The sequence below is a fragment of the Panulirus ornatus genome, chromosome 19 (assembly GCF_036320965.1).
Source record: "Panulirus ornatus isolate Po-2019 chromosome 19, ASM3632096v1, whole genome shotgun sequence".
Lineage (NCBI taxonomy): Eukaryota > Metazoa > Arthropoda > Malacostraca > Decapoda > Palinuridae > Panulirus > Panulirus ornatus.
The window spans coordinates 22,789,550-22,861,638 of record NC_092242.1 but is presented as its reverse complement, the minus strand read 5'-3'; the positions used below and the strand labels follow the sequence as shown (position 1 = coordinate 22,861,638).

Below are 72,089 nucleotides of genomic sequence, written 5' to 3'. Positions count from 1 at the left end.
CGTCAAATATGCCCGTTAACGGGCAAGCCCGCCGATCAGGCCCGCTCGTGTAGCCAGGCCTTAACTTTCACTACCTCTTCTCTGTTTACCAAACCATTCTCCCTAACCCTCTCACTTCACACACCACCTTGACCAAAACACCCTATATCTGCCACTCTATCATCTAAAACCAACTAACCCTCAAAATACTCACTCCATCTCCTTCTCATATCACCACTACTTGTTATTACCTCCCAATTAGAACCCTTCACCAATGTTCCGGTTTGTTCTCGTCTTACTCACTTTATTTACCTCCTTCCAAAACATCTTTTTATTCTCCCTAAAATTTAATAATACTCTCACCCCAACTCTAATTTGCCCCCTTTTTCACCTCTTGCACCTTTCTCTTGACCTCCTCCCTCTTCCTTTTATACATCTCCCAGTCATTTGCACTATTTCCCTGTAAAATTTGTCCAAATGCCTCTCTCTTCTCATTCACTAATAATCTTACTTCATCCCACCACTCACTACCCTGTCTAATCTGCCTACCTCCCACGCTTCTCATGCCAGAAGCATCTTTTGTGCAAGCCATCACTGCTTCCCTAAATACATCCCATTCCTCCCCAACTCCCCTTACATCCTTTGCTTTCACCTTTTTCCATTCTGCACTAAGTCTCTCTTGGTACTTCCTCACACAAGTCTCCTTCCCAAGCTCACTTACTTTCACCACTCTCTTCACCCCAACATTTTCTCTTCTTTTCTAGAAAAAACCTCTACAAAACTTCACCTTCTCCACAAGATAATGATCAGACATCCATCCAGCTGCACCTCTCAGCACATCAATATCCAAAAGTCTCTCTTTAACACGCCGATCAATCAAAACGTAATCCAATAACGCTCTCTGGCCATCTCTCCTACTTACATATATATATATATATATATATATATGTCAATGGATTGAATCAGGGCATGTGAAGCATCTGGGGTAAACCATGGAAAGTTGTGTGGGGCCTAGATGTGGAAAAGGAGCTGTGGTTGCGGGCATTATTGCATGACAGCTAGAGACTGAGTGTGAATGAATGGGGCCTTTGTTGTCTTTTCCTAGCACTACCTCGCACACATGAGGGGTGAGGGGGGATGTTATTCCATGTGTGGCGAGGTGGCGATGGAAATGAATAAAGGCAGACAGTGTGAATTGTGTGCATGGGTATATATGTATGTGTCTGTGTGTGTATATATATGTGTACATTGAGATGTATGGGTATGTATATTTGTGTGTGTGGACGTGTATGTATATACATGTGTAGGGGGGTGGGTTGGGCCATTTCTTTCGTCTGTTTCCTTGCGTTACCTCGTAAACGCAGGAGACAGCGACAAAGCAAAATAAAAAAAAATAAAATATATATATATTCTTTCTTTCTTTATTTCAAACTATTCGCCATTTCCCGCATTAGCAAGATAGCGTTAAGAACAGAGGACTGCGCCTCTGAGGGAATATCCTCACCTGGCCCCCTTCTCTGTTCCTTCTTTTGGAAAATAAAAAAAAAAAACAAGAGGGGAGGATTTCCAGCCCCCCGCTCCCTCCCCTTTTAGTCGCGTTCTACGACACGCAGGGAATACGTGGGAAGTATTCTTTCTCCCCTATCCCCAGGGACAATATATATATATATATATATATATATATATATATATATATATATATATATATATATATAATCTGTACAGAGCATCAGATTGGGGAAGAAGGATGGATGTGCTGGAAATGAGATGTTTGAGGACAATGTGTGGTGTGAGGTGGTTTGATCGAGTAAGTAACGTAAGGGTAAGAGAGATGTGTGGAAATAAAAAGAGCGTGGTTGAGAGAGCAGAAGAGGGTGTTTTGAAATGGTTTGGGCACATGGAGAGAATGAGTGAGCAAAGATTGACCAAGAGGATATATGTGTCGGAGGTGGAGGGAACGAGGAGAAGTGGGAGACCAAATTGGAGGTGGAAAGATGGAGTGAAAAAGATTTTGCGTGGTCGGGGCCTGAACATGCAGGAGGGTGAAATGAGGGCAAGGAATAGAGTGAATTGGATCGATGTGGTATACCGGGGTTGACGTGCTGTCAGTGGATTGAATCAGGGTATGTGAAGCATCTGGGGTAAACCATGGAAAGCTGTGTAGGTATGTATATTTGCGTGTGTAGACGTATGTATATACATGTTATATGGGGGTGGGTTGGGCCATTTCTTTCGTCTGTTTCCTTGCGCTACCTCACAAACGCGGGAGACAGCAAAAAAAAAAAAATATATATATACAGAGAAGGGGGCCAGGTGAGGATATTCCCTCAAAGGCCCAGTCCTCTGTTCTTAGCGCTACCTCGCTAATGCGGGAAATGGCGAATAGTATGAAAAAAAAAAAAAAAAAATATATATATATATATTATCCCTGGGGATAGGGGAGAAAGAATACTTCCCACGTATTCCCTGCGTGTCGTAGAAGGCGACTAAAAGGGAAGGGAGCGGGAGGCTGGAAATCCTCCCCTCATTTTTTTTTTTTTTTCCAAAAGAAGAAACAGAGAAAGGGGCCAGGTGAGGATATTCCCTCAAAGGCCCAGTCCTCATCCTCTGTTCTTAACGCTACCTCGCTAATGCGGGAAATGGCGATTAGTATAAAAAAAAAATATATATATATATATATATATATATATATATATATATATATATATATATATATAAAATATATGGTTTTGGCAAGTATGCAGTCTGTTGTAGATGAGAGGGCTTGGGAAATAAGTCAGGTGTTGTTCGCTGATGATACAGCGCTGGTGGCTGATTCAGGTGAGAAACTGCAGAAGCTGGTGACTGAGTTTGGTCAAGTGTGTGAAAGAAGAAAGCTGAGAGTTAATGTGAATAAGAGCAAGGTTATTAGGTACAGTAGGGTTGAGGGCCAAGTAAATTGCAGGCAAGTTTGAATGGAGAAAAACTGAAGGAAGTGAAGTGTTTTAGATATCTGGGAGTGGATTTGGCAGCCAATGGACCCATGGAAGCAGAAGTGAGTCACAGGGTCGGGGAGGGGGCAAAAGTTTTGCAAGCATTGAAAAATGTGTGGAAGGCGGGAACATTATCTCAGACAGCAAAAATGGGTATGTTTGAAGGAATAGTGGTTCTAACAATGTTATATGGTTGCAAGGCATGAACTATAGATAGGTTGTGCGGAGGATGGATATGTTGGAAATGAGATGTTTGAGGACAATATGTGGTGTGAGGTGGTTTGATCGAGTGAGTAATGAAAGGGTAAGAGAGATGTGTGGTAATAAAAAAAAATGTGGTTGAGAGAGCAGAAGAGGGTGTTTTGAAATGGTTTGCTCACATGGAGAGCATGAGTGAGGAAAGATTGACAAAGAGGATGTATGTGTCAGAGGTGGAGGGAACGAGGAGAAGTGGGAGACCAAAATGGAGGTGGAAGGATGAAGTGAAAAAGATTTTGGGCAATCAGGGCCTGAACATGAAGGAGGGTGAAAGGCATGCAAGGAATAGAGTGAATTGGAACAATGTGGTATACTGGAGTCGACATGCTGTCAATGTATTGAACCACGGCATGTGAAGCATCTGGGGTAAACCATGGGGGGGTAAACCATGGGAAGTTTTGTGGGGCCTGGATGTGGAAAGGGAGCTGTGGTTTTGGTGCATTATACATGACAGCTAGAGACTGTGTGAATGAATGTGGCCTTTGTTGTCTTTTCCTAGCGCTACCTCGCACGCATGTGGGGGGAGGGGGTTGTCATTTCATTTGTGGCAGGGGTGGCGACGGGAATAAGGGCAGCATATACGAATCATGTACATGTGTATATATGTATATGTCTGTATATGTATATATATGTATACGTTGAAATATATACGTATGTATATGTGCGTGTGTGGACATGTACGCATATGTTTGTGTATGTAGGTGGGTCGGGCCATTCTTTCGTCTGTTTCCTTCTGCTACCTCGCTAACGTGGGACACAGCGACGAATATAATAAATAATATATATTATTTTTTTATTATACTTTGTCGGTCTCCCGCGTTTGCGAGGTAGCGCAAGGAAACAGACGAAAGAAATGGCCCAACCACCCCCCATACACATGTATATACATACGTCCACACACGCAAATATACATACCTACACAGCTTTCCATGGTTTACCCCAGACGCTTCACATGCCTTGATTCAATCCACTGACAGCACGTCAACCCCGGTATACCACATCGCTCCAATTCACTCTATTCCTTGCCCTCCTTTCACCCTCCTGCATGTTCAGGCCCCGATCACACAAAATCTCTTTCACTCCATCTTTCCACCTCCAATTTGGTCTCATTCTTCTCCTCGTTCCCTCAACCTCCGACACATATATCCTCTTGGTCAATCTTTCCTCACTCATTCTCTCCATGTGCCCAAACCACTTCAAAACACCCTCTTCTGCTCTCTCGACCACGCTCTTTTTATTTCCACACATCTCTCTTACCCTTACGTTACTCACTCGATCAAACCACCTCACACCACACATTGTCCTCAAACATCTCATTTCCAGCACATCCATCCTCCTGCACACAACTCTATCCATAGCCCACGCCTCGCAACCATACAACATTGTTGGAACCACTATTCCTTCAAACATACCCATTTTTGCTTTCCGAGATAATGTTCTCGACTTCCACACATTCTTCAAGGCCCCCAGAATTTTCGCCCCCTCCCCCACCCTATGATCCACATCCGCTTCCATGGTTCCATCCGCTGCCAGATCCACTCCCAGATATCTAAAACACTTCACTTCCTCCAGTTTTTCTCCATTCAAACTCACCTCCCAATTGACTTGACCCTCAACCCTACTGTACCTAATAACCTTGCTCTTATTCACATTTACTCTTAACTTTCTTCTTCCACACACTTTACCAAACTCAGTCACCAGCTTCTGCAGTTTCTCACATGAATCAGCCACCAGCGCTGTATCATCAGCGAACAACAACTGACTCACTTCCAAGCTCTCTCATCCCCAACAGACTTTATACTTGCCCCTCTTTCCAAAACTCTTGCATTTACCTCCCTAACAACCCCATCCATAAACAAATTAAACAACCATGGAGACATCACACACCCCTGCCGCAAACCTACATTCACTGAGAACCAATCACTTTCCTCTCTTCCTACACGTACACATGCCTTACATCCTCGATAAAAACTTTTCACTGCTTCAAACAACTTTCCTCCCACACCATATATTCTTAATACCTTCCACAGAGCATCTCTATCAACTCTATCATATGCCTTCTCCAGATCCATAAATGCTACATATAAATCCATTTGCTTTTCTAAGTATTTCTCACATACATTCTTCAAAGCAAACACCTGATCCACACATCCTCTACCACTTCTGAAACCACACTGCTCTTCCCCAATCTGATGCTCTGTACATGCCTTCACCCTCTCAATCAATACCCTCCCATATAATTTACCAGGAATACTCAACAAACTTATACCTCTGTAATTTGAGCACTCACTCTTATCCCCTTTGCCTTTGTACAATGGCACTATGCACGCATTCCGCCAATCCTCAGGCACCTCACCATGAGTCATACATACATTAAATAACCTTACCAACCAGTCAACAATACAGTCACCCCCTTTTTTAATAAATTCCACTGCAATACCATCCAAACCTGCTGCCTTGCCGGCTTTCATCTTCCGCAAAGCTTTCACTACCTCTTCTCTGTTTACCAAATCATTTTCCCTAACCCTCTCACTTTGCACACCACCTCGACCAAAACACCCTATATCTGCCACTCTATCATCAAACACATTCAACAAACCTTCAAAATACTCACTCCATCTCCTTCTCACATCACCACTACTTGTTATCACCTCCCCATTTGCGCCCTTCACTGAAGTTCCCATTTGCTCCCTTGTCTTACGCACTTTATTTACCTCCTTCCAGAACATCTTTTTAGTCTCTCTAAAATGTATGTGTGTGTGTGTGTGTATATGTGCGTATGTATGTGTATGTGTGTGTATGTGTATATGTACATATATATATATATATATATATATATATATTATCCCTGGGGATAGGGGTGAAAGAATACTTCCCATGTATTCCTCGCGTGTCGTAGAAAGCGACTAGAGGGGACGGGAGCGGGGGGCCAGAAATCCTCCCCTCCTTGTATTAACTTTCTAAAATGGGAAACAGAAGAAGGAGTCACGCGGGGAGTGCTCATCCTCCTCGAAGGCTCAGAGTGGGGTGCCTAAATGTGTGTGGATGTAACCAAGATGTGAAAAAAGGAGAGATAGGTAGTATGTTTGAGGAAAGGAACCTGGATGTTTTGGCTCTGAGTGAAACGAAGCTCAAGGGTAAAGGGGAAGAGTAGTTTGGGAATGTCTGGGGAGTAAAGTCAGGGGTTAGTGAGAGTACAAGAGCAAGGGAAGGAGTAGCAATACTCCTGAAACAGGAGTTGTGGGAGTATGTGATAGAATGTAAGAAAGTAAATTCTCGATTAATATGGGTAAAACTGAAAGTTGATGGAGAGAGGTGGGTGATTATTGGTGCATATGCACCTGGGCATGAGAAGAAAGATCATGAGAGGCAAGTGTTTTGGGAGCAGCTGAATGAGTGTGTTAGTGGTTTTGATGCATGAGACCGGGTTATAGTGATGGGTGATTTGAATGCAAAGGTGAGTAATGTGGCAGTTCAGGGAATAATTGGTATACATGGGGTGTTCAGTGTTGTAAATGGAAATGGTGAAGAGCTTGTAGATTTATGTGCTGAAAAAGGACTGATGATTGGGAATACCTGGTTTAAAAAGCGAGATATACATAAGTATACTTATGTAAGTAGGAGAGATGGCCAGAGAGCGTTATTGGATTACGTGTTAATTGACAGGCGTGCAAAAGAGAGACTTTTGGATGTTAATGTGCTGAGAGGTGCAACTGGAGGGATGTCTGATCATTATCTTGTGGAGGCTAAGGTGAAGATTTGTATGGGTTTTCAGAAAAGAAGAGTGAATGTTGGGGTGAAGAGGGTGGTGAGAGTAAGTGAGCTTGGGAAGGAGACCTGTGTGAGGAAGTACCAGGAGAGACTGAGTACAGAATGGAAAAAGGTGAGAACAATGGAAGTACGGGGAGTGGGGGAGGAATGTGATGTATTTAGGGAATCAGTGATGGATTGTGCAAAAGATGCTTGTGGCATGAGAAGAGTGGGAGGTGGGTTGATTAGAAAGGGTAGTGAGTGGTGGGATGAAGAAGTAAGAGTATTAGTGAAAGAGAAGAGAGAGGCATTTGGACGATTTTTGCAGGGAAAAAATGCAATTGAGTGGGAGATGTATAAAAGAAAGAGACAGGAGGTCAAGAGAAAGGTGCAAGAGGTGAAAAAAAGGGCAAATGAGAGTTGGGGTGAGAGAGTATCATTAAATAATATATATATATATATATATATATATATATATATATATATATATACCTCGCTATCGCGGGAAATAGCGAATAGTATGAAAAAAAAAAAATATATATATATATATATATATATATATATATATATATATATATATATATTATCCCTGGGGATAGGGGAGCAAGAATACTTCCCACGTATTCCCTGCGTGTCGTAGAAGGCGACTAAAAGGGGAGGGAGCGGGGGGCTGGAAATCCTCCCCTCTCGTTTTTTTTTTTTTTTTAATTTTCCAAAAGAAGGAACAGAGAATTGGGCCAGGTGAGGGTAGTCCCTCAAAGGCCCAGTCCTCTGTTCTTAACACTACCTCGCTAATGCGGGAAATGGCGAATAGTTTGAAAAAAAAAAAAAAAAAATATATATATATATATATATATATATATATATATATATATATATATATATATATATATATATAGTTTCAGTTTTCTAAATTGTTTCTTACATTTTTCATATGTATATATATGTATGTGTGTGTGTGTGTGTGTGTATATGTGCGTATGTGTGTGTGTGTGTGTGTATATGTGCGTATGTGTGTGTATGTGTGTGTATGTGTATATGTATATATATATGTATATTATCCCTGGGGATAGGGGTGAAAGAATACTTCCCACGTATTCCTCGCGTGTCATAGAAAGCGACTAGAGGGGACGGGAGCGGGGGGCCAGAAATCCTCCCTTCCTTGTATTAACTTTCTAAAATGGGAAACAGAAGAAGGAGTCACGCGGGGAGTGCTCATCCTCCTCGAAGGCTCAGAGTGGGGTGCCTAAATGTGTGTGGATGTAACCAAGATGTGAAAAAAGGAGAGATAGGTAGTATGTTTGAGGAAAGGAACCTGGATGTTTTGGCTCTGAGTGAAACGAAGCTCAAGGGTAAAGGGGAAGAGTGGTTTGGGAATGTCTGGGGAGTAAAGTCAGGGGTTAGTGAAAGGACAAGAGCAAGGGAAGGAGTAGCAATACTCCTCAAACAGGAGTTGTGGGAGTATGTGATAGAATGTAAGAAAGTAAATTCTCGATTAATATGGGTAAAACTGAAAGTTGATGGAGAGAGGTGGGTGATTATTGGTGCATATGCACCTGGGCATGAGAAGAAAGATCATGAGAGGCAAGTGTTTTGGGGGCAGCTAAATGAGTGTGTTACTGGTTTTGATGCACGAGACCGGGTTATAGTGATGGGTGATTTGAATGCAAAGGTGAGTAATGTGGCAGTTGAGGGAATAATTGGTATACAAGGGGTGTTCAGTGTTGTAAATGGAAATGGTGAAGAGCTTGTAGATTTATGTGCTGAAAAAGGACTGATGATTGGGAATACCTGGTTTAAAAAGCGAGATATACATAAGTATACTTATGTAAGTAGGAGAGATGGCCAGAGAGCGTTATTGGATTACGTGTTAATTGACAGGCGTGCGAAAGAGAGACTTTTGGATGTTAATGTGCTGAGAGGTGCAACTGGAGGGATGTCTGATCATTATCTTGTGGAGGCTAAGGTGAAGATTTGTATGGGTTTTCAGAAAAGAAGAGTGAATGTTGGGGTGAAGAGGGTGGTGAGAGTAAGTGAGCTTGGGAAGGAGACCTGTGTGAGGAAGTACCAGGAGAGACTGAGTACAGAATGGAAAAAGGTGAGAACAATGGAAGTAAGGGGAGTGGGGGAGGAATGGGATGTATTTAGGGAATCAGTGATGGATTGCGCAAAAGATGCTTGTGTCATGAGAAGAGTGGGAGGTGGGTTGATTAGAAAGGGTAGTGAGTGGTGGGATGAAGAAGTAAGAGTATTAGTGAAAGAGAAGAGAGAGGCATTTGGACAATTTTTGCAGGGAAAAAATGCAATTGAGTGGGAGATGTATAAAAGAAAGAGACAGGAGGTCAAGAGAAAGGTGCAAGAGGTGAAAAAAAGGGCAAATGAGAGTTGGGGTGAGAGAGTATCATTAAATTTTAGGGAGACTAAAAAGATGTTCTGGAAGGAGGTAAATAAAGTGCGTAAGACAAGGGAGCAAATGGGAACTTCAGTGAAGGGCACAAATGGGGAGGTGATAACAAGTAGTGGTGATGTGAGAAGGAGATGGAGTGAGTATTTTGAAGGTTTGTTGAATGTGTTTGATGATAGAGTGGCAGATATAGGGTGTTTTGGTCGAGGTGGTGTGCAAAGTGAGAGGGTTAGGGAAAATGATTTGGTAAACAGAGAAGAGGTAGTGAAAGCTTTGCAGAAGATGAAAGCCGGCAAGGCAGCAGGTTTGGATGGTATTGCAGTGGAATTTATTAAGAAAGGGGGTGACTGTATTGTTGACTGGTTGGTAAGGTTATTTAATGTATGTATGACTCATGGTGAGGTGCCTGAGGATTGGCGGAATGCGTGCATAGTGCCATTGTACAAAGGCAAAGGGGATAAGAGTGAGTGCTCAAATTACAGAGGTATAAGTTTGTTGAGTATTCCTGGTAAATTATATGGGAGGGTATTGATTGAGAGGGTGAAGACATGTACAGAGCATCAGATTGGGGAAGAGCAGTGTGGTTTCAGAAGTGGTAGAGGATGTGTGGATCAGGTGTTTGCTTTGAAGAATGTATGTGAGAAATACTTAGAAAAGCAAATGGATTTGTATGTAGCATTTATGGATCTGGAGAAGGCATATGATAGAGTTGATAGAGATGCTCTGTGGAAGGTATTAAGAATATATGGTGTGGGAGGAAAGTTGTTAGAAGCAGTGAAAAGTTTTTATCGAGGATGTAAGGCATGTGTACGTGTAGGAAGAGAGGAAAGTGATTGGTTCTCAGTGAAAGCAGGTTTGCGGCAGGGGTGTGTGATGTCTTCATGGTTGTTTAATTTGTTTATGGATGGGGTTGTTAGGGAGGTAAATGCAAGAGTTTTGGAAAGAGGGGCAAGTATGAAGTCTGTTGGGGATGAGAGAGCTTGGGAAGTGAGTCAGTTGTTGTTCGCTGATGATACAGCGCTGGTGGCTGATTCATGTGAGAAACTGCAGAAGCTGGTGACTGAGTTTGGTAAAGTGTGTGGAAGAAGATAGTTAAGAGTAAATGTGAATAAGAGCAAGGTTATTAGGTACAGTAGGGTTGAGGGTCAAGTCAATTGGGAGGTGAGTTTGAATGGAGAAAAACTGGAGGAAGTGAAGTGTTTTAGATATCTGGGAGTGGATCTGGCAGCGGATGGAACCATGGAAGCGGAAGTGGATCATAGGGTGGGGGAGGGGGCGAAAATTCTGGGGGCCTTGAAGAATGTGTGGAAGTCGAGAACATTATCTCGGAAAGCAAAAATGGGTATGTTTGAAGGGAATAGTGGTTCCAACAATGTTGTAGGGTTTTGGAGGGGTGGGAAATGGATAGAGTTTTTGGCAGGGGGATGGATGTGCGGGGAAATGGTTTTTTTGAGGACAAGGGTTGGTGTGAGGTGGTTTGATCAAATTAAGTAACTTTAAGGGGTAAGAGAGATGTGTGGAAAAAAAAAGGAGCGGGGTTTTGAGAGAGCAGAAGAGGGTGTTTTGAATGGTTTTGGGCACATGGAGAGAAAGAGGAGGGGGAAAATTGCCCCAAAAGGAATTATGTGTCGGAGGTGGAGGGAACGAGGAGAAGAGGGAGGCAAATTGGAGGTGGAAAGATGGAGTGAAAAAGGGGTTTTTTGGGATTGGGGGAAAATGAAAAAAGGGTTTTGAAAAGGGAAAATAAAAAGGAATTTGGGGGATGGGGGGTTATTTGGGGTTGACCTTTTGGGGGTTTGGGGAAAAACAAGGAGGAAGGTTTTGGGGGTAAATGGAAAATTTTTGTTTATGGTTTTTGGGGGGGGACCGGGTTTTATAAAGGGGGTTTAAAGGGGTGGGTTGGGGCCCTTTTTTTGGTTCTGGGGGGGTTTCGTTTGTAAAGGAAAAGGGAAAAGCGAAAGGGGAAAAAAAAAAAAAATATTAAACCTTTTTAAAAAAAATATACAAATAACCAAAATTTAAAAAAAATTTGGGAACGTTTTTGGATTACGTGTTAATTGACCCGGCGGCAAAAAAGAGACTTTTTGGGTGTTAAAAAGTTTGAGAGGTGCAACCCGGAGGGAAGTCTGATCATTTTTTTGTGGGGGGCTAAGGTGAAGATTTGTATGGGTTTTCAGAAAAGAAGGGGTGAATGTTGGGGTGAAGAGGGTTGGGGGAGTAAATGAGCTTGGGAAGGAGACCTGTGTGAGGAAGTACCAGGAGGACTGAGTACAGGGAAAGGAAAAAGGTGAGAAAAAATGGAAGTAAGGGGAGTGGGGGAGGAATGGGATGTATTTAGGGGAAACAGTGATGGAAATTTTGCAAAAGTGCTTGTTTTCATGAGAAGAGTGGGGGGTGGGTTGTTAGAAAGGGTTTTGTGGGGTGGTGGGAAGAAGAAGTAAGAGTATTATGAAAGGGGGAAGAGAGAGGAAATTTTGGCCAAATTTTTTCAGGGAAAAAATGAATTGAGTGGGAGATGTATAAAAGAAAGAGCCCGGAGGTCAAAAGAAAGGTTTTTCAAGAGGTGAAAAAAAGGGCAAATGAGAGTTGGGGGGAAGGGTGGAGTGAAAAACATTTTGAGGGATCAGGACCTAAACAGAGAGGAAGGTGAGAGGTGTGCAAGGAATAGAGTGAATTGGAACAATGTGGTAAAAGGGGGTTGACCTGCTGTCAATGGACTGAACCAGGGGATGTGGAAAGGTCTGTGGGGCCTGGATGTGGATAAGGAGCTGTGGTTTCGGAGCATTACACATGACAGCTAGATTAAGCGTGAACAAATGTGGCCTTTTTGTCTGTATTCCTGGTGCGACCTCACTGAAGCAGGGGATGGCAATGCTGTTTTCCTGTGGGGCATGATGGCAACAGGAATGGATGAAGGCAAGCAAGTATGAATATGTACATGTGTGTATGTGGGCATTTACGTATATGTGTATGTGAGTGGATGGGCCATTCTTCATCTGTTTCCCGGTACTAACTCACTGATGCGGGAAACAGTGATTATGTATAATAATAAGAAAAAAAGTAGTATGGTTTTTTGGGAATCCTTTGGAACATGTACAGAAGTAATCAAAAACTGAATCAAAATTAAAAGATAAATTGTAATCTCTGAGTACCACTAACACAGAGGATTTGCAGAAGCAAGGAGAGAAGTCAAAAGAACAAGCTACGACAAATCCACTCACCAACAAGAGAAATCAGATAACAGATCCAAACTAAATAACATCATCACCAACCTATTCATTGAAAAGCAAACTATAAACAGACACTACTTCCTCAACACAAAAGAAATAAAAGACACAGCATCCAAATCTGGTGCACACTAAAGGAGATCCCAATGACCCTACTACTCCAGCCTCCACCCATGAAGTACCTCTGATCCATTCCAATGCCACCCTTTTCCTAAAGAACATACAAACATATTCATAAAACCTAACTCAAATATCACCCACAAACTAACCTCACCACTAATGAGAAAAGTCATGAAACACCCTCACAAAATACATTCAGAGACAAACTATCCACCCATCCTTCACTCCCAGTAATGCTATTAAAACCTTAGGGTACTCTCCTGCATCATGCGCTTACAACATTTCAATCTTTCACATAAAAAAACATATTGGTCCAGTTGCATTCCAAGCACTTACAACCTCTCACCTATACTTATGGCTTCAGAACCAACCACTCTACACAATAACCTTGCACAAAACATCCTAAGTGGCTTCAACCAACCACAACCCTCTTTCTGCACAATACTAATGCCAACAGACATTAACAAAGCATTTGAAATTGTCCCTAGCACATCTTCAAACAAAAGATACTTGGCACTACCTTTCACAATAAAGAAAAAAGTGGTTGGCCAATTTAATAGATGGCCCCTACAGCAAAGTCACTCACAATGTCTTCATCTTTAAAACAATTAACTCCAATAAGGAGTTCCAGAAAAAGCAGTTATTTCTCCAATCCTCTTCAATCTCTTCTCACACAACCTGCTATCATCTACAGCAAACCATAAAATGAAAGTCCTCTCTTATGTTGACGACCTCACAATCACATTAAAAAACTAACACTAAGCAACATTAAACATGCAGCAATACAATACCCAACTGGAATGATGACTCATCCATAACAAAATAAAATAACTACACAGAGATCTACAATCACTTCTCTCACACCAGAAAAACATGAATTCAGGTCACATCACCAGTCACCCTGAATGGACAATCATTCAGTGGACAAAGCATCAACCATTCTAGGTACCACATATGACGCATGACATTCTCCCCAACATCAATAACAATGATGCAAAAGCAGCACATTAACTAACTGCTCTCTGAACACTAACTGGCACCATATTTGGGTGGAAAAACAATCTCTTGGCATCCCCTACAAACAATGCATCTGCTCCACTTTAAACTTTGCCACATACAGCACTTGTAACAATTACTGGCAGTCTAGCAACCACAAATACTTAACGCTTATACAACAAAACAAAGATCCTCTCAATACATTTGCACCTCAACATGCTTAGCACTCAATTCTTTGCAACAGCACTAGATCTCTATCATCCAAACCCCTCCATAACCAAGCACCTAAATAGAAATAAAAAGACTACACTCGTCTCACACTTCTGCAAGCTCACAGATCTCCCCACCCCAAGCGTAACGCAAAAAATACACACACACACAAAAGACCCAACAAGCACCAAATAACTGCCCTCCCAACTCAGTCTTAAACACCATCCCACCAGACATATATCCATCTGAAACCAAAGTCCTTAAAGAAATTTGAGCCTCACTTTGCCATCTGTGCTCCAGATATCACCAATTCTTGGTTTTTAAAAGATAGGTAACCACAGTGCAACATCAGCATGTATGGGAGAACTGGAAATACATGAATTCAGGTATTCAGAAGTAACTATCAAGAAGAATGGTATTTGGAAAGTTGAACCTGAAACCACTCAAGCAAGTGGGAAAATATAAGGAGCACTGAAAGCTCCAACAAATAAAAAGAATTCAATTGAGATTGTACAAAAAGCTCAGATGATCGAATGCTTGATTCAACTCTGATGTATGGATATGAAACCTTAGTTTTCATCTAGGTCTGGACAGTAGAAAAGGATAACATATATACTTTTTTTTTTTTTTTTTTTTATATACTTTGTCGCTGTCTCCCGCGTTTGCGAGGTAGCACAAGGAAACAGACGAAAGAAATGGCCCAACCCCCCCCATACACATGTATATACATACGTCCACACACTCAAATATACATACCTACACAGCTTTCCATGGTTTACCCCAGACGCTTCACATGCCTTGATTCAATCCACTGACAGCACGTCAACCCCGGTATACCACATCGCTCCAATTCACTCTATTCCTTGCCCTCCTTTCACCCTCCTGCATGTTCAGGCCCCAATCACACAAAATCTTTTTCACTCCATCTTTCCACCTCCAATTTGGTCTCCCTCTTCTCCTTGCTCCCTCCACCTCCGACACATATATCCTCTTGGTCAATCTTTCCTCATTCATTCTCTCCATGTGCCCAAACCACTTCAAAACACCCTCTTCTGCTCTCTCAACCACGCTCTTTTTATTTCCACACATCTCTCTTACCCTTACGTTACTCACTCGATCAAACCACCTCACACCACACATTGTCCTCAAACATCTCATTTCCAGCACATTCATCCTCCTGCGCACAACTCTATCCATAGCCCACGCCTCGCAACCATACAACATTGTTGGAACCACTATTCCTTCAAACATACCCATTTTTGCTTTCCGAGATAATGTTCTCGACTTCCACACATTCTTCAAGGCCCCCAGAATTTTCGCCCCCTCCCCCACCCTATGATCCACTTCCGCTTCCATGGTTCCATCCGCTGCCAGATCCACTCCCAGATATCTAAAACACTTCACTTCCTCCAGTTTTTCTCCATTCAAACTCACCTCCCAATTGACTTGACCCTCAACCCTACTGTACCTAATAACCTTGCTCTTATTCACATTTACTCTTAACTTTCTTCTTCCACACACTTTACCAAACTCAGTCACCAGCTTCTGCAGTTTCTCACATGAATCAGCCACCAGCGCTGTATCATCAGCGAACAACAACTGACTCACTTCCCAAGCTATCTCATCCCCAACAGACTTCATACTTGCCCCTCTTTCCAAAACTCTTGCATTTACCTCCCTAACAACCCCATCCATAAACAAATTAAACAACCATATATATATCACCATATATATCACTGTTTAATTTAAATGGATGGCAAAAGAAGAAAGATTATAAAAATATATTTGAAGAAATACTTTGTAATATGCATGAATGAAAGCAGATGACAGGTTTTTGCCCAAGAATATGCAGTACAAAGTAGCATATTTCACCAGAGAATAGCCTGTGGGGCTTGGCTGTGGATAGTAAGCACTGGTTTAAGTACATAAAGCATGACAGGCAGAGAAAGGATGTGTGCAACTGAAGCCATTCCATTATTTATTCGTCTCTGCTACTCTGCTAGGGCAGAAGTAATTGGGTAAAAAAAAAAAAAAAACTGGTAAAAACTCAAGATACAAAGAGAAAATGGGAGAATGTGAAAGAAACACAAGCAGATTGAACTGCTTAAGAAAAGAGGTTTCGGATTGGTTGCTAAAGGAACAACTTCTGGTCATGTGCAATGGAGCAGTTATATGTTTGAGGGAGGTGTGAAAGCAGATGCTGGTCTTACTTGACATATCAAGAAAGGAGCAAGATGAAAAAATTAGAAGCATCAACATCAACAGCCAAGCCCATATTCACTTTAGCATTCAGAAAATTACCTGCAGATGTCTGAGGGAACTGATGGCTGTATGCGCTTTATTTACACCATGTAAGAATGAAGTTCAATCTAACAGATAATTATGAGAAAAATGTGTTCCATAACAAAATGCCATTTTCTCATTCCTAACATTTCTGTAGTATACTAGATGAGTAATGATTCTTAAGACTGAGAAACACTTTTCATTATGAAACTACGGTTATGAATGACTAACTGTAGTAATACTTTTGACAATCTGAACTAGTTTAAACACTGGAATGCACGTACTAAATACAAGCTGATCACTTCACAAAACCACTAATCTTGGGACAAGATACCATCTTATGAAATACAATGGGAGCATTTCATTCACATAGTATGTGAAAAAAAAGCCAGAAAGAAAGAACCTTACTTATAAACAATGAGAAATAACTACAGAGCTTGCATTGTCAACTGGGCAGTGGGAATGAACTTAATTTGCTTCACAACAATTTCATTTATTCTTATACATGGTTATACAGGGTCAAATTAGTACAAAATAAGGTGAAAATACACCTTCATATAAAATCCTTTTCCAAAAGATAATGTATACTCATACAGCTTCAAAGAATGTCCACTTTAAAAACTGTGATGTATACTCACAATAATTCTGTATAATTCAACCTTAAAATTAGATTTCAGAGCTTCAGCTTCAATATTAATATTCAAATGCTGAACAAATGGTTTGCAAAAAAGATCATCAGGCATCAATTACTGAAGAAATACTTTTTTATTCCTTCTACATAACCATAAGATAATGTACCTGATCTTAAATAAATTCAAACATAACATAGGTGTTATTCAAAGATGCATTAGATCTTCATCTTAATTCTAAGACATCCCACGAGCAACAAAGACCAGCATTAAAAGGTACAATAGTCATTGAGTGAGAAAAGGTGGCCATGGTATCAACGCCAGCAATTTGGCACTGACCAGTTACAACCACCTTAGCAGTATCGATACTTAGGGACTGAATATCAAGGGAAAATGTGCTGTGTTGATGCTGTGTTGCTGGGAGGGTAGCAAGAACCTTACTAATCAAGCTGTGGCCAACAAAAACACTGCTAGCAATAGAACTGATACTTGACTTAACTTCTAAAACAGCATCTGGTGTGTATGCTGCAACTAGGTTTACACGCTGCTGAGTATCTATCAGTGAATAGTACTGTTCCAAAAAAGTCCGCACCAATGGTTCTGAAACTTTACAAGAGTTGTTGCTTGAACAGCTTATGCTTCCATCAAGTTTTGAAACACTCTGTTGACTTTCAATTTTTGTCTTCATATTCTTTGCAAGATATGCATTAATATCCACACCATCCAACATTTTCAGTTGTTCCAGCTCTCTTTTCACATGCCTCATATATTTCAATGGATTTACTTTGTAACTATTTACACATGGATTGAACTGCAAACTCAATTCTGTTAAATGAAACATCTTGAAAAATTTTATAACACCAATATTACCAATGTTGTTATGGTCCAAATTAAGGGCTGTTAGGTGTGAGGAGCCAACATGTAAAGCCTGAAGCACTTTCATGTTGGCAAAACTAAGATTATTCTTACTTAAGTTGAGAGCTTTAAGATGTGGAATGTTTTCCCTGATCAACCGTACAATTTGTTTCGTGACCGTTGGAGCTGAAAGAGGAGCAAGAATATCTTTTTCCAACAATACAGGGTCATGGTGTAGATTGGTCAGATCCAGTAAACATGCTGATGGATTGAAGCGATTTGACATGACCTCCCGCAATACCAATAACTGATCTGAGTTGAGCACCAAATCTGGGACACCACATTTTTCCACACTAATTTTCAATCGAGTGCCATCAGGTCCTTGCACTCTTTTACTTAGGCCACTTATAGCAGATGCTGCCGGTTCGTTCTCCTCTAAATAGAAACAAACCTTATCATCTATCTTGTGAAATCCAAAAGGTTGAAATTCTGTCTCCATGAAATTACCAATGCTAGAGAATAGGAAATTCTTATCTATCCCAGAGCCACCTCGTACTGTCACTACATGCCATGACGTACGTTTTTTCTTCTCATTTTTCTCACGATGTTTTTCCATTAGCTCTTGCTGTTTTTGTTCCTTTCTAAGCTTTTTCATTCGTTTCCTATTTAATTTGGAAGTATCTTTAGCATTTTTTGGCTTATATGCTTCATCCAAGTCTACAGTCATCACTTCATCATCCACAAAAAAATCACCTTTCCCCTTTTTACGAAGTCGATGTCGTGATTTCTTCCCCATGATTTAGATTTGATGCCAACCTGAAACAAATTAATGTGAGAAGGGAGACAAATTAATACATTGCTCATTTGTTTTAGGAACCAGGAATTGGGTGCCATCCATGAACATTACATGAACACAAATTCAATATACATAAAACAATATGCAATTTAGTATTCCTAAAGGTATGGCTGTTATTTGTGTTAGTAGCATGCCAAGGGAACCCAAAATAGCTATAATAGAACACTGTTAAAGAAAACTATCAATACAACAAAAATGATAAAACATTCAGAATCCATACAAACCACAGTTTTCTGGAATACAGAATATCTTGAAATAATTCTGCATATCTTCAAAACCCATCCACTATGTGCATCTTTTAGTATTCTGTGGAATAACAACAATGTTATGTCTTCACAAGAAAGACTCAATGCCTCTGTGTCAAGTCCATCAAAATTTATAAGAAAACTGCACTGTTCAAAAGGATTCTGTCAATTCTACCAGGAAAAGTATTTCATATTTCCATAATTCAGACAATTAATTCTAAAATCTCTACAATAAATCTGTCTTCTAATCTCAGTTCTCTAGAAAGCAAACCATAAAAAGTAAATATCTTTAGCTTAAAAAATTGTAGGGTTTTGAAGAATGAAAAACCTTTTTCTCTATGTGGCAGTGCCTTGTGATTATGAGATATTCCTCATGAACATGGAGTCAGGATTCCTTCCTTCTTTCATTAAACTGGTAACAAAGCCCAACTCTATCATCCTTTTAGTTCAATTCAAATGCAATAGCCTTTGCTCAACTAATAAGTTCTGCTATCTCACCCAATCAACAACCACCTACAGGTTAATGTCACCTTACTTTAAAACCAGCACCAACCCAAAAAGGCCACCAAAAGGCTGAAATTTTTTATTACAAAAGACAAAAAGGCCTAATATGGGCAAAGATAAAAACTGTTTTGTGCCTTACGAGCATGAATGAATACTTAAATGGTTAGAGAAAAAGACTTTCACATCAGACTACAAAGAAATATGTGTATATCTGTCCTGGCAACTGAAGGTGTCCCCAAACTGACTATTTGAAAGAAGGGAACTTCAGAGCCACAAAGTATTTTGAGAAGGCTAAGGTAGATGCTTCTTCCCCAACATTATGTGTTCTAATGTAAATCTGAGGTTGAGTCAGGATGACTATTTCTGCTAAAAGAGGAGGAAAATTATTTCCTAAGAAATTCTTTGTGAAATCTAAAAGGTTCTGAAAATAGCTAACTGGCCAAGAGGCATGATGTTCCCTTGATAAACTTCCCAAAGGTGGATGAAAAATGGAACCATTTCAACTTAAATGATAACATTCTTTGCCCAAAACTGGTGTTTGATCTTTTAACTTGACTCAAAAGCATTTAGCTTAAAAAAACTGTCTGGAAAAGGATGTAATTCAATATCTTTTTCCAGGCCCTAAAGTTACAAGAAAAAAGGGATTTTAAACTAAAAAAAATATATATATATATATTCTTTCTTTTTCTTTCAAACTATTCGCCATTTCCCGCATTAGCAAGGTAGCATTAAGAACAGAGGACTGGGCCTCTGAGGGAATATCCTCACCTGGCCCCCTTCTCTGTTCCTTCTTTTGGAAAAAAAAAAAAAAAAAAAAAAAAAAGAAATGAGAGGGGATAGTGGAGAAAGAATACTTCCCACGTATTCCTCATGTGTCATAGAAGGCGACTAAAGGGGATGGGAGCAGGGGGCTAGAAACCCTCCCCTCGTATTTTAACTTTCTAAAAGGGGAAACAGAAGAAGGAGTCACGCGGGGAATGCTCATCCTCCTCAAAGGCTCAGGTTGGGGTGTCTAAATGTGTGTGGATGTAAGCAAGATGAGAAAAAAGGAGAGATAGGTAGTAAGTTTGAGGAAAGGAACCTGGATGTTTTGACTCTGAGTGAAACGAAGCTCAAGTGTAAAGGGGAAGAGAGGTTTGGGAATGTCTTGGGAGTAAAGTCGGGGGTTAGTGACAGGACAAGAGCAAGGGAAGGAGTAGCACTACTCCTGAAACAGGAGTGGTGGGAGTATGTGATAGAGTGTAAGAAAGTAAACTCTAGAGTGATATGGGTAAAAATGAAAGTGGATGGAGAGAGATGGGTGATTACTGGTGCATATGCACCTAGGCAGGAGAAGAAAGGTCATGAGAGGCAAGTGTTTTAGGAGCAGCTGAGTGAAAGTGTTAGTAGTTTTGATGCACGAGACCGGGTTATAGTGATGGGTGATTTGAATGCAAAGGTGAGTAATGTGGCAGTTGAGGGAATAATTGGTGTACATGGGGTGTTCAGTGTTGTAAATGGAAATGGTGAAGAGCTTCTAGATTTATGTGCTGAAAAAGGACTGGTGATTGGGAATACCTGGTTTAAAAAGAAAGATATACATAAGTATACCTATGTAAGTAGGAGAGATGGCCAGAGCGCGTTATTGGATTATGTGTTAATTGATAGGCGCGCGAAAGAGAGACTTTTGAATGTTAATGTGCTGAGAGGTGCAAATGGACAGATGTCTGATCATTATCTTGTGGAGGTGAAGGTGAAGATTTGTAGAGGTTTTCAGAAAAGAAGAGAGAATGTTGGGGTGAAAAGAGTGGTGAGAGTATGTGAGCTTGGGAAGGAGACTTGTGTGAGGAAGTACCAGGAGAGACTGAGTACAGAATGGAAAAAGGTGAGAACAAAGGATGTAAGGGGAGTGGGATGGGATGTATTTAGGGAAGAAGTGATGGCTTGCGCAAAAGATGCTTGTGGCATGAGAAGCGTGGGAGGTGAGCAGATTAGAAAGGGTAGTGAGTGGTAGGATGAAGTAACATTATTAGTGAAAGAGAAGAGAGAGAGGCATTTGGACAATTTTTGCAGAGAAATAATGCAAATGAGTGGGAGATGTATAAAAGAAAGAGGCAGGAGGTCAAGGGAAAGGTGCAAGAGGTGAGAAAGAGGGCAAATGAGAGTTGGGGTGAGAAAGTATCATTAAATTTTAGGGAGAATAAAAAGATGGAGCGAGTATTCTGAAGGTTTGTTGAATGTGTCTGATGATAGAGTGGCAGATATAGGGTATTTTGGTCAAGGTGGTGTGCAAAGTGAGAGGGTTAGGGAAAATGAGTTGGTAAACAGAGAAGAAGTAGTAAAAGCTTTGCGGAAGATGAAAGCCGGCAAGGCAGCAGATTTGGATGGTATTGCAGTGGAATTTATTAAATAAGGGGGTGACTGTATTATTGACTGGTCGGTAAGATTATTTAATGTATGTATGACTCATGGTGAGGTGCCTGAGGATTGGCAGAATGCATGCATAGTGCCATTGTACAAAGGCAAAGGGGATAAGAGTGAGTGCTCAAATTACAGAGGTATAAGTTTGTTGAGTATTCCTGGTAAATTATATGGGAGGGTATTGATTGAGAGGGTGAAGGCATGTACAGAGCATCAGATTGGGGAAGAGCAGAGTGGTTTCAGAAGTGGTAGAGGATGTGTGGATCAGGTGTTTGCTTTGAAGAATGTATGTGAGAAATACTTAGAAAAGCAAATGGATTTGTATGTAGCATTTATGGATCTGGAGAAGGCATATGATAGAGTTGATAGAGATGCTCTGTGGAAGGTATTAAGAATATATGATGTGGGAGGCAAGTTGTTAGAAGCAGTGAAAAGTTTTTATCGAGGATGTAAGGCATGTGTACGTGTAGGAAGAGAGGAAAGTGATTGGTTCTCAGTGAATGTAGGTTTGCGGCAGGGGTGTGTGATGTCTCCATGGTTGTTCAATTTGTTTATGGATAGGGTTGTTAGGGAGGTGAATGCAAGAGTTTTGGAAAGAGGGGCAAGTATGAAGTCTGTTGTGGATGAGAGAGCTTGGGAAGTGAGTCAGTTGTTGTTCGCTGATGATACAGTGCTGGTGGCTGATTCATGTGAGAAACTGCAGAAGCTGTTAAAGTGTGTGAAAGAAGAAAGTTAAGAGTAAATGTGAATAAGAGCAAGGTTATTAGGTACAGTAGGGTTGAGGGTCAAGTCAATTGGGAGGTAAGTTTGAATGGAGAAAAACTGGAGGAAGTAAAGTGTTTTAGATATCTGGGAGTGGATCTGGCAGCGGATGGAACCATGGAAGCGGAAGTGAATCATAGGGTGGGGGAGGGGGCGAAAATCCTGGGAGCCTTGAAGAATGTGTGGAAGTTAAGAACATTATCTCGGAAAGCAAAAATGGGTATGTTTGAAGGAATAGTGGTTCCAACAATGTTGTATGGTTGCGAGGCGTGGGCTATGGATAGAGTTGTTCACAGGAGGGTGGATGTGCTGGAAATGAGATGTTTGAGGACAATGTGTGGTGTGAGGTGGTTTGATCGAGTAAGTAATGTAAGGGTAAGAGAGATGTGTGGAAATAAAATGAGCGTGGTTGAGAGAACAGAAGAGGGTGTTTTGAAATGGTTTAGGCACATGGAGAGAATGAGTGAGGAGAGATTGACCAAGAGGATATATGTGTCGGAGGTGGAGGCAACGAGGAGAAGTGGGAGAACAAATTGGAGGTGGAAAGATGGAGTGAAAAAGATTTTGTGTGATCGGGGCCTGAACATGCAGGAGGATGAAAGGAGGGCAAGGAATAGAGTGAATTGGATCGATGTGGTATACCGGGGTTGACGTGCTGTCAGTGGATTGAATCAGGGCATGTGAAGAGTCTGGGGTAAACCATGGAAAGTTGTGTGGGGTCTGGATGTGGAAAGGGAGCTGTGGTTTCGGGCATTATTGCATGACAGCTACAGACTGAGTGTGAACGAATGGGGCCTTTGTTGTCTTTCCTAGTGCTACCTCGCACACATGAGGGGGGAGGGGGATGGTATTCCATGTGTGGCGAGGTGGGGATGGGAATGAATAAAGGCAGACAGTGTGAATTGTGTCCATGGGTATACATGTATGTGTCTGTGTGTGTATATATATGTGTACATTGAGATGTATAGGTATGTATATTTGCGTGTGTGGACGTGTATGTATATACATTGAGTATGGGGGTGGGTTGGGCCTTTTCTTTCGTCTGTTTCCTTGCGCTACCTCGCAAACGCGGGAGACAGCGACAAAGCAAAATAAAAAATAAATAAAAAAGATATTTTAGAAGGAGGTAAATAAAGTGCGTAAGACAGGGGAACAAATGGGAACTTCAGTGAAGGGGGCTAATAGGGAGGTGATAAACAGTAGTGGTGATGTGAGAAGGAGATGGAATGAGTATTTTGAAGGTCTGTTGAATGTGTTTGATGATAGAGTGGCAGATATAGGGTGTTTCGTTCGAGGTGGTGTGCAAAGTGAGAGGGTTAGGAAAAATGATTTAGTAAACAGAGAGGTAGTAGTAAAAGCTTTGCGAAAGATGAAAGCCGGCAAGGCAGCAGGTTTGGATGGTAATTTTATTTAATGTATGTATGACTCATGGGGAGGTGCCTAAGGATTGGCGGAATGCTTGCATAGTGCCATTGTACAAAGGCAAAGGGGATAAGAGTGAGTGCTCAAATTACAGAGGTATAAATTTCTTGAGTATTCCTGGGAAATTATATGGGAGGGTATTGATTGAGAGGGTGAAGACATGTACAGAGCATCAGATTGGGGAAGAGCAGTGTGGTTTCAGAAGTGGTAGAGGATGTGTGGATCAGGCGTTTGCTTTGAAGAATGTATGTGAGAAATACTTAGAAAAGCAAACGGATTTGTATGGAGCATTTATGGATCTGGAGAAGGCATATGATAGAGATGATATACATGCTCTGTGGAAGGTATTAAGAATATATGGTGTGGGAGGCAAGTTGTTAGAAGCAATGAAAAGTTTTTATCGAGGATGTAAGGCATGTGTACATGTGGGAAGAGAGGAAAGTGATTGGTTCTCAGTGAATGTAGGTCTGCGGCAGGGGTGTGTGATGTCTCCCTGGTTGTTTAATTTGTTTATGGATGGGATTGTTAGGTAGGTGAATGCAAGAGTTTTGGAAAGAGGGGCAAGTATGCAGTCTGTTGTGGATGAGAGAGCTTGGGAAGTGAGCCAGTTGTTGTTCAATGATGATACAGCACTGGCGACTGATTCATGTGAGAAACTGCAGAAGCTGGTGACTGAGTTTGGTAAAGTGTGTGAAAGAAGAAAGCTGAGAGTTAATGTGAATAAGAGCAAGGTTATTAGGTACAGTAGGGTTGAGGGTCAAGTCAATTGGGAGGTAAGTTTGAATGGAGAAAAACTGGAGGAAGTGAAGTGTTTTAGATATCTGGGAGTGGATCTGGCAGCGGATGGAACCATGGAAGCGGAAGTGAATCATAGGGTGGGAGAGGGGGGTGAAAATTCTGGGAGCGTTGAGGAACGTGTGGAAGTCGAGAACATTATCTCGGAAAGCAAAAATGAGTATGTTTGAAGGAATAGTGGTTCCACCAATGTTATATGGTTGCAAGGCGTGGGCTATGGATAGAGTTGTGCGGAGGAAGGTGGATGTGCTGGAAATGAGATGTTTGAGGACAATATGTTGTGTGAGGTGGTTTGATCGAGTAAGTAATAACAGGGTAAGAGAGATGTGTGGTAATAAAAATAGTGTGGTTGAGAGAGCAGAAGAGGGTGTTTTCAAATGGTTTGGTCACATGGAGAGAATGAATGAGCAAAGACTGACCAAGAGGATATATGTGTCAGACGTGGAGGGAACTAGAAGAAGTGGAAGACCAAATTGGAGGTGGAAAGATGGAGTGAAAAAGATTTTGAGTGATCGGGGCCTGAACATGCAGGAGGGTGAAAGGCGTGCAAGGAATAGAGTGAATTGGAATGATGTGGTATACCAGGGTCGACGTGCTGTCAATGGATTGAACCAGGGCATGTGAAGCGCCTGGGGTAAACTGTAGAAAGTTGTGTGGGGCCTGGATGTGGAGAGGAACTGTGGTCTCGTTGCATTATTACATGACAGCTAGAGACTGAGTGTGAATGAATGTGGCCTTTGTTGTCTTTTCCTAGCACTACCTTGCGCACATGAGGGGGGAGGGGGTTGTTATTTCATGTGTGGCGGGGTGGCGATGGGAATGAATAAAGGCAGACAGTATGAATTATGTACATGTGTATATATGTCTGTGTGTGTATATATATGTATACGGTGAGATGTATAGGTATGTATATTTGCATGTGGACGTGTATGTATATACATGTGTATATGGGTGGGTCAGGCCATTCTTTCGTCTGTTTCCTTGCGCTACCTCGCTAATGTGGGAGACGGTGACAAAGCAAAATAATAATAATAATATATATATATTTTTTTTTATTTTTTTTTTTATGCTTTGTCGGTCTCCCGCGTTTGCGAGGTAGCGCAAGGAAACAGACGAAAGAAATGGCCCAACCCCCCCCCATACACATGTATATACATACGTCCACACACGCAAATATACATACCTACACAGCTTTCCATGGTTTACCCCAGACGCTTCACATGCCTTGATTCAATCCACTGACAGCACGTCAACCCCGGTATACCACATCGCTCCAATTCACTCTATTCCTTGCCCTCCTTTCACCCTCCTGCATGTTCAGGCCCCGATCACACAAAATCTTTTTCACTCCATCTTTCCACCTCCAATTTGGCCTCCCTCTTCTCCTCGTTCCCTCCACCTCCGACACATATATCCTCTTGGTCAATCTTTCCTCACTCATTCTCTCCATGTGCCCAAACCACTTCAAAACACCCTCTTCTGCTCTCTCAACCACGCTCTTTTTATTTCCACACATCTCTCTTACCCTTACGTTACTCACTCGATCAAACCACCTCACACCACACATTGTCCTCAAACATCTCATTTCCAGCACATCCATCCTCCTGCGCACAACTCTATCCATAGCCCACGCCTCGCAACCATACAACATTGTTGGAACCACTATTCCTTCAAACATACCCATTTTTGCTTTCCGAGATAATGTTCTCGACTTCCACACATTCTTCAAGGCCCCCAGAATTTTCGCCCCCTCCCTCACCCTATGATCCACTTCCGCTTCCATGGTTCCATCCGCTGCCAGATCCACTCCCAGATATCTAAAACACTTCACTTCCTCCAGTTTTTCTCCATTCAAACTCACCTCCCAATTGACTTGACCCTCAACCCTACTCTACCTAATAACCTTGCTCTTATTCACATTTACTCTTAACTTTCTTCTTCCACACACTTTACCAAACTCAGTCACCAGCTTCTGCAGTTTCTCACATGAATCAGCAACCAGCGCTGTATCATCAGCGAACAACAACTGACTCACTTCCCAAGCTCTCTCATCCCCAACAGACTTCATACTTGCCCCTCTTTCCAAAACTCTTGCATTTACCTCCCTAACAACCCCATCCATAAACAAATTAAACAACCATGGAGACATCACACACCCCTGCCGCAAACCTACATTCACTGAGAACCAATCACTTTCCTCTCTTCCTACACGTACACATGCCTTACATCCTCGATAAAAACTTTTCACTGCTTCTAACAACTTTCCTCTCACACCATATATTCTTAATACCTTCCACAGAGCATCTCTATCAACTCTATCATATGCCTTCTCCAGATCCATAAATGCTACATACAAATCCATTTGCTTTTCTAAGTATTTCTCACATACATTCTTCAAAGCAAACACCTGATCCACACATCCTCTACCACTTCTGAAACCACACTGCTCTTCCCGAATCTGATGCTCTGTACATGCCTTCACCCTCTCAATCAATACCCTCCCATATAATTTACCAGGAATACTCAACAAACTTATACCTCTGTAATTTGAGCACTCACTCTTATCCCCTTTGCCTTTGTACAATGGCACTATGCACGCATTCCGCCAATCCTCAGGCACCTCACCATGAGTCATACATTCATTAAATAACCTTACCAACCAGTCAACAATACAGTCACCCCCTTTTTTAATAAATTCCACTGCAATACCATCCAAACCTGCTGCCTTGCCGGCTTTCATCTTCCGCAAAGCTTTCACTACCTCTTCTCTGTTTGCCAAATCATTTTCCCTAACCCTCTCACTTTGCACACCACCTCGACCAAAACACCCTATATCTGCCACTCTATCATCAAACACATTCAACAAACCTTCAAAATACTCACTCCATCTCCCTCTCACATCACCACTACTTGTTATCACCTCCCCATTTGCGCCCTTCACTGAAGTTCCCATTTGCTCCCTTGTCTTACGCACTTTATTTACCTCCTTCCAGAACATCTTTTTATTCTCCCTAAAATTTAATGATACTCTCTCACCCCAACTCTCATTTGCCCTTTTTTTCACCTCTTGCACCTTTCTCTTGACCTCCTGTCTCTTTCTTTTATACATCTCCCACTCAATTGCATTTTTTCCCTGCAAAAATCGTCCAAATGCCTCTCTCTTCTCTTTCACTAATACTCTTACTTCTTCATCCCACCACTCACTACCCTTTCTAATCAACCCACCTCCCACTCTTCTCATGCCACAAACATCTTTTGCGCAATCCATCACTGATTCCCTAAATACATCCCATTCCTCCCCCACTCCCCTTGCTTCCATTGTTCTCACCTTTTTCCATTCTGTACTCAGTCTCTCCTGGTACTTCCTCACACAGGTCTCCTTCTCAAGCTCACTTACTCTCACCACCCTCTTCACCCCAACATTATGAAGTCTGTTGGGGATGAGAGAGCTTGGGAAGTGAGTCAGTTGTTGTTCGCTGATGATACAGCGCTGGTGGCTGATTCATGTGAGAAACTGCAGAAGCTGGTGACTGAGTTTGGCAAAGTGTGTGAAAGAAGAAAGTTAAGAGTAAATGAGAATAAGAGCAAGGTTATTAGGTACAGTAGGGTTGAGGGTCAAGTCAATTGGGAGGTAAGTTTGAATGGAGAAAAACTGGAGGAAGTAAAGTGTTTTAGATATCTGGGAGTGGATCTGGCAGCGGACGGAACCATGGAAGCGGAAGTGGATCATGGGGTGGGGGAGGGGGCGAAAATCCTGGGAGCCTTGAAGAATGTGTGGAAGTCGAGAACATTATCTCGGAAAGCAAAAATGGCTATGTTTGAAGGAACAGTGGTTCCAACAATGTTGTATGGTTGCGAGGCGTGGGCTATGGATAGAGTTGTGCGCAGGAGGATGGATGTGCTGGAAATGAGATGTCTGAGGACAATGTGTGGTGTGAGGTGGTTTGATCGAGTAAGTAACGTAAGGGTAAGAGAGATGTGTGGAAATAAAAAGAGCGTGGTTGTGAGAGCAGAAGAGGGTGTTTTGAAATGGTTTGGGCACATGGAGAGAATGAGTGAGGAAAGATTGACCAAGAGGATATATGTGTCGGAGGTGGAGGGAACGAGGAGAAGTGGGAGACCAAATTGGAGGTGGAAAGATGAAGTGAAAAAGATTTTGTGTGATTGGGGCCTGAACATGCAGGAGGGTGAAAGGAGGGCAAGGAATAGAGTGAATTGGATCGATGTGGTATACCGGAGTTGACGTGCTGTCAGTGGACTGAATCAGGGCATGTGAAGCGTCTGGGGTAAACCATGGAAAGCTGTGTAGGTATGAATATCTGCGTGTGTGGACGTATGTATAAAATGTGTATGGGGGTGGGTTGGGCCATTTCTTTCGTCTGTTTCCTTGCGCTACCTCGCAAACGCGGGAGACAGCGACAAAGCAAAAAAACAAACAAAAAAAAAATATATAAAATGTTAAAACTTGCCAAAAAGAAAACAAGAAGGGAATTCTAAACATGAAGCTTCTGTAACATATTTGGACTTGGAAACTTCGTTGAAAGTCTGAAAGGTTACCATACCTAACGGTAATGTTTTTGAGTAGGTTGAATGCTATGTAAAGGTCTGAAGTCAAGCATTCTCTAAACCTGTGAATTCAAGAACCCAGAACCTTGAAGGTCCGGTCTTAAAAAGGACAGATAATAGTCTTCAAAAAGAAGGAAAAAAAAAAAGATGAATCAATCAAGGCAAATGGCAAGGCTGAAGGAACTTAGTACCAGGGTTTGGTTGTCCAATATGGGGATTATCAAAGTAACTAATCTCTGAAAAAGAAAAAAGTCTGAGGAGAACATGGCCCAGAATGTGAACTCAGGAAAAGAGAAAACTGGTTCCTGTGATTCTAAGAGTATTTGTTGTCCTTGGACTAGGACCCAAGAGGAAACTTTAACAAATACTGCAAGCCTCATTGAAAAGAGAAGCCCAGTAAAAAAGGTTCTTGGACAAGGCCAAGTAATGAACATTTTTATCCCAAAGAGGCAGAGAATTGCAAGAGCCTCTGTTTACTAGACATTGGATAGACATAACAGTCCATCTGAAAAAAATATCACACCAGGACCAAAGGGCCCTCTGTAAGGACAAACATAAAACTAAAACTCATGTTACTTTTATGTTGACAAGAATGCTGAAACCACACCCAGCAACCTGCAGCCACCTGACTCTCAGAAGAATGAGAGCCCCTCCTACTTTTAATGTGTCCATCTAAATCCTTAGAGAAACCACTAAACTCCAAGGCATGGTTTCTCAGAGGTTCCTTTAGTCAATCCATCAACAAAGGAATCAAGAAGCCTCCTGGGATTATGGATGACTTTGTGTACTGAAGAAAGAGTGAGAAGCCTCTTTTTTTCCTAAAGGTTGCCACATTGTTGCACTTACCGAACATCTTTAGATGCCAAGACAGTGAAACCTTGAAGCAGGGCTATTCAACTAACATGCAGCAGGCCAAATCCAGCCCTTGAGTGGATTTTCACTGGCCCTTTGACAGACTCAGAAAATTTGAATAAATTAATGAAATTCATTTAAGTACTTACAAAAATTTACATACAGATTATTTATCATGACCAACTGTATCAATCAGCTGAATGAAACATGTGATTACTTATAATAATTAGTTGAATGAAATGTACAGATCCTCGCACAGACTGTGCTCATAGCAACAAGAACTGTACATATCCATTTCTTCCTGCGCACACATCCATGGCTAATCACTCAGGCAGGGGTCAGGTGGGGCTTAGTCACTGTTGATGGTTGGTCGCATGGAGGTTAGTTAGTATATTTTCCCCACATCTAGTATATGCATAGCACTATTTTTCCCATTTAACTTCACATTCTTGAGTGGAATAGTGCTGGGAGAGTACTGTTGTGTTGAATCATTCTATTAGTTACCAGAATATAATCCTTTTTTCTTTTTATTCACATACTTAGTGGAAAATGTAAAAGCAAATAATATATGAATTTTTTGTTTCTTTCTATGTATAAGTATTCAGAGTAAAAATGGAGGTAAAGTAAATGTATAGCCCTTCTATCAGTCTGAGTTTCATAATCCAGCTCTACTCCTAAACTAATTGAATAGCCCTGCCTTAGAGCAATTACAGCATCTGTTACACGAGATGTTAAGACATCAAGGTGAAGGACCTTAAAGCAATCACTGCATCTCAAAAATTCCAAGTTTGTCAACAAAAGTACAAAGAGAACCACTCTTTAAGTACATATCTAATCCTAGTCATGTACGATTTGGTTGGAACTAAAAGATAATCATCTCAGCTGACGATAAAGCCCATACCTAAAGTCTCTGTTTCATGCATTCCCTTTTGAAAGTGATATCACTAAAAATGTCAATAATAGGAATGAAGGTTTTGGAAGCCACAGCAAAGTATATTCTAAAACGAGAAAACGAGTGGGCTGTGCATAAATAGAAGGGATCACATAGAACTGCCAAGTCTGTGTATTAACACTGAAAGCTAAAGAATTTTCATATGTAAAGCACTGGAAAGTGTGTACAAGACCCTTTAATTCTAGGCTGACAGTCCAGTAATCATCACACATCTAACAATCCCTCAAAGTACTTGGTCTGTCTCCTCTCCACCTCATCACCGCCTATTATCACTTCTCCATCTGCCCCCTTCACCAACATTCCCAATTCTCCCTTTTTCTCACACTATCTGCTTCCTTCCAAAATATCTTAATTTTACTGAAGTTCACTGATACTAGCTCACCTCAACTCTCATTTGTGGTCTTTATCAGCCCTCTTGACCTCTTGTTACTTTCTCTAATAAATCTCCTTTCCTGTTACAAATACTCCCTATTCACCTCTCTTTTACCTTTCAACAGCAACTTTACTTCACCATACCACCACCTTTCTCACCAGCCCACCTATCATCTACCACAGGCCACATACTTCTTACACATGTCATCACTGTTTCCTGAAATACCTCCCACTCATTACCCACACTCCTAGATTTCTTTAATAAGAATTTTTGCAATTCTACTCTCAACCTATCCTGACATTTCTTCACAAAGGTCTCTTCCAAACTCACACACTTTGACCACCCTCTTCTCACACATATCATTTCCTATTTTCTAAAAACCTCCACAAATCTTTATCCTCTTCTCCACCAAGTATATATACTTTATTTATTTATATCTATTTATTATACTTTGTCACTGTCTCCAGCATTAGCAAGGTTGCACAAGGAAACAGACGAAAGAATGGCCCAACCCACCCACATACATATGTATAGAAGTACACATCAACACACGCACATATACATACTTATACATCTCAATGTATACATATATATATATATATATATATATATATATATATATATATATATATATATATATATATATATATACACACAGACATAAACATAAATACACATGTACATAATTCATACTGTCTGCCCTTATTCGTTCCCGTCGCCACCCCACCACACATGAAATGATAATCCCCTCCCCCCACGTGTGCGAGGTAGTGCTAGGAAAAGAGAACAAAGGCCACATTCGTTCACACTCAGTCTCTAGCTCTCACCCACAAAACTTTCCAAGGTTTATCCCAGACGCTTCACATGCCCTGTTTCAATCCGTTGACAGCACGTCGACCCTAGTATACCACATCGTTCCAATTCACTCTATTCCTTGCACACCTTTCACCCTCCTGCATGTTCAGGCCCCGATCACTCAAAATCTTTTTCACTCCATTTTTCCACCTCCAACTTGGTCTCCCAATTTTCCTCGTTCCCTCCACCTCTGGCACATATACCCTCTTCGTCAATCTTTCCTCACTCATTCTCTCCATGTGATCAAACCATTTTAAAGCAAACTCTTCTGCTCTCTCAACCACACTATTTTTACTACCACACATCTCTTACCCTTTCATTACTTACTCGATCAAACCACCTCACACCACATATTGTCCTCAAACGTCTCATTTCCAGCACATCCACCCTCCTCCACACAACTCTATCTATAGCCCACACCTTGCAACCATATAACATTGTTGGAACCACTTTTCCTTCAAACATACTCATTTTTGCTTTCCGAGATAATGTTCTTGACTTTCACACATATTTTAATGCTCCCAGAACTTTTGCCTCCTCCCCCACCCTATGACTCACTTCAGCTTCCATGGTTCCATTCCCTGCCAAATCCACTCCCAGATATCTAAAACACTTCACTTCCTCCAGTTTTTCTCCATTCAAATTTACCTCCCAATTGACTTGACCCTCAACCCTACTGTACCTAATAACCTTGCTCTTATTCACATTTACTCTCAGCTTTCTTCTTTCACACACTTTACCAAACTCAGTCACCAGCTTCTGCAGTGTCTCACCCGAATCAGCCACCAGCGCTGTATCATCAGCGAACAACAACTGACTCACTTCACAAGCTCTCTCATCCACAACAGACTTCATACTTGCCAATCTTTCCAAAACTCTTGCATTCACCTCCCTAACAACCCCATCCATAAACAAATTAAACAACCATGGAGACATCACACACCCCTGCCGCAAACCTACATTCACTGAGAACCAATCACTTTCCTCTCTTCCTACTCATACACAAGCCTTACATCTTCGGTAAAAACTTTTCACTGCTTCTGACAACTTACCTCCCACACTCTATATATTCATAATACCTTCTACAGAGCATCTCTATCAACTCTTATCATATGCGTTCTCCAGATCCATAGATGCTACATACAAATCCATTTGCTTTTCTAAGGATTTCTCACATACATTCTTCATGGCAAACACCTGATCCACATATCCCCTACCACTTCTGAAAACACACTGCTCTTCCCCAATCTGATGCTCTGTACATACCTTCACCCTCTCAATCAATACCCTCCCATATAATTTCCCAGGAATACTCAACAAACTTATACCTCTGTAATTTGAGCATTCACCTTTATCCCCTTTGCCTTTGTACAATGGTAATATGCAAGCATTCTGCCAATCCACAGGCACCTCACCATGAATCATACATACATTAAATAACCTTACCAACCAGTCAACAGTACAGTCACCCCCCTTTTTTAATAAATTTTACTGCAATACCATCCAAACCCACTGCCTTGCTGGCTTTCATCTTCCGCAAAGCTTTTACTACCTCCTTTCTGTTTACCAATTCATTCTTTCTAACCCTCTCACTTTGCACACCACCTCGACCAAAACACCCTATATCTACCACTCTATCATCAAACACATTCAACCTTCAAAATACTCACTCCATCTCCTTCTCACATCACCACTATTTCTTATCACCTCCCCATTAGCCCCCTTCACTGAAGTTCCCATTTGTTCCCCTGTCTTACGCACTTTATTTGCCTCCTTCCAAAACATTTTTTATTCTCCCTAAAATTTAATGATACTCTCTTGCCCCAACTCTCAATTGCCCTCTTTTTCACCTCTTGCACCTTTCTCTTGACCTCCTGCCTCTTTCTTTTATACATCTCCCACTCATTTGCATTATTTCCCTGCAAAAATCATCCAAATGCCTCTCTCTTCTCTTTCACTAATAATCTTACTTCTTCATCCCACCACTCTATCCTTTCTAATCTGCCCACCTCCCACACTCCTCATACTACAAGCATCTTATGCGCAAGCCATCACTACTTCACTAAATACATCCCATTCCTCCCCCACTCCACTTACATCCATTGTTCTCACCTTTTTCCATTCTGTACTCAGTCTCTCCTGGTACTTCCTCAAACAAGCCTACTTCCCAAGCTCACTTACTCTCACCACTCTCTTCACCCCAACATTCTCTCTTCTTTTCTGAAAACCTCTACAAATCTTCACCTTCGCCTCCACAAGATAATGATCAGACATCCCTCCAGTTGCACCTCTCACCACATTAACATTCAAAAGTCTCTCTTTCGCGCGCCTATCAATTAACACATAATCCAATAACGCTCTCTGGCCATCTCTCCTACTTACATACGTATACTTATGTATATCTCTCTTTTTAACCAGGTATTCCCAATCACCAGTCGTTTTTCAGCACATAAGTTTACAAGTTCTTAACCATTTCCATTTACAACACTGAACACCCTATGTACACCAATTATTCCCTCAACTGCCACATTATTCACCTTTGCATTCAAATCACCCATCACTATAACCCGGTCTCGTGCATCAAAACTACTAACACACTCACTCAGCTGCTCCCAAAACACTTGCCTCATTATCATTCTTCTCATGCCGAGGTGCATATGCACCAATAATCACCCATCTCTCTCCATCCACTTTCAGTTTTACCCATATCAATCTAGAGTTTACTTTCTTACACTCTATCACAAACTCCCACCACTTCCTTTTCAGGAGTAGTGCTACTCCTTCCCTTGCTCTTGTCCTCTCACTAATCCCTGACTTTACTCACAAAACATTCCCAAACCACTCTTCCCCTTTACCCTTGAGCTTCGTTTCACTCAAGGGCCAAAACATCCTGTTTCCGTTCCACAAACATAGTACCGTACCTCTCCTTTTTTCTCATCTTGGTTACATCCACACACATTTAGACACCCTAATCTGAGCCTTCGAGGAGTATGAGCACTCCCCGTGTGACTCCTTCTGTTTTCCCTTTTAGAAAGGAGGGGAGGGTTTCTAGCCCCAAGCTCCTGTCCCCCTTGGTCGCCTTCTATGACACGTAAGGAATACGTGGGAAAACTTCTTTTTCCCATCCCCAGGGATATCTATATCTATATCTATATCTATATACATATATAGATAGATAGATAGATATTAGGTACAGTAGGGTTGAGGGTCAAGTAAATTGGGAGGTAAGTTTGAATGGAGAAAAACTGGAGGAAGTGAAGTGTTTTAGATATCTGGGAGTAGATTTGGCAGCGGATGGAACCATGGAAGAAGAAGTGAATCATAGGGTGGGGGAGGGGGCGAAAGTTCTGGGAACATTGAAAAATGTGTGGAAGTCAAGAACATTATCTTCGAAAGCAAAAATAGGTATGTTTGAAAGAATAGTGGTTCCAACAATGTTATATGGTTGCGAGGCATGGGCTATGGATAGAGTTGTGCAGAGGAGGGTGGATGTGCTGGAAATGAGATGTTTGAGGACAATATGTGATGTGAGGTGGTGTGATCGAGTAAGTAATGTAAGGGTAAGAGAGATATTTATTTATTTATTTTTATATTTATTTATTATACTTTGTCGCTGTCTCCCGCGTTTGCGAGGTAGCGCAAGGAAACAGACGAAAGAAATGGCCCAACCCCCCCCCATACACATGTATATACATACGTCCACACACGCAAATATACATACCTACACAGCTTTCCATGGTTTACCCCAGACGCTTCACATGCCTTGATTCAATCCACTGACAGCACGTCAACCCCGGTATACCACATCGCTCCAATTCACTCTATTTCTTGCCCTCCTTTCACCCTCCTGCATGTTCAGGCCCCGATCACACAAAATCTTTTTCACTCCATCTTTCCACCTCCAATTTGGTCTCCCTCTTCTCCTTGTTCCCTCCACCTCCGACACATATATCCTCTTGGTCAATCTTTCCTCACTCATCCTCTCCATGTGCCCAAACCACTTCAAAACACCCTCTTCTGCTCTCTCAACCACGCTCTTTTTTATTTCCACACATCTCTCTTACCCTTACGTTACTCACTTGATCAAACCACCTCACACCACACATTGTCCTCAAACATCTCATTTCCAGCACATCCATCCTCCTGCGCACAACTCTATCCATAGCCCACGCCTCGCAACCATACAACATTGTTGGAACCACTATTCCTTCAAACATACCCATTTTTGCTTTCCGAGATAATGTTCTCGACTTCCACACATTTTTCAAGGCCCCCAGGATTTTCGCCCCCTCCCCCACCCTATGATCCACTTCCGCTTCCATGGTTCCGTCCGCTGCCAGATCCACTCCCAGATATCTAAAACACTTCACTTCCTCCAGTTTTTCTCCTTTCAAACTCACCTCCAATTGACTTGACCCTCAACCCTACTGTACCTAATAACCTTGCTCTTATTCACATTTACTCTTAACTTTCTTCTTCCACACACTTTTCCAAACTCAGTCACCAGCTTCTGCAGTTTCTCACATGAATCAGCCACCAGCGCTGTATCATCAGCGAACAACAACTGACTCACTTCCCAAGCTCTCTCATCCCCAACAGACTTCATACTTGCCCCTCTTTCCAAAACTCTTGCATTTACCTCCCTAACAACCCCATCCATAAACAAATTAAACAACCATGGAGACATCACACACCCCTGCCGCAAACCTACATTCACTGAGAACCAATCACTTTCCTCTCTTCCTACACGTATACATGCCTTACATCCTGGATAAAAACTTTTCACTGCTTCTAACAACTTTCCTACCACACCATATATTCTTAATACCTTCCACAGAGCATCTCTATCAACTCTATCATATGCCTTCTCCAGATCCATAAATGCTACATACAAATCCATTTGCTTTTCTAAGTATTTCTCACATACATTCTTCAAAGCAAACACCTGATCCACACATCCTCTACCACTTCTGAAACCACACTGCTCTTCCCGAATCTGATGCTCTGTACATGCCTTCACCCTCTCAATCAATACCCTCCCATATAATTTACCAGGAATACTCAGCAAACTTATACCTCTGTAATTTGAGCACTCACTCTTATCCCCTTTGCCTTTGTACAATGGCACTATGCACGCATTCCGCCAATCCTCAGGCACCTCACCATGAGTCATACATACATTAAATAACCTTACCAACCAGTCAACAATACAGTCACCCCCTTTTTTAATAAATTCCACTGCAATACCATCCAAACCTGCTGCCTTGCCGGCTTTCATCTTCCGCAAAGCTTTCACTACCTCTTCTCTGTTTACCAAATCATTTTCCCTAACCCTCTCACTTTGCACACCACCTCGACCAAAACACCCTATATCTGCCACTCTATCATCAAACACATTCAACAAACCTTCAAAATACTCACTTCATCTCCTTCTCACATCACCACTACTTGTTATCACCTCCCCATTTGCGCCCTTCACTGAAGTTCCCATTTGCTCCCTTGTCTTACGCACTTTATTTACCTCCTTCCAGAACATCTTTTTATTCTCCCTAAAATTTAATGATACTCTCTCACCCCAACTCTCATTTGCCCTCTTTTTTCACCTCTTGCACCTTTCTCTTGACCTCCTGTCTCTTTCTTTTATACATCTCCCACTCAATTGCATTTTTTCCCTGCAAAAATCGTCCAAATGCCTCTCTCTTCTCTTTCACTAATACTCTTACTTCTTCATCCCACCACTCACTACCCTTTCTAATCAACCCACCTCCCACTCTTCTCATGCCACAAGCATCTTTTGTGCAATCCATCACTGATTCCCTAAATACATCCCATTCCTCCCCCACTCCCCTTACTTCCATTGTTCTCACCTTTTTCCATTCTGTACTCAGTCTCTCCTGGTACTTCCTCACACAGGTCTCCTTCTCAAGCTCACTTACTCTCACCACCCTCTTCACCCCAACATTCACTCTTCTTTTCTGAAAACCCATACAAATCTTCACCTTAGCCTCCACAAGATAATGATAAGACATCCCTCCAGTTGCACCTCTCAGCACATTAACATCCAAAAGTCTCTCTTTCGCACGCCTGTCAATTAACACGTAATCCAATAACGCTCTCTGGCCATCTCTCCTACTTACATAAGTATACTTATGTATATCTCGCTTTTTAAACCAGGTATTCCCAATCATCAGTCCTTTTTCAGCACATAAATCTACAAGCTCTTCACCATTTCCATTTACAACACTGAACATCCCATGTATACCAATTATTCCCTCAACTGCCACATTACTCACCTTTGCATTCAAATCACCCATCACTATGACCCGGTCTCGTGCATCAAAACCACTAACACACTCATTCAGCTGCTCCCAAAACACTTGCCTCTCTTGATCTTTCTTCTCATGCCCAGGTGCATATGCACCAATAATCACCCACCTCTCTCCATCAACTTTCAGTTTTACCCATATTAATCGAGAATTTACTTTCTTACACTCTATCACATACTCCCACAACTCCTGTTTCAGGAGTATTGCTACTCCTTCCCTTGCTCTTGTCCTCTCACTAACCCCTGACTTTACTCCCCAGACATTCCCAAACCACTCTTCCCCTTTACCCTTGAGCTTCGTTTCACTCAGAGCCAAAACATCCAGGTTCCTTTCCTCAAACATACTACCTATCTCTCCTTTTTTCACATCTTGGTTACATCCACACACACTTAGGCAACCCACTCTGAGCCTTCGAGGAGGATGAGCACTCCCCGCGTGACTCCTTCTTCTGTTTCCCATTTTAGAAAGTTAATACAAGGAGGGAAGGATTTCTGGCCCCCCGCTCCCGTCCCCTCTAGTTGCTTTCTACGACACGCGAGGAATACGTGGGAAGCATTCTTTCACCCCTATCCCCAGGGATAATATACATATATATATACATATACACATACACACACATACACATACATACGCACATATACACACACACACACACATACATATATATACATATGAAAAATGTAAGAAACAGTTTAGAAAATATGTTTCCCTGTGCTACCTCGCTGACGCGGGAGACAGCGACAAAGCAAAATAAATGGATAAATAAACATACATATATATATATATATATATATATATATATATATATATATATATATATATATATATATATATATTTTTTTGCTCTGTCGCTGTCTCCCGCGTTTGAGAGGTAGCGCAAGGAAACAGACGAAAGAAATGGCTCAACCCACCCCCATACACATGTATATACATACGTCCACACACACAAATATACATACCTATAAAGCCCTCCATAGTTTACCCCAAACGCTTCACATGCCCTGATTCAATCCACTGACAGCACGTCAACCCCTGTATACCATATCGATTCAATTCACTCTATTTCTTGCCCTCCTTTCACCCTCCTGCATGTTCAGGCCCCGATCACACAAAATCTTTTTCACTCCATCTTTCCACCTCCAATTTGGTCTCCCACTTCTCCTCGTTCCCTCCACCTCCGACACATATATCCTCTTGGTCAATCTTTCCTCACTCATTCTCTCCATGTTCCCAAACCATTTCCAAACACCCTCTTCTGCTCTCTCAACCACACTCTTTTTATTTCCACACATCTCTCTTACCTTTATGTTACTTACTCGATCAAACCACCTCACACCACACATTGTCCTCAAACATCTCATTTCCAGCACATCCATCCTCCTGTGCACAACTCTATCCATAGCCCACGCCTCGCAACCATACAACATTGTTGGAACCACTATTCCTTCAAACATACCCATTTTTGCTTTAAGAGATAATGTTCTCAACTTCCACACATTCTTCAAGGCTCCCAGAATTTCCCCCCCTCCCCCCCCTATGATCCACTTCCGCTTCCATGGTTCCATCCGCTGATAGATCCACTCCCAGATATCTAAAACACTTTACTTCCTCCAGTTTTTCTCCATTCAAACTTACCTCCCAATTGACTTGACCCTCAACCCTACTGTACCTAATAACCTTGCTCTTATTCACATTTACTCTTAACTTTCTTCTTTCACACACTTTACCAAACTCAGTCACCAGCTTCTGCAGTTTCTCACATGAATCAGCCACCAGCGCTGTATCATCAGTGAACAACAACTGACTCACTTCCCAAGCTCTCTCATCCCCAACAGACTTCATACTTGCCCCTCTTTCCAAAACTCTTGCATTCATCTCCCTAACAACCCCATCCATAAACAAATTAAACAACCATGGAGACATCACACACCCCTGCCGCAAACCTACATTCACTGAAAACCAATCACTTTCCTCTCTTCCTACACGAACACATGCCTTACATCCTGGATAAAAACTTTTCACTGCTTCTAACAACTTACCTCCCACACCATATATTCTTAATACCTTCCACAGAGCATCTCTATCAACTCTATCATATGCCTTCTCCAGAACCGTAAATGCTACATACAAATCCATTTGCTTTTCTAAGTATTTCTCACATACATTCTTCAAAGCAAACACCTGATCCACACATCCTCTACCACTTCTGAAACCACACTGCTCTTCCCCAATCTGATGCTCTGTACATGCCTTCACCCTCTCAATCAATACCCTCCCATATAATTTACCAGGAATACTCAGCAAACTTATACCTCTGTAATTTGAGCACTCACTCTTATCCCCTTTGCCTTTGTACAATGGCACTATGCACGCATTCCGCCAATCCTCAGGCACCTCACCATGAGTCATACATACATTGAATAACCTTACCAACCAGTCAACAATACAGTCACCCCCTTTTTTAATAAATTCCACTGCAATACCATCCAAACCTGCTGCCTTGCCGGCTTTCATCTTCCGCAAAGCTTTCACTACCTCTTCTCTGTTTACCAAATCATTTTCCCTAACCCTCTCACTTTGCACACCACCTCGACCAAAACACCCTATATCTGCCACTCTATCATCAAACACATTCAACAAACCTTCAAAATACTCACTTCATCTCCTTCTCACATCACCACTACTTGTTATCACCTCCCCATTTGCGCCCTTCACTGAAGTTCCCATTTGCTCCCTTGTCTTACGCACTTTATTTACCTCCTTCCAGAACATCTTTTTATTCTCCCTAAAATTTAATGATACTCTCTCACCCCAACTCTCATTTGCCCTTTTTTTCACCTCTTGCACCTTTCTCTTGACCTCCTGTCTCTTTCTTTTATACATCTCCCACTCAATTGCATTTTTTCCCTGCAAAAATCGTCCAAATGCCTCTCTCTTCTCTTTCACTAATACTCTTACTTCTTCATCCCACCACTCACTACCCTTTCTAATCAACCCACCTCCCACTCTTCTCATGCCACAAGCATCTTTTGCGCAATCCATCACTGATTCCCTAAATACATCCCATTCCTCCCCCACTCCCCTTACTTCCATTGTTCTCACCTTTTTCCATTCTGTACTCAGTCTCTCCTGGTACTTCCTCACACAGGTCTCCTTCTCAAGCTCACTTACTCTCACCACCCTCTTCACCCCAACATTCACTCTTCTTTTCTGAAAACCCATACAAATCTTCACCTTAGCCTCCACAAGATAATGATCAGACATCCCTCCAGTTGCACCTCTCAGCACATTAACATCCAAAAGTCTCTCTTTCGCACGCCTGTCAATTAACTCGTAATCCAATAACGCTCTCTGGCCATCTCTCCTACTTACATAAGTATACTTATGTATATCTCGCTTTTTTAAACCAGGTATTCCCAATCATCAGTCCTTTTTCAGCACATAAATCTACAAGCTCTTCACCATTTCCATTTACAACACTGAACACCCCATGTATACCAATTATTCCCTCAACTGCCACATTACTCACCTTTGCATTCAAATCACCCATCACTATGACCCGGTCTCGTGCATCAAAACCACTAACACACTCATTCAGCTGCTCCCAAAACACTTGCCTCTCTTGATCTTTCTTCTCATGCCCAGGTGCATATGCACCAATAATCACCCACCTCTCTCCATCAACTTTCAGTTTTACCCATATTAATCGAGAATTTACTTTCTTACACTCTATCACATACTCCCACAACTCCTGTTTCAGGAGTATTGCTACTCCTTCCCTTGCTCTTGTCCTCTCACTAACCCCTGACTTTACTCCCCAGACATTCCCAAACCACTCTTCCCCTTTACCCTTGAGCTTCGTTTCACTCAGAGCCAAAACATCCAGGTTCCTTTCCTCAAACATACTACCTATCTCTCCTTTTTTCACATCTTGGTTACATCCACACACATTTAGGCACCCCACTCTGAGCCTTCGAGGAGGATGAGCACTCCCCGCGTGACTCCTTCTTCTGTTTCCCATTTTAGAAAGTTAATACAAGGAGGGAAGGATTTCTGGCCCCCCGCTCCCGTCCCCTCTAGTCGCTTTCTACGACACGCGAGGAATACGTGGGAAGCATTCTTTCACCCCTATCCCCAGGGATAATATACATATATATATACATATACACATACACACACATACACATACATACGCACATATACACACACACACACACATACATATATATACATATGAAAAATGTAAGAAACAGTTTAGAAAATATGTTTCCCTGTGCTACCTCGCTGACGCGGGAGACAGCGACAAAGCAAAATAAATGAATAAATAAACATACATATATATATATATATATATATATATATATTTTTTTTGCTCTGTCGCTGTCTCCCGCGTTTGAGAGGTAGCGCAAGGAAACAGACGAAAGAAATGGCTCAACCCACCCCCATACACATGTATATACATACGTCCACACACACAAATATACATACCTATAAAGCCCTCCATGGTTTACCCTAAACGCTTCACATGCCCTGATTCAATCCACTGACAGCACGTCAACCCCTGTATACCATATCGATTCAATTCACTCTATTTCTTGCCCTCCTTTCACCCTCCTGCATGTTCAGGCCCCGATCACACAAAATCTTTTTCACTCCATCTTTCCACCTCCAATTTGGTCTCCCACTTCTCCTCGTTCCCTCCACCTCCGACACATATATCCTCTTGGTCAATCTTTCCTCACTCATTCTCTCCATGTTCCCAAACCATTTCCAAACACCCTCTTCTGCTCTCTCAACCACACTCTTTTTATTTCCACACATCTCTCTTACCTTTATGTTACTTACTCGATCAAACCACCTCACACCACACATTGTCCTCAAACATCTCATTTCCAGCACATCCATCCTCCTGTGCACAACTCTATCCATAGCCCACGCCTCGCAACCATACAACATTGTTGGAACCACTATTCCTTCAAACATACCCATTTTTGCTTTAAGAGATAATGTTCTCAACTTCCACACATTCTTCAAGGCTCCCAGAATTTCCCCCCCATCCCCCCCCCTATGATCCACTTCCGCTTCCATGGTTCCATCCGCTGATAGATCCACTCCCAGATATCTAAAACACTTTACTTCCTCCAGTTTTTCTCCATTCAAACTTACCTCCCAATTGACTTGACCCTCAACCCTACTGTACCTAATAACCTTGCTCTTATTCACATTTACTCTTAACTTTCTTCTTTCACACACTTTACCAAACTCAGTCACCAGCTTCTGCAGTTTCTCACATGAATCAGCCACCAGCGCTGTATCATCAGTGAACAACAACTGACTCACTTCCCAAGCTCTCTCATCCCCAACAGACTTCATACTTGCCCCTCTTTCCAAAACTCTTGCATTCATCTCCCTAACAACCCCATCCATAAACAAATTAAACAACCATGGAGACATCACACACCCCTGCCGCAAACCTACATTCACTGAAAACCAATCACTTTCCTCTCTTCCTACACGAACACATGCCTTACATCCTGGATAAAAACTTTTCACTGCTTCTAACAACTTACCTCCCACACCATATATTCTTAATACCTTCCACAGAGCATCTCTATCAACTCTATCATATGCCTTCTCCAGATCCGTAAATGCTACATACAAATCCATTTGCTTTTCTAAGTATTTCTCACATACATTCTTCAAAGCAAACACCTGATCCACACATCCTCTACCACTTCTGAAACCACACTGCTCTTCCCCAATCTGATGCTCTGTACATGCCTTCACCCTCTCAATCAATACCCTCCCATATAATTTACCAGGAATACTCAACAAACTTATACCTCTGTAATTTGAGCACTCACTCTTATCCCCTTTGCCTTTGTGCAATGGCAGCGGATGGAAGCATGGAAGCGGAAGTTGATCATAGGGTGGGTGGGTGGAAGGCAGGGGGGGGGGGAATCCTGGGAGCCTTGAAGAATGTGTGGAAGTCGAGAACATTATCTCGGAAAGCAAAAATGGGTATGTTTGAAGGAAGAGTGGTTCCAACAATGTTGTATGGTTGCAAGGCATGGGCTATGGATAGAGTTGTGCGCAGGAGGGTGGATGTGCTGGAAATGAGATGTTTGAGGACAATGTGTGGTGTGAGGTGGTTTGATCAAGTAAGTAATGTAAGGGTAAGAGAGATGTGTGAAAATAAAAAGAGTGTGGTTGACAGAGTAGAAGAGGGTGTTTTGAAATGGTTCGGGCACATGGAGAGAATGAGTGAGGAAAGATTGACCAAGAGAATATGTGTCTCGGAGGTGGAGGGAACGAGGAGAAGAGGGAGACCAAATTGGAGGTGGAAAGATGGAGTGAAAAAGATTTTGTGTGATCGGGGCCTGAACATGCAGGAGGGTGAAAGGAGGGCAAGGAATAGAGTGAATTGGAGCGATGTGGTATACCGGGGTTGACGTGCTGTCAGTGGATTGAATCAAGGCATGTGAAGCGACTGGGGTAAACCATGGAAAGCTGTGTAGGTATGTATAATTGCGTGTGTGGACGTATGTATATATATGTGTATGGGGGTGGCTTGGGCCATTTCTTTCGTCTGTTTCCTTGCGCTACCTCGCAAACGCGGGAGACAGTGACAAAGCAAAAAAAAAAAAAAAAAAAAAAAAATATATATATATATATATATATATATATATATATATATATATATATAATTTTTTTTCAAACTATTCGCCATTTCCCGCGTTAGCAAGGCAGCGTTAAGAACATAGGACTGGACCTTTGAGGGAATATCCTCACCTGGCCCCCTTCTCTGTTCCTTCTTTTGGAAAATCAAAAAAAAAAGCGAGAGGGGAGGATTTCCACCCCCCCCCGCTCCCTCCCCTTTTAGTCGCCTACTACGACACGCAGGGAATACGTGGGAAGCATATATATATATATATATATATATATATATATATATATATATATATATATATATATATACATATATATATATATATATATATATATTTTTTTTTTCATACTATTCGCCATTTCCCGCATTAGCGAGGTAGCGCTAAGAACAGAGGACTGGGCCTTTGAGGGAATATCCTCACCTGGCCCCCTTCTCTGTTCCTTCTTTTGGGAAAAAAAAAAAAAAAAAAAAAAAAAAAAAACGAAAGGGGAGGATTTCCAGCCCCCCGGTCCCTTCCCTTTTAGTCGCCTTCTACGACACGCAGGGAATACGTGGGAAGTATTCTTTCTCCCCTATCCCCAGGGATATATATATATATATTTTTTTTTTTTTTCATACTATTCGCCATTTCCCGCGTTAGCGAGGTAGCGTTAAGAACAGAGGACTGGGCCTTTTTTGGAATATCCTCACCTGGCCCCCTCTGTTCCTTCTTTTGGAAAATTAAAAAAAAAAACAAGAGGGGAGGATTTCCAGCCCCCCGCTCCCTCCCCTTTTAGTCGCCTTCTACGACATGCAGATAACACTTACTTCCCATAAAAAAAATCAGCACAAGACACAAGGCCAAGGGTCAGGCATCAGAGATATAGGCAGCATGAATCTCATTAATTGTACAAACTTTGATAAATTACTTGCTTGGATTATTAATGTTGTTCTTCTACAGTGCAGTTGGAGTAACTAAAGAACCAAAAGAGAGTTTCAGAGCATATGAATTAATGCCTGATGTTAGATAAGGTGCTAATGGTGAAAGTTATAGATATCAGAAAATTTTGGGTTAATTGATGTAATGATATGTGAAACTTCCATTAAACAATCAACTGAATACTATCACCTTATTTTACACTTTGTATAGCTGTAGGGATGGATGATGTATAAAGCATAAGCTGGATGTGTAACTCGTGTTTTTGTGGGTAGTGTGGCTTTTGATGAGTATTTTCTTGGTTGGTTGAAGTCTAGGACTGAGTTGGGAGGGCTTTTGTTAGTGCTTCGTGGATCATTTCAGTGCATATGTTTATATCTGAAGCTGGGGTAAACCATGGAAAGCTGTGTAGGTATGTATATTTGCGTGTGTGGACGTATGTATATACATGTGTATGGGGGGGTTGGGCCATTTCTTTCGTCTGTTTCCTTGCGCTACCTCGCAAACGCGGGAGACAGCGACAAAGTATAATAAATAAAAAATAATAAAAATGTTTATATCCCTGGGGATAGGGTATCCCTGGGGATAGGGGAGAAAGAATACTTCCCACGTATTCCCTGCGTGTCGTAGAAGGCGACTAAAAGGGGAGGGAGCGGGGGGCTGGAAATCCTCTCCTCTTGTTTTTTTTTTTTAATTTTTCCTAAAGAAGGAACAGAGAACGAGGCCAGGTGAGGATATTCTCTCAGAGGCCCAGTCCTCTGTTCTTAACGCTACCTTGCTAACGCGGGAAATGGCGAATAGTATGAAAGAAAAAAAAGATGTGTTTTTTCAGTGTTATATTTTTTAGGGGTGTGGGAATCTGAGATTACTGATATATATATATATATATATATATATATATATATTTTTTTTTTTTTATACTTTGTTGCTGTCTCCCGCGTTTGCGAGATAGTGCAAGGAAACACACGAAAGAAATGGCCCAACATCCCCCATACACATGTATATACATACGTCCACACACGCAAATATACATACCTACACAGCTTTCCATGGTTTACCCCAGACGCTTCACATGCCTTGATTCAATCCACTGACAGTACGTCACCCCCGGTATACCACATCGCTCCAATTCACTCTATTCCTTGCCCTCCTTTCACCCTCCTGCATGTTCAGGCCCCGATCACACAAAATCTTTTTCACTCCATCTTTCCACCTCCAATTTGGTCTCCCTCTTCTCCTCGTTCCCTCCACCTCCGACACATATATCCTCTTGGTCAATCTTTCCTCACTCATTCTCTCCATGTGACCAAACCACTTCAAAACACCCTCTTCTGCTCTCTCAACCACGCTCTTTTTATTTCCACACATCTCTCTTACCCTTACGTTACTCACTCGATCAAACCACCTCACACCACATATTGTCCTCAAACATCTCATTTCCAGCACATCCATCCTCCTGTGCACAACTCTATCCATAGCCCACGCCTCGCAACCATACAACATTGTTGGAACCACTATTCCTTCAAACATACCCATTTTTGCTTTCCGAGATAATGTTCTCGACTTCCACACATTCTTCAAGGCTCCCAGAATTTTCGCCCCCTCCCCCACCCTATGATCCACTTCCGCTTCCATGGTTCCATCCGCTGCCAGATCCACTCCCAGATATCTAAAACACTTCACTTCCTCCAGTTTTTCTCCATTCAAACTCACCTCCCAATTGACTTGACCCTCAACCCTACTGTACCTAATAACCTTGCTCTTATTCACATTTACTCTTAGCTTTCTTCTTTCACACACTTTACCAAACTCAGTCACCAGCTTCTGCAGTTTCTCACATGAATCAGCCACCAGCGCTGTATCATCAGCGAACAACAACTGACTCACTTCCCAAGCTCTCTCATCCCCAACAGACTACATACTTGCCCCTCTTTCCAAAACTCTTGCATTCACCTCCCTAACAACCCCATCCATAAACAAATTAAACAACCATGGAGACATCACACACCCCTGCCGCAAACCTATATTCACTTTCCTCTCTTCCTACACGTACACATGCCTTCCATCCTCGATAAAAACTTCTCACTGCTTCTAACAACTTGCCTCCCACACCATATATTCTTAATACCTTCCACAGAGCATCTCTATCAACTCTACCATATGCCTTCTCCAGATCCATAAATGCTACATACAAATCCATTTGCTTTCCTAAGTATTTCGCACATACATTCTTCGAAGCAAACACCTGATCCACACATCCTCTACCACTTCTGAAACCACACTGCTCTTCCCCAATCTGATGCTCTGTACATGCCTTCACCCTCTCAATCAATACCCTCACATATAATTTACCAGGAATACTCAACAAACTTATACCTCTGTAATTTGAGCACTCACTCTTATCCCCTTTGCCTTTGTACAATGGCACTATGCACACATTCCGCCAATCCTTAGGCACCTCACCATGAGTCATACATACATTAAATAACCTTACCAACCAGTCAACAATACAGTCACCCCCCTTTTTTAATAAATTCCACTGCAATACCATCCAAACCTGCTGCCTTGCCGGCTTTCATCTTCCGCAAAGCTTTTACTACCTCTTCTCTGTTTACCAAATCATTTTCCCTAACCCTCTCACTTTGCACACCACCTCGACCAAAACACCCTATATCTGCCACTCTATCATCAAACACATTCAACAAACCTTCAAAATACTCACTCCATCTGCTTCTCACATCATCACTACTTGTTATCACCTCCCCATTTGCGCCATTCACTGAAGTTCCCATTTGCTCCCTTGTCTTACGCACTTTATTTACCTCCTTCCAGAACATCTTTTTATTCTCCCTAAAATCTAATGATACTCTCTCACCCCAACTCTCATTTGCCCTTTTTTTCACCTCTTGCACCTTTCTCTTGACCTCCTGTCTCTTTCTTTTGTACATCTCCCACTCAATTGCATTTTTTCCCTGCAAAAATCGTCCAAATGCCTCTCTCTTCTCTTTCACTAATACTCTTACTTCTTCATCCCACCACTCACTACCCTTTCTAATCAACCCATCTCCCACTCTTCTCATGCCACAAGCATCTTTTGCGCAATCCATCACTGATTCCCTAAATACATCCCATTCCTCCCCCACTCCCCTTAGAATGTAAGAAAGTAAATTCTCGATTAATATGGGTAAAACTGAAAGTTGATGGAGAGAGATGGGTGATTATTGGTGCATATGCACCTGGGCATGAGAAGAAAGATCATGAGAGGCAAGTGTTTTGGGAGCAGCTGAATGAGTGTGTTAGTGGTTTTGATGCACGAGACCAGGTTATAGTGATGGGTGATTTGAATGCAAAGGTGAGTAATGTGGCAGTTGAGGGAATAATTGGTATACATGGGGTGTTCAGTGTTGTAAATGGAAATGATGAAGAGCTTGTAGATTTATGTGCTGAAAAAGGACTGATGATTGGGAATACCTGGTTTAAAAAGCGAGATATACATAAGTATACTTATGTAAGTAGGAGAGATGGCCAGAGAGCGTTATTGGATTACGTGTTAATTGACAGGCGCGCGAAAGAGAGACTTTTGGATGTTAATGTGCTGAGAGGTGCAACTGGAGGGATGTCTGATCATTATCTTGTGGAGGCCAAGGTGAAGATTTGTATGGGTTTTCAGAAAAGAAGAGTGAATGTTGGGGTGAAGAGGGTGGTGAGAGTAAGTGAGCTTGGGAAGGAGACTTGTGTGAGGAAGTACCAGGAGAGACTGAGTACAGAATGGAAAAAGGTGAGAACAATATATATATATATATATATATATATATATATATATATATATATATATATATATATTTCTTTTTGCTTTCCGAGATAATGTTCTCGACTTCCACACATGTATATATATATATATATATATGTATATATATATATATATATATATGTATCCCTGAGGATAGGGAAGAAAGAATACTTTCCACGCATTCCTCACGTGCTGTAGAAGGCGACTAAAGGGGACGGGAGCTGGGGGCCAGAAACCCTCCCCTCCTTGTATTTTAACTTTCTAAAAGGGGAAACAGAAGGAGTCATGCAGGGAGTGCTCATCATCCTCGAAGGCTCAGATTGGGGTGTCTAAATGTGTGTGGATGTAACAAAGATGAGAAAAAAGGAGGGATAGGTAGTATGTTTGAGGAAAGGAACCTGGATGTTTTGGCTCTCAGTGAAACAAAGTTCAAGGGTAAAGGGGAAGAGTGGTTTGGGAATGCCTTGGGAGTAAAGTCAGGGGTTAGTGAGAGGACAAGAGCAAGGGAAGGAGTAGCACTACTGAAACAGGAGTGGTGGCAGTATGTGATAGTGTAAGAAAGTAAACTCTAGATTGATATGGGTAAAAATGAAAGTGGATGGAGAGAGATGGGTGATTATTGGTGCATATGCACCTGGGCATGAGAAGAAAGATCATGAGACGCGAGTGTTTTGGGAGCAGCTCAATGAGTGTGTTAGTGGTTTTGAAGCACGAGACCAGGTTATAGTGATGGGCGATTTGAATACAAAGGTGAGTAATGTGGCAGTTGAGGGAATAATTGGTATACATGGGGTGTTCAGTGTTGTAAATGGAAATGGTGAAGAGCTTCTAGATTTATGCGCTGAAAAAGGACTGGTGATTGGGAATACCTGGTTTAAAAAGAGAGATATACATAAGTATACGTATGTAAGTTGGAGAGATGGCAAGAGAGCATTATTGGATTACATGTTAATTGATAGGCGCGCGAGAGAGACTTTTGTATGTTAATGTGCTTAGAGGTGCAACTCGAGGGATGTCTGATCATTATCTTGTGGAGGCGAAGGTGAAGATTTGTAGAGGTTTTCAGAAAAGAAAAGAGAATGTTGGGGTGAAGAGAGTGGTGAGAGTAAGTGAGCTTGGGAAGGAGACTTGTTTGAGGAAGTACCGGGAGAGACTGAGTACAGAATGGAAAAAGGCGAGAACAAAGGAGGTAAGGGGAGTGGGGGAGGAATGGGATGTATTTAGGGAAGCAGTGATGGCTTGCGCAAAAGATGCTTGTGGCATGAAAAGCGTGTGAGGTGGGCAGATTAGAAAGGGTAGTGAGTGGTGGGATGAAGAAGTACGATTATTAGTGAAAGAGAAGAGAGAGGCATTTAGACGATTTTTGCAGGGAAAAAATGCAAATGAGTGGGAGATGTACAAAAGAAAGAGGCAGGAGGTCAAGAGAAAGGTGCAAGAGGTGAAAAAGAGGGCAAATGAGAGTTGGGGTGAGAGAGCATCATTAAATTTTAGGGAGGAAAAAAAGATGCTCTGGAAGGAGGTAAATAAAGTGGGTAAGACAAGGGAGGAAATGGGAACTTCAGTGAAGGGGGCTAATGTGGAGGTGATAGCAAGTAGTGGTGATGTGAGAAGGAGATGGAGTGAGTATTTTGAAGGTTTGTTGAATGTGTTTGATGATAGAGTGGCAGATATAGGGTGTTTTGGTTGAGGTGGTGTGCAAAGTGAGAGGGTTAGGGAAAATGAGTTGGTAAACAGAGAAGAGGTAGTAAAAGCTTTGAGAAGATGAAAGCCGGAAGGTAGCGGGTTTGGATGGTATCGCAGTGGAATTTATTAAAAAAGGAGGTGACTGTATTGTTGACTGGTTGGTAAGATTATTTAATGTATGTATGATTCATGGTGAGGTGCCTGAGGATTGGCAGAATGCGTGCATAGTGCCATTGTACGAAAGCAAAGGGGACAAAGTTGAGTGCTCAAATTACAAAGGTATAAGTTTGTTGAGTATTCCTGGGAAACAATATGGAGGGTATTGATTGAGAGGGTGAAGGCATGTACAGAGCATCAGATTGGGGAAGAGCAGTGTGGTTTCAGAAGTGGTAGAGGATGTGTGGATCAGGTGTTTGCTTTGAGAATGTATGTGAGAAATACTTGGCATTTATGGATCTGGAGAAGGCATATGATAGATTTGATAGAGATGCTCTGTGGAAGGTATTAAGAATATATGGTGTGGGAGGCAAGTTGTTAGAATCAGTGATAAGTTTTTATCGAGGATGTAAGGCATGTGTACATGTAGGAAGAGGAAAGTGATTGGTTCTCAGTGAATGTAGGTTTGTGACAGAGGTGTGTGATGTCTCCATGGTTGTTTAATTTGTTTATGGATGGGGTTGTTATGGAGGTGAATGCAAGAGTTTTGGAAAGAGGGGCAAGTATGAAGTCTGTTGTGGATGAGAAGTCTGTTGTGGATAAGAGAGCTTGGGAATTGAGTCAGTTGTTGTTCGATGTGATACAGCGTTGGTGGCTGATTCATGCGAGAAACTGCAGAAGCTGGTGACTCGAGTTTGGTAAAGTGCGTGAAAGAAGAAAGCTGAGAGTAAATGTAAATAAGAGCAAGGTCATTAGGTACAGTAGGGTTGAGGGTCAAGTCAATTGGGAGGTAAGTTTGAATGGAGAAAAACTGGAGGAAGTGAAGTTTTTAGATATCTGGGAGTGGATTTGGCAGCGGATAGAACCATGGAAGCGGAAGTGAATCACACAGTGGGGTAGGGGGTGAAAGTTCTGGGAGCATTGAAGAATATGTGGAAGTCAAAAGCATTATCTTGGAAATCAAAAATGGGTATGTTTGAAGGAATAGTGGTGTCAACGATGTTACATGGTTGCGAGAAGTGGGCTATGGATAGAGTTGTGCGGAGGAGGGTGGATGTGCTGGAAATGAGATGTTTGAGGACAATATGTGGTGTGAGGTGTTTGATCGAGTAAGTAACAATAGGGTACGAGAGACTTGTGGTAATAAATAGAGTGTGGTTGAGAGAGCAGAAGAGGGTGTTTTGAAATGGTTTGGTCACATGGAGAGAATGAGTGAGGAAAGATTGACCAAGAGGATATATGTGTCAGAAGTGGAGGGAACAAGGAGAAGTGGGAGACCAAACTGGAGGTGGAAAGATGGAGTGAAGAAGATTTTGAGTGATCAGGGCCTGAACTTTCAGGAGGGTGAAAGGCGGGCAAGGAATAGAGTGAATTGGAACGATGTGGTATACCGTGGTTGACATGCTGTCAATGGATTTAACCAGGGCATGTGAAGCATCTGGGGTAAACCATGGAAAGTTCTGTGGGGCGTGCATGTGGAAAGGGAGCTGTGGTTTCAGTGCATTATCACATGACAGCTAGAGACTGAATGTGAACAAATGTAGCCTTTGTTGTCTTTTCCTAAGCACTACCTCACACACATGAGGGGGGAGGGGGTTGTTATTTCATGTGTGGCCAGGTGGCGATGGGAATTAATAAAGGCAGAAAGTATTAATTGTTTTTTTTTTATTTTGCTTTGTCGGTGTCTCCCGCACCTGCGAGGTAGTGCAAGGAAACAGACGAAAGAAATGGCCCAACCCACCCCCACACACATGCTCACACACACACACATCCACACACGCAACATACACACCCACACATCCCAACGTACACACATATATACACACACAGACACACACATATACACACATGCACACAATTCACACTGTCTGCCCCTACTCACCCCTATCGCCACCCCACCACACACGGAATAACATCCCCCTCCCCCCTCATGTGCGCGAGGCAGCGCCAGGAAAAGACAACAAAGGCCACATTCGCTCACACTCAGTCTCCAGCTGTCATGCAATAATGCCCGAAACCACAGCTCCCTTTCCACATCCAGGCCCCACACAACTTTCCATGGTTTACCCCAGATGCTTCACATGCCCTGATTCAATCCATTGACAGCACATCGACCCCGGTATACCACATCGATCCAATTCACTCTATTCCTTGCCCGCCTTTCACCCTCCTGCAAGTTCAGGCCCTGATCACTCAAAATCTTCTTCACTCCATCTTTCCACCTCCAATTTGGTCTCCCACTCCTCCTCGTTCCCTCCACCTCCGACACATATATCCTCTTGGTCAATCTTTCCTCACTCATTCTTTCCATGTGCCCAAACCATTTCAAAACACCCTCTTCTGCTCTCTCAACCACGCTCTTTTTTATTTCCACACATCTCTCTTACCCTTACTTTACTTACTCGATCAAACCACCTCACACCACACATTGTCCTCAAACATCTCATTTCCAGCACATCCATCCTCCTGCGCACAACTCTATCCATAGCCCACGCCTCGCAACCATACAACATTGTTGGAACCACTATTCCTTCAAACATACCCATTTTTGCTTTCCGAGATAATGTTCTCGACTTCCACACATTCTTCAAGGCTCCCAAAATTTTCGCCCCCTCCCCCACCCTATGATCCACTTCTGCTTCCATGGTTCCATCCCCTGCCAGATCCACTCCCAGATATCTAAAATACTTTACTTCCTCCAGTTTTTCTCCATTCAAACTTACCTCCCAATTGACTTGACCCTCAACCCTACTGTACCTAATAACCTTGCTCTTATTCACATTTACTCTTAACTTTCTTCTTTCACACACTTTACCAAACTCAGTCACCAGCTTCTGCAGTTTCTCACATGAATCAGCCACCAGCGCTGTATCATCAGTGAACAACAACTGACTCACTTCCCAAGCTCTCTCATCCCCAACAGTCTTTATACTTGCCCCTCTTTCCAAAACTCTTGCATTCACCTCCCTAACAACCCCATCCATAAACAAATTAAGCAACCATGGAGACATCACACACCCCTGCCGCAAACCTACATTCACTGAGAACCAATCACTTTCCTCTCTTCCTACACGTACACATGCCTTACATCCTTGATAAAAACTTTTCACTGCTTCTAACAACTAGCCTCCCACACCATATATTCTTAATACCTTCCACAGAGCATCTCTATCAACTCTATCATATGCCTTCTCCAGATCCATAAATGCTACATACAAATCCATTTGCTTTTCTAAGTATTTCTCACATACATTCTTCAAAGCAAACACCTGATCCAAACATCCTCTACCACTTCTGAAACCACACTGCTCTTCCCCAATCTGATGCTCTGTACATGCCTTCACCCTCTCAATCAATACCCTCCCATATAATTTACCAGGAATACTCAACAAACTTATACCTCTGTAATTTGAGCACTCACTCTTATCCCCTTTGCCTTTGTACAATGGCACTATGCACTTACCTCCCAATTAACTTGACCCTCTACCTTACTGTACCTAATAACCTTGCTCTTATTCACATTTACTCTTAACTTTCTTCTTTCACAAACTTTACCAAACTCAGTCACTAGCTTCTGCAGTTTCTCACATGAATCAGCCACCAGCGCTGTATCATCAGCGAACTACAACTGTACATGTGTATATAATTATATGTCTGTGTGTATATATATGTATACTTTGAGATGTATAGGTATGTATATTTGCGTGAGTGGACATGTATGTATATACATGAGTATGTGGGTGGGTTGGGCCTTTCTTTCGTCTGTTTCCTTGCGCTACCTCGCTAACTCTGGAGACAGCAACAAAGCAAAATAAATAAATAAAAAATATATATGTGTGTGTGTATATATATATATATATATATATATATATATATCCCTGGGGATAGGGGAGAAAGAATACTTCCCACGTATTCCCTGTGTGTCGTAGAAGGCGACTAAAAGGGGAGGAAGCAGGGGACTGGAAATCCTCCCCTCTCGTTTTTTTTTAATTTTCCAAAAGATGGAACACAGAAGGGGACCAGGTGAGGATATTCCCTCAAAGGCCCAGTCCTCTGTTCATAATGCTACCTCGCTAACACGGGAAATGGCAAATAGTTTGCAAGAAAGAAAGCTATATATATATATATATATATATATATATATATATATATATATATATATATAAATATATCTATATATATACATATATATTTCTGATTGGATGAGGACCCTGTGAGGTCCTGGGACGTACTTGCCACTCTCCATGTTGATATATGCCCACCCTATGCTCTGTGCTTGCCTCAACCTAACCCCACCAATACGCCTTCCACCCACATGTTTTTCCTCATATAACTAGACAAGTAAAATCTTGAGAACATAAGTTCATTCATGAGGTAAGTTATCTTTTCAAATAACATCAAAAATAAAATAACTTTGGTTGACAGGAAAAGTAAAGTAAGGTTTTCAAGGGTTCTGATTATTTCTATTTTTTCCCTTAATTTTACCATGTATTTTTCTTGATCATCATTACCCTTCCCATCATCAATATGTGGTACTATAAAATAAAATCAATGTTCCTACATACATTTCCCAAGTCTAAAATAATTCTAATATGTATATTAAGAAGCATTTCTTCCAAATCAATGTTATTACAGTGGTGTCAATATGCAGAAGCTTTATCCTATATCCAAAATTTACAGCAAAATAGAATAAAACTTTACTTTTCCTTCCGGATAAACTATTTTAGTTCACATGCTAGTTCACATCCATGTATCAATATCTATGCCTGAAGCTCTAACCAAATCTTTATATATTAACCGATTTTCATACCCTCCTGAAAACCTGCCTTCCTTCCACGTAAATTTCAGAGTTACCTGCAACATATTCTCTATATTCACCAATTTATGAAATTTAATCTTCTCAGCATTTTGATCAACTCTTTGCTTTGTTAATCTACAAATATATCATACTGGTTTTTTTTGTGTGTAGTTCCAAGGCTGACGGAATTACACTATGTATTAATACCATCAAGCAACCAATTTCATTTAGTAATAACGTAAACAGATTTTGGACAAAACATATTTAAAATTTTCCTCTTGGAATACACGAGGTCGGTCCCACATCTTTTAACTGACAAGTTTTCTGTGTTGATTAGCAGGAACACATGAGTCCATACACAATTCTTTGCACAATTACCTAGTGGTTATAAACAAAAGTTTCAATACTAACCTGACGTAACCTAGTATAAGAAGAACTTGAGGTTATGCGATGAGAGAAGACAAGGTTTTGTTGATGTTACCCACTACCTGTGCTTGGGTTATCATAAACAGTGTAGCCGATTAACTACCGTGGAAAAATGACGTACTTAATTTTCCCTGGCTGATAGGTATGCTAAGAGTATCCTCCTAATTGCTATACGAATTTTAATATCATTACTAGAATATATTCAACAGCTTTAAGGTTTAGTATATACATAGGTCAATAATTATTCAACCGGCATTGGTCGCGTATCCTCTAACCTAGACGGTCCTAATCCGGGTTGCCTTGCTAAGTAAACGACAACTATCGATTGGCTACATGATTTACTACTAATTTTATTTATCATTGTGCTAAAAGATACACTAAAATGAATTCTCCAAGTAATATTGAGGGCATCAGTATTATTAGCGTAACCTGCCAAAAGCACTACATTGTATGAGTTTCTCTGCCGATACACTTTTACTGTGAGCCTGCAATGAGAACATACAATTTATAGAATAAACTTCAGCTGTTTCCGTACCCACAGAAAAAGAAATGAAAAAATGAGGAATGCACGTGATTCGTTGTGTTTGTCACAAGAGTTCCCACAAAAGCCTGACACAGAAATTAAGCAACAGTAGTATACTACATCAAGGAAGATATATTCACCCACCGCGGTCAGGACTGGCTCTGCTTACATAAGTATTAACTGGATATACCAGTATGTGCCAGAACAAATAACGGGGATTCGATAAAAGGAAAGTATCTGTTCTTGGGAAGTGAAGGGAAACGTTGGTATTTGACAAATCGACTTATGTGTGTAAAGAAGAACTTTTTACTTTAAAGTGTGGTGTCTAAATTTCAACTTTAAAACACCACAATATGAGAAGACGAGGTAATTTTGGTTCAATGTCTCCATTCATGTTTCTTGAAAACGTTAACGTGTAGATCCTACAATACATGTGAAATTTTTCCTGTTTCTTTGTAGAGTTGGTTAAGTGCCTCATACATTGTTACGGTTTCAGAAGTGGTAGAGGATGTGTGGATCAGGTGTTTGCTTTGAAGAATGTATGTGAGAAATACTTAGAAAAACATGAATTTGTATGTAGTATTTATGGATCTGGAGAAGGCATATGATAGGGCTGATAGAGATGCTTCGTGGAAGATTTTAAGAGTATATGGTACGGGAGATTTAGTTGCTAGAAGCAGTGAAAAGTTTTTACCAAGGATGTAAGGCATGTGTACGAGTAGGAAGAGAGGAAAGTGATTGGTTCCCAGTGAATGTCGGTTTGCTGCAGGGGTACATGATGTCCTCATGGTTATTTGATTTGTTTATGGATGGGGTGGTTAGGGAGGTGAATGCAAGAGCTTTGGGGAGAGGGGCAAGTATGCAGTCTTTTGTGGATGAGAGGGCTTGAGAAGTGAGTCAGTTATTGTTCGCTGATGATACAGCGCTAGTGGCTGATTCGGGTGAAACCTGCAGAAGTTGGTGACTGAGTTTGGTAAAGTGTGTGAAAGGAGAAAGTTGAGAGTAAATGTGAATAAGAGCAAAGTTATTAGGTTCAGTAGGGTTAAGGAATAAGTCAATTGGGAGGTAAGTTTGAATGGAGAAAAACTGGAGGAAGTGAAGTGTTTTAGATATCTGGGAGTGGATTTGGCAGCGGATGGCACCATGGAAGCGGAAGTGAGGCACAGGGTGGGGGAGGGGCGAGGGTTCTGGGAGCGTTCAAGAATGTGTGGAAGGCGAGAACGTTATCTCGGAGAACAAAAATGGGTATGTATGAAGGAACAGTGGTTCCAACAATGTTATATGGTGGCGAGGTAAGGGCTTTAGTTAAGGTTGTACGGAGGACGGTGGAGGGTGGATGTGTTGGAAATGAGATGTTTGAGGACAATATGTGGTGTGAGGTAGTTTGATCGAGTAAGTAATGAAAGGGTGAGAGAGATGTGTGGGAATAAAAAGAGTGTGGTTGAGAGAGCAGAAGAGGGTGTGTTGAAATGGTTTGGTCACATGAAGAGAATGAGTGAGGAAAGCTTGTCAGAGGTGGAGGGAACAAGGAGAATCGGTAGACCAAACTAGAGGTGGAAGGATTGAGTGAAAAAGATTTTGAGCGATCGAGGCATAAACATACAGGAGGGTGAAAGGCGTGCAAGAGAAAGAGTGAATTGTAACGATGTGGTATACCGGGGTCGACGTGTTGTCAATGGATTGAACCAGGGCATATGAAGCGCCTGGGATAAACCATGGAAAGGTCTGTGGGGCCTGGATGTGGAAAGGGAGCTGTGGTTTCGGTGCATTATCACATGACAGCTAGAGAGTGAGTGTGAATGAATGTGGCCTTGGTTGTCTTTTCCTGGAGCTACCTCGCTGGAGGGGTGAAGGTGGGGATGCTATTTCATATGTGGCGGGGTGGCGACGAGAATGGATGAAGGCAGCAAGTATGAATATGTATATATGTATATGTCTGTGTCTGTGTATGTATGTATACGTTGAGATGCATATGTATATATAAGGGCGTTTATGTATATACATGTCTATGTGGGTGGGTTGGACCATTTCTCGTCTGTTTCCTTGCGCTACCTCGCTGACGCGGGAGACGGCGATTAAGTATAAAAAAGATATTACCTACCCATTATGTGTACAGCATGCCAATGAACTTTTAGTTCAGAATTCAAAAGTTTACCATGAGGAGAAAATGGACTAGTCCACAAACGTGAGGTGCATTACCATAAAGATATTACCAGCAGTAACCGGGCACACACTTGTAGGCATTGATCAACAATGTCCCATACACCAAATCTCTAGACTGTATCGTAGTAATTCATTTTCAGTAGCTTTGGTTCTGTAAAATGTATCATTTGATTGTAATCGAGTTAGTAATCGTTGCGTTGTTTAGCCATCCAGCAAACAGTGTACTTATTATTCCAATGTACGATCTTAGAGAACGTATCAGAAAAGCAAGCGGATCTGAGAGCTTACCAATTTAGATGAACTGGCTATGGAAAGAAGTGTTTAATGTTTTTGCTGTATTCTTTCACTTTGAATTTTATATTCAAGTCTTCTCATATTGTTTCTCTCTTCCCTGAAGAATTATGGCATCTCATAAGAAATAAGTCCGATCTAAAAAAAAAAAAAAAATCAATGACTCAAAGGATAGGATCAAGTTTCGAAATGGGGGGGGGGGGGTTACATTTCCGAGCTACATGGGATCCATGGAAATGTGCAGCCCAAGGGGGTCCGGTAGGATTCTGTTAAAAAGAATCATTATTATATCAGATCATTATTATATCTAAGTACTGTGGCTACGCAATGAATAACTAATTCAGCCGCGGCACATTATATTGAGATTTAAAGTTTGTTGTAGTTCTGCATCGGATGTTAGATTATATACTTAATCCTTCTCGTCTTATTTGATATCGTTCAATCAAATATAAATATTCTCGAAATGCTACACTAGCATTGCAATGACCTGGTGTTCCGACTACGTAAGCCCTGACGTTGAATAGCCAGGTACATTTTTTTTTTAACGTTGGAAGCTCCAACCACGTACAAAAGTCCACATTAAGGCCGGGTCTTCATTGAAATATCCAGAGGATTATGAAAGGGAAATAAAAGAGGCAATGGAAAGTATTTGAAATTTTTGGAGGAAATGAAAAACCTAACTCAAAATGTGTCAAATCGTAGGTATTGGGAAAGACGTGAGAAGGTAGAGTTCCAAGGCTTCGAGGTGTACGGAAAGAACGTTTTCAAAACGGGCCAACTTTGAGTTGCCAACATTACACAGTAATCATGTGACACAGCAGGTTGCCGAATGTTACGTGGTCTAGCTAGTGATGGGGGGCACACAAGCAGCAAGCTCTCGAGAATTAAAACCGAAGCAATAACTATAGAAGAGGAAAAGTGAACCAACATTGCGGCATTGGGCAAGAGGGTCTAGTTCGGAAGTTAGCCTGGGAGAGTTTACAAGATGGAACGCTTTCGACTCAACTCTGTCAAGTAAGGATGCAGAGCTAGGACCACCCCAGATGTGAAAGCAGTACTCCATACAAGGACGAATCAATCTTTTATATAAACAGAACAACTGTTCAGAAGTAAGTTTCGACATCTAAGCAGGACATCCAGTTTCTTAGGGTCATAGTCGCTTATTTTCGTAATGTAAGGTCTTCAAGAAAGAGTGGATGTTGGAATAATACCAAGTATGTGTACATTGAGTCGAGAGGTGGAATCACGGAGCCTATCCCACTAAGGTATCCTGTCCAAGTCTGAGTTTATTGAGGAAGCTATGTCAAGACGAGATGCAGATCGAGTGAGACAGACGGAGAATTGAAGGATGTGGATGAATATAGCGTTGAGTTAGCGTATGAGTGAATCTGGTTATTTGTGGAAGAGAGGAACTCGTTAAAAATATAAGGGGAAAAAGTGAAGGGAAGAGGACAGAACCTTGAGGGACACGGCCGTTAATGGAGAAAGGGGGTGGGGAGGCTGATCCATCAACGACCACAGAGATAGATCAGGCGGAGAGGAAGCTAGATATGATGGAGCAAAGTGAGAGGCAAGCTAAAAGAAGGGAGCTTAGAGTTGAGATACTGATGCCACACCCTGTCAAAAGCTTTGGATGTTAGCAAGGGCAACTACACATGACTTCACAAAATCTTTCAGAGATGAGGACCAGACATTAGTAAGATAGGAGAGAATATCACCAGTGGACCTCGCCTTACGGAAATCATACTGGTGATCAGAGAGATGACTGTGAGATTCAAGATTCTAAAGATATGGGAGATGAGGAGGGATTCAAAAACTTTGGGAATGGTAGTTGTCAAAGCAGTAGGACGATAGTTAGAGGCGTCAAACGGCCATCCTTCTTAAGGATGGGATGTATCAACGCATGTTTCTAATGGAGAAGGAAAAGTCTTGGTTTTAAATAGAATCGGAACAGACGAGCAAGCACAAGAGTTCTTACAGCACTCGGGGATGGATGCCATCAGGACCATGAGCCTTGCTGGTGTCCAGAGGGATAGAAGCGCTTTTCGAACAGTCCGAAAAGAGATTACGTGGAGGGGCACAAGGAGACCAAAGAGAATTGCTTTGTCTGAGTCAGAGACAGCTATAGTACCGTCAGAGCGGAAGGAAAGGTGGAGCGACAGGAGCTGTTAGAGATGCACTTTGCTGAAGGCCAGCAATACCTATCTGTGGATGATGAGGAGAGGTTGTCGCACTTCCTTTGAATAAAGAAACGCTTTGCCTGACGGATAAAGGGCTTTCAGTTATTACGAGCAGTGATTAAAGCTGAATGGGAGCCAGAGAAATGAGACTTTTCCAATCCCGATATTCCTGATGCCTTGCCGGAATGGCCTCAGAACAAGAAAGGTTGAAACATGGATTGGAAGACCGTCTTGGAGGAAGAGGGGATAAATGCTTCCATTCCCGCATGAACAACCTCTGCCATGCGTTTGGTGGAAAATGAAGCATCACTACATAAGACAAAGTAATTTACCCAAGGAAAGTCAGAAAAGAGGTTATATACGGTATTCCATTCAGCTGTGTTGAGGTGCCAGAATTTACGCTTAGAAGGGAGTGGGGTAGGGGATGCCGCTAAAATAGATACATTTATGAGAGTATGATCAGATGAACCAACTGGGGTCGAGATTATGTAGTTACAGCGGGATGGAGCAAAGGTGAAAAACGGATCCAGAATATTAGGAGAGCGGTCAGGAGTATGGGTGAGATGGGAGATAATTTGTTCTAAATCATTGTGTATGGAGAACGTGAGAACTCCAATCTCTTCACCATCCGTATGGGAGGCATTCAACCATTCCCTATGGTGAAAGATGAAATCCCTGAAAAAAAGATATAAAATTTGTAGAATTATGAGCAATAGGCGAAACAGAGTTAATGTATGACGGTTGGGAGACAGACAATGAGCCAAATAACATTGTTAGGAGAGTTAAGGTCCTTGAGGCGTGGAACAGGTGTGTTGGTGGAATAAGCACCAACACCACCTTTGAACCGAAATCGTGAGTGTAGATTATTGCCGGATATTACAAAGGGACTAATGAGAAAATTACTAGACAATTGTGACTCGGAAGTAAGATATTAGAAGAGGTACAAGACAGATAAAGTCCAACAAAGGGGAGGTTACTAGAGAGACCATGAATGCTGGTAGAGTGAATAGAAAAAGAGGAAGGTCTAACAGCTCTAGAGGGCAGAGTCGTGAGAGAGGCCGCTACTACTACCGTCAGAGTCCTCACTCTCACTGGTTGTTGAGGCAGACGGAAACCCGGAGATTCTTATGATCCTTGATACCAGGGACCAAGAGCCATAGGTTCGTTGGACTGTATCATGATTAGGCTTAAAAATGTTTGAGTAGGGACAGGCGTTGGCAAGAGTACTTATGCGAAAAAAAAAAAAGAATAAACAAGGTTTGAATATGTGTATGGTGCTTGTACGTAGATGGAAGGACTAGCCCGGTAGTGCCATTTTGATGAGAGAGGAGGTGAGGCGAGCAATGCTAACATGGAGAGTGTAAGATGGTTCCGGCCACCACTTGAACGCTCTTCCCTCAGGACGGCAGCACCGCCCTGGCCGGCTGCTGTCAACAACGTAATGGGTTGCTCCAGGGGTAGGTCGTGGACGGGATCTTCCACGAGTTAGCTGGGATATTGGGAGGGACCGATACACTCCCACCTGAGCCCTCCCTCTCGCTGGTGGCAGAACCGATACACTCCCACCTGAGCCCTCCCTCTCGCTGGTGGCAGACCGATACACTCCCACCTGAGCCCTCGCTCTCGCTAGTGAGTCACACACGCACGTGATCTTCAAAATCCACAAAATACCCACCCCGGGATGTAGCACCAAATGAACTTAAATTTGGACGCTATATTAACGAAAGTCCCAAAGTCAATGATTTCAGACTACAAGACAGTATTACTGTTCCAAACTGCATGGCAATATGAAAGACAAAACAAGTCCGAATAGATACACTTTAATGTATCTATGTTTTGTAAACTAAAATATATATTTATATATATATATATATATATATATATATATATATATATATATATATATATATATATATATATATATATATATATATATATATATTCTATGCTACTACGTTTGTGAATTAAGAACCATTGCATCACAAACCTCGCCAGGTGGTAGAGTGACCCGCAGTGTATCGAGACAGACTTCCCCAGAACTTTTTTTAAAGGGGAAGTAAATGTTTATAGTTGTGTTACTGAAGTGATAGTTTTCATACATGGTGCTCTAACAAGAAAATAGTGAAATTGGAAAAAAAAAAATGTAGCTTAGACATTGAAGCTTATTCTTTCATTGAAATGTGAACAAAGGGAGTTTTTTTTTTTTTTTTTCAAAGTGATAGAGATGGAAAGCAAAAAGGTGTTTTTCATAAACGTACTGGAAAAGTTGAGGTCCAGATAAATTTTTGGTCTCTCAAGGCTTTATTATGGCGGATGACCAACTACCTACCCTCATGTATCCAAGATATGGTTGTACTTTGTGTAATGAAGACAAGTGAGAAACATCATAAGCCAATATTCCAGTTTCATGATAAGAGAAGTGGACCAGGCAGTATGATACAGTGGTTAAATTGATGAAAACTACTATTGACGTTTGTGTAAATAAATTATACATTTCCCTTTTCCATAGCCAGAGGTTGAACCATTATGTGACATTCATTTTTCATTTCAAGCTAGAAGTTTCAGTTTTCTAAATTATTTCTCACATTTTTCATATGTATATATATATATATATATATATATATATATATATATATATATATATATATATATATATATATATATATGTGTGTGCGTGTGTGTGTGTGTGTGTGTATGTGTGTATGTGTATATGTGTGTATGTGTATATGTGTGTATGTATATATATATATATATATATATATATATATATATATATATATATATATATATATATATATATATATATATATTATCCCTGGGGATGGGGGTGTAAGAATACTTCCCACGCATTCCTCACGTGTCGTAGAAGGCGACTAGAGGGTATGGGAGCGGGGGGCCAGAAATCCTCCCCTCCTTGTAATTTTAACTTTCTAAAAAATGAGAAACAGAAGGAGTCACGCGGGGAGTGCTCATCCTCCTCGTAGACTCAGATTGGGGTGTCTGAATGTGTGTGGATGTAACCAAGATGTGAAAAAAGGAGAGATAGGTAGTATGTTTGAGGAAAGGAACCTGGATGTTTTGGCTCTGAGTGAAACGAAGATCAAGGGTAAAGGGGAAGAGTGGTTTGGAAATGTCTGGGGAGTAAAGTCAGGGGTTAGTGAGAGGACAAGAGCAAGGGAAGGAGTAGCAGTACTCCTGAAACAGGAGTTGTGGGAGTATGTGATAGAATGTAAGAAAGTAAATTCTCAATTAATATGGGTAAAACTGAAAGTTGATGGAGAGAGATGGGTGATTATTGGTGCATATGCACCTGGGCATGAGAAGAAAGATCATGAGAGGCAAGTGTTTTGGGAGCAGCTGAATGAGTGTGTTAGTGGTTTTGATGCACGAGACCGGGTTATAGTGATGGGTGATTTGAATGCAAAGGTGAGTAATGTGGCAGTTGAGGGAATAATTGGTATACATGGGGTATTCAGTGTTGTAAATGGAAATGGTGAAGAGCTTGTAGATTTATGTGCTGAAAAAGGACTGGTGATTGGGAATACCTGGTTTAAAAAGAGAGATATACATAAGTATACGTATGTAAGTAGGAGAGATGGCCAGAGAGCGCTATTGGATTACGTGTTAATTGACAGGCGCGCGAAAGAGATACTTTTGGATGTTAATGTGCTGAGAGGTGCAACTGGAGGGATGTCTGATCATTATCTTGTGGAGGCTAAGGTGAAGATTTCTATGGGTTTTCAGAAAAGAAGAGTGAATGTTGGGGTGAAGAGGGTGGTGAGAGTAAGTGAGCTTGGGAAGGAGACTTGTGTGAGGAAGTACCAGGAGAGACTGAGTACAGAATGGAAAAAGGTGAGAATAATGGAAGTAAGGGGAGTGGGGGAGGAATGGGATGTATTTAGGGAATCAGTGATGGATTGCGCAAAAGATGCTTGTGGCATGAAAAGCGTGGGAGGTGGGTTGATTAGAAAGGGTAGTGAGTGGTGGGATGAAGAAGTAAGATTATTAGTGAAAGAGAAGAGAGAGGCATTTGGACGATTTTTGCAGGGAAAAATTGCAATTGAGTGGGAGATGTATAAAAGAAAGAGACAGGAGGTCAAGAGAAAGGTGCAAGGTGCAAGAGGTGAAAAAGAGGGCAAATGAGAGTTGGGGTGAGAGAGTATCATTAAATTTTAGGGAGGATAAAAAGATGCTCTGGAAGGAGGTAAATAAAGTGCGTAAGACAAGGGAGCAAATGGGAACTTCAGTGAAGGGCGCAAATGGGGAGGTGATAACAAGTAGTGGTGATGTGAGAAAGAGATGGAGTGAGTATTTTGAAGGTTTGTTGAATGTGTTTGATGATAGAGTGGCAGATATAGGGTGTTTTGGTCGAGGTGGTGTGCAAAGTGAGAGGGTTAGGGAAAATGATTTGGTAAACAGAGAAGAGGTAGTGAAAGCTTTGCGGAAGATGAAAGCCGGCAAGGCAGCAGGTTTGGATGGTATTGCAGTGGAATTTATTAAAAAAGGGGGTGACTGTATTGTTGACTGGTTGGTAAGGTTATTTAATGTATGTATGACTCATGGTGAGGTGCCTGAGGATTGGCGGAATGCGTGCATAGTGCCATTGTACAAAGGCAAAGGGGATAAGAGTGAGTGCTCAAATTTCAGAGGTATAAGTTTGTTGAGTATTCCTGGTAAATTATATGGGAGGGTATTGATTGAGAGGGTGAAGGCATGTACAGAGCATCAGATTGGGGAAGAGCAGTGTGGTTTCAGAAGTGGTAGAGGATGTGTGGATCAGGTGTTTGCTTTGAAGAATGTATGTGAGAAATACATAGAAAAGCAAATGGATTTGTATGTAGCATTTATAGATCTGGAGAAGGCATATGATAGAGTTGATAGAGATGCTCTGTGGAAGGTATCAAGAATATATGGTGTGGGAGGCAAGTTGTTAGAAGCAGTGAAAAGTTTTTATCCAGGATGTAAGGCATGTGTACGTGTAGGAAGAGAGGAAAGTGATTGGTTCTCAGTGAATGTAGGTTTGCGGCAGGGGTGTGTGATGTCTCCATGGTTGTTTAATTTGTTTATGGATGGGGTTGTTAGGGAGGTGAATACAAGAGTTTTGGAAAGAGGGGCAAGTATGAAGTCTGCTGGGGATGAGAGAGCTTGGGTAGTGAGTCAATTGTTGTTCGCTGATGATACAGCGCTGGTGGCTGATTCATGTGAGAAACTGCAGAAGCTGGTGACTGAGTTTGGTAAAGTGTGTGAAAGAAGAAAGTTAAGAGTAAATGTGAATAAGAGCAAGGTTATTAGGTACAGTAGGGTTGAGGGTCAAGTCAATTGGGAGGTAAGTTTGAATGGAGAAAAACTGGAGGAAGTAAAGTGTTTTAGATATCTGGGAGTGGATCTGGCAGCGGATGGAACTATGGAAGCGGAAGTGAATCATAGGGTGGGGGAGGGGGCGAAAATCCTGGGAGCCTTGAAGAATGTGTGGAAGTCGAGAACATTATCTTGGAAAGCAAAAATGGGTATGTTTGAAGGAATAGTGGTTCCAACAATGTTGTATGGTTGCGAGGCGTGGACTATGGATAGAGTTGTGCGCAGGAGGGTGGATGTGCTGGAAATGAGATGTTTGAGAACAATGTGTGGTGTGAGGTGGTTTGATCGAGTAAGTAATGTAAGGGTAAGAGAGATGTGTGGAAATAAAAAGAGCGTGGTTGAGAGAGCAGAGGAGGGTGTTTTGAAATGGTTTGGGCACATGGAGAGAATGAGTGAGAGAAGATTGACCAAGAGGATATATGTGTCGGAGGTGGAGGGAACGAGGAGAAGTGGGAGACCAAATTGGAGGTGGAAAGATGGTGTGAAAAAGATTTTGTGTGATCGGGGCCTGAACATGCAGGAGGGTGAAAGGCGGGCAAGGAATAGAGTGAATTGGATCGATGTGGTATACCGGGGTTGACGTGCTGTCAGTGGATTGAATCAGGGCATGTGAAGCGTCTGGGGTAAACCATGGAAAGTTGTGTGGGGCCTGGATGTGGAAAGGGAGCTGTGGTTTCGGGCATTATTGCATGACAGCTAGAGAATGAGTGTGAACGAATGGGGCCTTTGTTGTCTTTTCCTAGTGCTACCTCGCACACATGAGGGGGGAGGGGGATGGTATTCCATGTGTGGCGAGGTGGCGATAGGAATGAATAAAGGCAGACAGTGTGAATTGTGTGCATGGGTATATATGTATGTGTCTGTGTGTGTATATATATGTGTACATTGAGATGTATAGGTATGTATATTTGCGTGTGTGGACGTGTATGTATATACATTGTATATATATATATATATATATATATATATATATATATATATATATATATATATATATATATATATATATATATATATATATATATATATATATATATATATATATATATATATATATATATATACATATATAACGTAAGGGTAAGAGAGATGTGTGGAAATAAAAAGAGCGTGGTTGAGAGAGCAGAAGAGGGTGTTTTGAAATGGTTTGGGCACATGGAGAGAATGAGTGAGGAAAGATTGACCAAGAGGATATATGTGTCGGAGGTGGAGGGAACGAGGAGAAGAGGGAGACCAAATTGGAGGTGGAAAGATGGAGTGAAAAAGATTTTGTGTGATCGGGGCCTGAACATGCAGGAGGGTGAAAGGAGGGCAAGGAATAGAGTGAATTGGAGCGATGTGGTATACAGGGGTTGACGTGCTGTCAGTGGATTGAATCAAGGCATGTGAAGCGTCTGGGGTAAACCATGGAAAGCTGTGTAGGTATGTATATTTGCGTGTGTGGATGTGTATGTACATGTGTATGGGGGGGGGGGGTTGGGCCATTTCTTTCGTCTGTTTCCTTGCGCTACCTCGCAAACGCGGGAGACAGCGACAAAGTATAAAAAAAAAAAAAAAAAAAAAAAAAAAAAAAATATATATATATATATATATATATATATATATATATATATATATATATATATATATATATATATATATATATATATATATATATATCTTTTTCTTTTAAACTATTCGCCATTTCCCATGTTAGCGAGGTAGCGTTAAGAACAGAGGACTGGGCCTTTTTTGGAATATCCTCACCTGGCCCCCTCTGTTCCTTCTTTTGGAAAATTAAAAAAAAAAAAGAAACAAGAGGGGAGGATTTCCAACCCCCCGCTCCCTCCCCTTTTAGTCGCCTTCTACGACACGCAGGGAATACGTGGGAAGTATTCTTAATCCCCTATCCCCAGGGATAATATATATATATATATATATATATATATATATATATATATATATATATATATATATATATATATATATATATATATATATATGTATATATATATATATATATATATATATATATATATATATATATATATATATATATATATATATATATATATATATATATATATTACTAAGGAGCCGCTTGTTTTTTGTAACAGCAATTTAAAAGTGCAGATAAACTCAGAATTTCAATAGCTATATGTATAGACTTTCCCTTGATTATGATAGTGGATTTTTTTTTTTTTATGTTGAAGGCTCTAGTCACAGCCAAAAGTCCACATCAAGGCTGGGCCTTAATTTAAGTAGAGAAAATTATGAAGTGGAAAAAGAAAAGACAAGGGAAAGTATTTACATATTTCTGATAGCGTGAAAGACCAGATTCAATGGCATGGGCAGATGATGAGCAGCCCAACCACCTGTACATCCTTCCTTTAGTTGATAGATTAAGAACTACCAATTTTGGGTGGGTAAGGCACCACAGCTGAGAAATGTTGACAGCTTGTAGCTTGGCTGAAGTTTCCCCAGGGATGACCGTGCCCAGGGACATGGCCTTCACTGACAGGCATAATTAGCCCACACGTGAGGTTAAGCATTACCTAGGCTTTCCTTTCTCAATAGATCCTCTTCTAACTGTAGGTCTCCTGTAGACTCCTCTTCTGTCACCTCCTCGTCTAAATTGAAAAGTTTTAGGTCATGTCTGTTCATGTGTATTTTCTTCATGTATATATATATATATATATATATATATATATATATATATATATATATATATATATATATATATATATATATATATATATATATATATATATATATAATATATATATATATATATATTTCATTTTTCATTCAAACTATTCGCCATTTCCCGCATTAGCGAGGTAGCGTTAAGAACAGAGGACTGGGCCTTTGAGGGAATACCCTCACCTGGCCCAATTCTCTGTTCCTTCTTTTGGAAAAAAAAAAGAAATATATATATATATATATATATATATATATATATATATATATATATATAGAGAGAGAGAGAGAGAGAGAGAGAGAGAGAGAGAGAGAGAGAGAGAGAGAGAGATGCTCTGTGGAAGGTATTAAGAATATATGGTGTGGGAGGCAAGTTGTTAGAAGCAGTGAAAAGTTTTTATCGAGGATGTAAGGCATGTGTACGTGTAGGAAGAGAGGAAAGTGATTGGTTCTCAGTGAATGTAGGTTTGCGGCAGGGGTGTGTGATGTCTCCATGGTTGTTTAATTTGTTTATGGATGGGGTTGTTAGGGAGGTAAATGCAAGAGTCTTGGAAAGAGGGGCAAGTATGAAGTCTGTTGGGGATGAGAGAGCTTGGGAAGTGAGTCAGTTGTTGTTCGCTGATGATACAGCGCTGGTGGCGGATTCATGTGAGAAACTGCAGAAGCTGGTGACGGAGTTTGGTAAAGTGTGTGGAAGAAGAAAGTTAAGAGTAAATGTGAATAAGAGCAAGGTTATTAGGTACAGTAGGGTTGAGGGTCAAGTCATTTGGGAGGTGAGTTTGAATGGAGAAAAACTGGAGGAAGTGAAGTGTTTTAGATATCTGGGAGTGGATCTGTCAGCGGATGGAACCATGGAAGCGGAAGTGGATCATAGGGTGGGGGAGGGGGCGAAAATTTTGGGAGCCTTGAAAAATGTGTGGAAGTCGAGAACATTATCCCGGAAAGCAAAAATGGCTATGTTTGAAGGAATAGTAGTTCCAACAATGTTGTATGGTTGCGAGGCGTGGGCTATGGATAGAGTTATGCGCAGGAGGATGGATGTGCTGGAAATGAGATGTTTGAGGACAATGTGTGGTGTCAGGTGGTTTGATCGAGTAAGTAACGTAAGGGTAAGAGAGATGTGTGGAAATAAAAAGAGCGTGGTTGAGAGAGCAGAAGAGGGTGTTTTGAAATGGTTTGGGCACATGGAGAGAATGAGTGAGGAAAGATTGACCAAGAGGATATATGTGTCGGAGGTGGAGGGAACGAGGAGAAGAGGGAGACCAAATTGGAGGTGGAAAGATGGAGTGAAAAGGATTTTGTGTGATCGGGGCCTGAACATGCAGGAGGGTGAAAGGAGGGCAAGGAATAGAGTGAATTGGAGCGATGTGGTATACAGGGGTTGACGTGCTGTCAGTGGATTGAATCAAGGCATGTGAAGCGTCCGGGGTAAACCATGGAAAGCTTTGTAGGTATGTATATTTGCGTGTGTGGACGTGTGTATGTACATGTGTATGGGGGGGGGGGGTTTGGGCCATTTCTTTCGTCTGTTTCCTTGCGCTACCTCGCAAACGCGGGAGACAGCGACAAAGTATAAAAAAAAAAGTATATATATATATATATATATATATATATATATATATAGATAGATAGATATATAGATAGATAGATAGATAGATATATAATCCTTGGGGATAGGGGAGAAAAGAATACTTCCCACGTATTCCCTGCGGGTCGTAGAAGGCGACTAAAAAGGGAGGGAGCGGGAGGATGGAAATCCTCCCTTTCGTTTCTAATTTTCCAAAAGAAGGAACAGAGAAGGGGGCCAAGTGAGGATATTCCTTCTAAGACACAGTCCTCTGTTCTTAACGCTACCTTGCTAATGC

At 41.5% G+C, this 72,089-nt stretch overlaps 1 protein-coding gene across 2 annotated transcripts; it reads right to left on the bottom strand.

The window, feature by feature from the left end:
• Window positions 1–16,671: 16,671 nt before the first annotated feature.
• On the bottom strand, window positions 16,672–57,148 carry LOC139755443 (nuclear RNA export factor 1-like). Of its 2 annotated transcripts, XM_071673750.1 has the most exons (3): window positions 57,016–57,094; window positions 18,764–18,845; window positions 16,672–18,499 (listed from the first exon to the last, which is right to left on the bottom strand). In XM_071673750.1, the coding sequence occupies exon 3, from the start codon at window positions 18,477–18,479 to the stop codon at window positions 17,055–17,057; it is 1,425 nt and encodes a 474-aa protein (XP_071529851.1). In that variant the 5' UTR covers window positions 18,480–18,499; window positions 18,764–18,845; window positions 57,016–57,094; the 3' UTR covers window positions 16,672–17,054. The 2 variants fall into 2 exon arrangements, with proteins under 2 accessions (XP_071529851.1, XP_071529850.1); XM_071673749.1 differs by lacking the exon at window positions 18,764–18,845 and having other exon boundaries at window positions 57,016–57,148.
• Between the last annotated feature and the right edge of the window lie 14,941 nt (window positions 57,149–72,089).

What these genes read in the sequence shown, in the direction of transcription:
- LOC139755443 (XM_071673749.1), bottom strand. Translation starts at nt 18,479, where the DNA reads ATGGGGAAGAAATCACGACATCGACTTCGTAAAAAGGGGAAAGGTGAT.